Source organism: Lycium barbarum, chromosome 2 (genome assembly GCF_019175385.1).
Source record: "Lycium barbarum isolate Lr01 chromosome 2, ASM1917538v2, whole genome shotgun sequence".
In the NCBI taxonomy this organism is placed as follows: Eukaryota; Viridiplantae; Streptophyta; class Magnoliopsida; order Solanales; family Solanaceae; genus Lycium; species Lycium barbarum.
Window position 1 is genome coordinate 149,436,360 of NC_083338.1, and position 72,089 is coordinate 149,508,448.

Genomic DNA, 72,089 nt, shown 5'->3' on the forward strand with positions numbered 1-72,089 from the left:
CTTCCTCACCTGCATTATATTTCAATTAACCAAAATCATCCATTAAATACCAATAAAAAGTCTAGGTCTTCGTCACCTTAACCTACTATAACAGGTAACGTTCATCACTTTCAAAATTGTAAATCTCATTTTTTATGGAGAGTTACCTGTAAATATCCTTTAAATTATACACTCTCACGGTATACAAGTTATAACCACATACATTTTACTAATAGATTAAATTATTTTTCTTACAATTTGGTGTATATAATTTAAACTCTTCAAACGTTTACCTTAAAGGGTGGACATGATGCGCGTGAATCTACTCTTGATTTCTTTGGTGCATTTTGAGGGCCTTTATTAGGCTCCAAAGTATTGCTGGTCCTTTTAGCTTCAGGCACTCCATTACTAAAGGCTGATATCTTCAACATTCAAAAACACTAAAGTTAATTTATCCATTTAATCATATCAATCAAAAAGACAGACTCATTTCTGATGAAAGGGAAATAATAAAAAGAGATAAAGATGCATATATAAACGTATAAAGCTGAAGTAACCTTTAATATGAGAAAAGAAAGGCTTTCTCTTTTCTTGCATATTATTCCAAAAGTAAAAAAGCCAAAAAAAAAATAAAAAAATAACAACAACAAAAAAACTTTCCCTATTTTCTTATATAAATACTTATATGAGGATAACAAACTGTATCTAAAGAAAAATGGAAATTAATCGTTGGATTATTTTTCAATTCCTTAGAACTATATATTTGCAAATTAATAATATGACTATAAGCATAGGGTGAAATTACTTACTCCGACTTGCTAGTTACTAACATTACTCAGCAATGTACATTGAGTGCATGCAACAATAAAATAAGTAAACTAGAAAAAACAAAAAGACAATGATATTTGACAGAGGAAATCCGCATTTGGACAATATTTGGTTGAAGCGGAAAAAGATAATATATGAAGTTTAAATCTAAAAAAGTATATACTCCTATTTGAAAGACGCCATGAATTCCACTTTGAAAAATGTTGAAGTTCTGCGAGTGAAGTATCAGTCAAAATGCTCCTTAAAACAAAATTTTCAATAATTTCATCAATATTTCAAATACTGGAGTTCAGTATTCGCACATAATGATGCAAATACTGTACTCCAGACAATTTGTGAATGACAAAATATTAGTATTATTTATGACCAAATATAGAAATGAGTTAAGGAATAAGATTTTAAAAAAATACTTACACTTGTGGAGCTATCTACTGGACTTTCACTTGATGATTGCTGAAAATGATTTGCTAGGCCATATGTCTGGCTAAAGCTCCCTCCATATCTTGCAGAATTGATTAGATCCAATGGCTGTAAATTCATGTCCAAAGAGCTAGAATTTGCTTGATTTATATTCAAGTTGGACACGTTTATTGTGGGATATATCTGACTAAATCTTACTCTATTAGTACTACTAGAGTTTGAAGAATAGAGAAGATTATTATTATCTCCAGGATAAAGTTGAAGCCCAGTATTAGAAAGAGTTCCAAGCAAAAGCTTAGCATTCATATCACTCAATTCTCTTTCCTCTATACTTGGACTTTTCAACATTTGAGTGAATCTTGGATATGAATCTGATAATGAATTTTCTTGCTTTACTAATTGGCTGTTGATGTTGCTATTAGCCCAGTGAAAGCCCAAATCTTGAGTAGTACTCATAGAAACTAGGTTTGTGCCACTTTGTAATTGCTGCCTTAATAATAATGGATCACTTGATGAGTTTGTAGTATTGATGATGGCTCCACTAGAATATGAATTGAGACTACTTCCAGGACTGTTCCTAAAAAAGGAAAAAAGATTAGATAAAATGGAAGTGAAAGTTCAATAAAAAAAATCTAACACTATTGCTTTTGAGGTAAAGTAATAATCAAAGTTTCAAGATTGTAAATATTGGTCCAAGGAAAATGAATTAAAGGGAACTTTTTATTTGTTGCACATCAAATCAACAAAGAATGTCAAAAGAAAAAAAGATAGGAGAAAAGAGATTCCAATATTCCAAGACTTTTTTTTTTTTGTTAAAGACATATCATAATAATGGAAGCTAGTAGCCAAAGTATAATCATTCATTTCAAACACTATAACTAAAGTTGTGTCTCCTTAGACAGAGAGAGAAATTTAAATAAAGTGACTTACAAGATAGTAGTACATGGGGTCCAAGTATGTGTAGTGTTTGTTGTTGGAACTCCATAGCAAGAATTAGAAGATGAAGAAGAATTTGGAGAAATACCAATAAGGGGAAGCTGATCTTGGAACTGGAGCAGATGATACTGTTGATGTTGGTGGTGATGGAGATTTGCAGGCTCCATAATAAAAAAAATATCTGAAGTTTGCTTTTTTCACCTTTGTTTTTTAAGGCACTTGAAAATCCCAAGATGAAGAATAATTAAAAAGCAAAAGTAATACTCATACTTCTCCTCTCCTCCTCATCTTCTCTCTGTAAAAACCCTTAAGCTATAGCTCCTTTCTGCTACTAAATAGTATATACTAGTATCCTATATTCAACTGAAAAGAAAAATACATAAATTTTCCATCTTCACTTTTAGCAACTTTTCACCATATAAGTCTTGTTCTTACTCATTCGATGTCTCAAAGGGATTAAAAAGCAATCTTGAAAAGAAAGAAAACAAGCAAAGCAAGAAGAGATAGAACCCATAGCTAGAGCTCTCATAATATAATATATATACTCCGTCCTTTTCATTTTATATGATGGTATTTATCTGGATACGATTTTTCTTAAGAAAAAATAAATAAAAGCGCTTATATTACGTATCAAAAATATCATATAGTCTTAAAAATATCATGACATTAGAGTTATAATACTATAAAAAAAAAATCGATTTAAATATGGAAAAATGAACGTTCTCTGCGAAATAGACTAAAAAGGAAGGGATGTTATATAAAATGGAACAAATATGAGTATATAAGGTACACTATAATGTATACTATTTTTCCCCTTTTCTGCCAAACTTTTTGCCCTTCACAATATATAAACGAATTTCATGTCTCCCACTCTTGTCTCCAAGGGTATCCTATATAATTGTATTTTTTTAATTTTATTTTGGTGGAGGGGTAGCTAGGTATTTTAGGTGACTGCAATTACAGGGAGATGATTATAATTCCCTAAGGCTGTGATTAAAATTGCCTGGCGCTGCTGCCTTCAATCCCAAGGCTTTTGAAGGAGTGAAAAAGTGCAGTGAAGAGAAATGATAACGGCCATGTTCTTTTGATTGTTCTTTCTCTTTCTTTGATACCCACATGTTTTCTTGAGAAGTCTTTGTAATAGTACTGGGTGCTGGTCGGTATATATCTTATAACACAACACAAAATGTTGTGATCAAAGGCCAAATTGGAAATACTTATCTTTCCATTATTCAAGTGGTCCATGATACTATACATTCAAGACTAAAAATATAGCAATAAATAGTGAAATGCTTTTCGTTTAAAGAAAAACACGAACAATTTTATAGTAACAAAAAGGAAGAACAGTGGAGTAACACTAAGCTCAGGTTTGATGGTTCAATGCCTAAACAGATAATAGTGTACATATTCTTGACGATCTATTGAAAATAACTAGAAAGTAGGCATGTCTTGTGAGCATTTCAACATAATAGTGTACATATTCTTAAAAAGTACTGTAGCACTTAATTTAGTCATTATGGAATAGTTTTTTTATTTTTTATAAGTAGGAGCAGTAGTTTTGCTTTAGCATGTTCTTTTTCTACCGATCGATATATACTCGAGAATTTCTTGAGATTTAGAGCTCACTACCAAAAAAAAAAAAAAAAAAAGGGAAATAGTTTCGTGGCTAACAAGATTTTGGTAATCCGTTAATTCCTTATGTAAGATTAGCAACAAATTTTTGTTGTTTCATGACAAAAGTCTGGGATTTTTTTTATAATCCTCCGCTAATTCGTCGTTAAATAAGATTAACAATAATTTTTTGTTGTTTCACAACAAAGGTTGTCCATTGCTACATTCCAGCCTTTTAGTTTGGTATATGCTTTTCTTTTTCTTGGTTTAACCATCCATTGATATCCAGAAATCACTTGTTAATTTAGATTTATGCCACATATGACTCATTTAAGGGGCTTGATCCATCTCTACCAAGAACTTGTCCTTTGCAAGAGCTATCCACTCGATTTCATGATATGCCTTGTAATGTAATATTCAGTTAAAGATCCTTGTCCGATGAAAAGATGCATATGTGCAAAATATTACAAGGACAAACTGATAAAACGTTTTTGATTACGTTCCAGAGTAGAAGTAAAGGAGAGCCACAGCTCTCAAGTGTATGAAAACAACGTGTACGTAAAATGGACCGGAACAGTCCACAGGGGTTGAAGGAAGAATGAATACATATAAACCCAAGAAGAATGAACAAAAAATATAGAGGGTTAATGAAACAAAAAATAAAGAGGAAATGGGGGGACCAATATTGGAGAAAAGCCATCATATATTTGCAATTTTGCATACATCCATTTGCTAAAATATGTACTTTTATTTCAGGAGAAGTAGTCCCCATGGGATACACCACGCTAGGGGACTACGAATGAGATTATAATGATGTCAATTTGACGTTCCCATGACATCATCACTCTCTCATTTTCTTTTCTTTTTCATTTCTTGCTTTCAATATTATTTTTTGGGCTATATGATCAAAATAATTTTTAAAGCATGAAAAGTTCAGATTTTAGCGAAAGAGATACCAAAGAAATCATTATAGATCTTTATCCCACGTTAAAACTATGTCAATATGTCATAACCAAATAGTTCTCTGGAATAAATCTTTTAAAAATAGAGATAATCAATAGAACATCTTAATTTTATGTGTTATTTCTCCCCTATCTTCCTAGAGAACTATTCTCTCTCTCTCTCTCTTTTTTTAATACCTATTTATGTAAGTATTTAATTCTTTTTATTTAAATGAAAGTGAAATAGCATGAATTGCTTATATTGGAGGATAGACCGGATAATTTGCAATCGTTACGCAAATGCTGCTATTCTCTATGCACGTAATTCCGCGATGTATTCAAGACTTTTAATTTTGTTATCGGGTACAAAATAATTGTATTATACTTGGAGTTGATTCATATATAGATGAACACTTGGCATCGTCAGTGTATATATTTTTAAAACTATCATGTTAAGTTGACTTATAATGACAAATAAACCTTCATAGCAAGCCTGATATGATAAATTGAAAAATAATATAATAACCTGCTATGACCAGTTAAATTGAACTGATGATTATATATATAACTTAAAATCTTAATAATATATGTACGTTCGAGTTATTTATTTCGTCACAAATTTGTACCTTCCATTAGAAAATATTTCCCGTTCTCGTCTCTAATTTTACGGACATATTGTCTGTATTAGTGTTAGAAAAAAAAAGTCATGGAAAGCTTCAATTCATATACACCGAGAGTCACGAGTTTACACAACAAAACTCATTTTTACATGTAAACATTTTGTACTTCAATTTAGTCACATTTGGTCTAGGGAACCTGCAGAGTATTCTATTTTCATGTATAATGTACTAATTACCTAATTCAGGAAAGATGTAATATATAGTAAAAGCAACAAGAAAAAAATATAACCTAGCCGATACCTCCTATACCAGTATGTATCTAAAAGGGAAGATAACCTAGCTAACAAATAATCCCTTCAATCTGTTAAGTTTAAACGGATTGAGATATTACTTGTTTGTTTGTGTTATTTAATGGTTGAATTCAAAATGACTCATCTAATTATTGGATAATAATGGGTCAAAATAGTGCGATCCGACGTGTCAAAATATGACCAAACTGAAATATACAAAATAAAATTTGGAGATTAATGAAAATTTATGTAAATTTAAAAGATTTTAAAAAAAAATACATAAACTTATACATTTTTCCAAAAAAGTAAAATAAAAAAGGGGAGGGGTTTGAATCATGTTGGATATTGGGTTATGACTTGTTAAATGACCCATCTTGACCAAGGAAACTCTTGGCAAGTTTGCTGATAATCTCAAATTTGATTGCTCATTTTTCGCTTGGACTTATATATCCATTTGTTTATTTTCTTTTCTTTGCGTACAATATGTTATATTAAAACCCTGTTTATATTAATTAAGATCCACTTTCCAGCATATATTCATTGTTTTATGTATCTTCTCTGAAGCCTCAAAAAGGATGTAAATACATACAATATATTATTATTATTCCATAGTCCAGAGAGAAAAGAGGGAGGAAAGGGCATGGGGGTTTGGAAGGGATAGTTCTTTTTATTCTCTTAAACTGAGGATTTTGTCTCTTTGTGCATACTGATCAAACTGGGATATGTTTTTCTCGACTAAGATGACATAAAGTAGACAGAGTTTACTATATTACTTAGTATAACACATACAAATAAACTATGATAAAGCATGATTAAGCTGTCAATATTCCATCAAAGAATTAAATCAAAGCATATTCATAATTAATGTTAGTATATAAGAAGAAAAGGTCCCACAAAAGTTCAAATCGGGGGAAAAGTTAGATGGGAGAATGTGAGATCATCAGAGTATGGGCAAGCTTTGCTTTTATCCCAATTCCCCTTTTTTGCTTTTAACCTTTCAGCAGTATTCCCCACACATCTCTTCACTGCTTGTACTATTTCTATATCATCTAGGGGTGTACAAAGTAAACCGATAAATCGCACTAAACTGATAAATTGAGTCAAATCGAGAAAAAAACCCAATTAGTGGTTTGGTTTGACTTGGTTTGATGTTGAGAAAAAAAACCCGATCATAATTGGTTTGGTTTGGTTTTAGTTAAAAAAAGTCAAACCGAACCAAACCAACCCGATATTACATTTATTCAATTTTTAAAATATTTATTTGTAATGGAATTTATAAATATTTCTTTTATTTTTTCGTAGTTTTTTTTTATCTATTATCATATTATTCAAGCTTGAACTTAGAATTTTGAATGTCAATAAGTTTTATATCCTATGGATATTTGTAACTCAAATAAAGTTCAAACCAAAACCAGTTCAACACTAATGCTAACAAAAGAAATTCAATTTACCACTAGGAATGACAATAATGTTAGATATCTATTTTTTAGTTTTGCATAATTAGTTTAGAGAGTGAAAACACATAACTTAAGTTTTTTTCTTTGTCATGTAATTAATACTTATTAGCCGTGCTTATTTTAGCATGACTTAGTATTTTTGGATTATGGTCATTTTCTTTATGGCTTGTTAATTAGCAATATTTATTTTAACCGATTTTATTAGTTTTTATTGAATATTTTAATACAATGTCATCACTCTTCTCACATTTTGTGTTATTTTCTTAAGAAACACCTTAATTGTATAGTTGTATCTTACTAGGATAGAAATATTTGAAGTAAAAGTTATATGTATTGTATCAAGACTATTCCAAAAAAAAAAATCCGAAAAACCCGAGAAAACCCAAGGTTGAAAAACCCGAATTTTATTGGTTTGATTTGGTGTATAAATTTAAAAACCCGACGCGATTGGTTTGGTTTGGTGTTTAAAAAATCCGAATCAACCCAGTCCATGTACACCCCTAATATCATCTCCTCAATACTATCGAAAGAGGAGTCTCATCTTCCAAAATTAAACTCCCTTAGTCTTGAAAAGAACAAAAAAAAAAAAAAAAAAATAAGGAGAGGGACAATCTAACCTTGTCCATAGACCATATAACATGAGAGTCTAAAACTAAGAAGACTCAGAAAAGAATCAGAGAATTAATATCTCAATTCAATTCTGGTAGATAGTCATGTTAGAGCTGCAACAACAACAACATACCTAGTGTAATTCTATAGGTGGGATCTGGGAGGGTGATGTGACGCAGCCTTGTTCCTACCTTATGAAGGTAGAGAGTTAATTGTTTCCGATAGACCCTCGCTTAAGTAAAGCATAACAAAATCAAGAGAAAGGAAAACTAGTAGGGAATCATGTTAATTAGGCTAAATCATTCCACTTAAATAGATCTTAAAAGTATCTAATACCTTAATATCTTAATTCAATTCCGATATATAATCATATTGGGCTAAACTGACTCAAAAATATTCTCAACATGTGGTATTGTTTGCGTTATATGGCAGTCCGCACGGTTTTCTCCAAATAATGTTTCACACCATTAAGAGTATTCAACATCTTATAGATAACTTATTTTTCTTTTCAACTACCAAATGTATGACTTTGGTTGCATACCCAACAAATCACATAAAACATTGTATATTGACCAATATGTATTTAATTGTGGAAGAATTTTAATAATTCCTAATTTATTATCTTGAAATTATATTGTAGTGTCTTCATTTTTCAAAATATTTCCCTTTATACGATATGTTGGTATTACTATTTCACGCACGATCACTGAGAGATAACAACATGATGAAGATGCGTGCGTGCGTGTGTTTTCTTTAGTAAAAAAGAACATTTTGATGGTAATGTAGTTATAAGTAGCTTTTTGGTTAATTTAGTAGCTTTTCTTTTTTACTGTCAATTGTCACCTTTTCATAGTCTTTAATCTCAGTAATCACTATCTTCCAAATTAAAGATTGATTTCATAAAAAAAACTGTTTCACTGCTTCAGATTTCCCCCCACCATTTTCTGTTTTACTTCCAAACGTTCCTTCAAACGTTGATTAAACCTTAGCTTTTCAATGATGCTTTTAAGATCCACTCTTTGCCTTGTCACTTTTCATTCCCCCGAAACTCGATACACTAGATTCTTTAACTAAATTAGATACATAAATTGATTCTTTTTAAGAATAAATTACACAGAAGAAACTATTAAAATTACTCTAGTTAACTATTAAAAAAAAGAGGTATTTAATAACCAGTTTTTAATAGAGATCAAATGTTCAATAGGCACAAACCTTAGTAGACGTTTGGACATGCAGTTTGAAATCATGAGATGAAACTAGCGTTTGGATATGCATTTCATCTCATGGTTTCAAACCATGATTTGAAACCCCAAATCATCCAAAAAGGCATGATTTGGGGTTTTAAAAGCATGATTTCAAAAAAATTAAATATAAAATTTGACCCATAAGTTTATATTTTATAAAAAAAGACTCATAAGTTGGTAAATATTTTTAATAATTCCTCCCACCAACCATTTACCAACCTCATTAACTTCCACCAACTTTTATTTATGTCTAACATGTGGGAGGATTATATTAAAGAGCAGTTACATTACTATTCATGTTAAATTTTCGTTTTTTTTAAACTAAAGTTTGATCAATTGATGTTGTATTTTTTAGAAAGGACTTCTAGTGGCATATTAATTTTGTTATTATCTATGACTTGCTCATTTGATAAGATTGTACCAGAATTGGGAATGTTTTGATTAGTTTTCATAACTTGTGGGGTTTTTATGTCTATAAGAGAAAATATATCTTAAGATATCCAAATTACATGTCCAAACATATAATTTCAAATCATGGTTTGAAACCATGGTTTCAAATCATGTCCAAACGGCTTCGTACAAATGTGTAAGTGAAAAATTAGGACAAATTTGAAGAGCCAAGTTATATATTCAACCTTAAACGTTCTTGTTCATTTAATGTAAGTTGGAATTTCTTAATATCATACGACAAGAAATGCATTTAAGATAAGAATAAAAAATTACTATGGGTAACTCTTACGGGAATGGAAAAGATTAAACATTTTGAAATTGGTTTGGCTTATGTACATTTAATAGTGTAAATATTTTTATGCTATAGTATAATCTTACTTTTCATAGCATGTTGCAAGCTTTATTCTTTTCCAGATGATTAGCTCCATTTATTATAGATTTTTTTTTTTTTTAGATGACCTGATAGATTTTTGTTACATTATCAGTTTATAGTAGGAAAAGTCTCTTTTGAGATAGAGGAATTACATCTAGCGTTACAGTTCACGTGATTTTTATTATAATTGTAATGTGCGGATCAGCTTGCACGCACCTCGATTAACTCTATCAGTACTTGTTATCTCACCAGCATATGTGTCAAATAACTCTGACCGTCAAAGCTCAAACAGAGGAGAGTAACTAACTTACCTAATATTTTTGGCTCTGCTGAACTTTTAATTTGAAACGTCATAGTTTTCAACTTACACAGGAAATACAAATTGAAACAACTAACTTTCAATAAAGGGTACAATAAACATCCCAAAGAAGATGAGCGTTGTACTTATATTCCTTTAGACATGAAAAAGTAAACATTAGAAAATTCAAGTCGGGAATTCCACACATACATCTGGTCCCCACGAGTGCCTAATTATTGAGCAAATATATGGCCTTTCATTCAAAGTGAGTGCATTTTTCTAAAATAATTTTCAATTGTTTGATTATTAAAAAGTCATATAACATTGATCCCCAATTTAATATAAGAAAATCATTTAAAATAATTGAATATAAATAAAATAAGATAAAGAAATCGAATATTCCTCTCTAAGTACTGTATATCTACTGTCACACACTCAAACACCAATATACCCTATTTTAGTTAACTAGCCACTAATTATCAAGGATCCAATTCTTGTGCATTTGTTTCAAAAATAATTGAACCTCTTGAGAATATGAAGAAATCTATATATTATCTCCTCAAAAGCAATTTGTCATCATTGATGACTTTAGGGTTCCATCACCATCACATAATAAAAACAATCTTGTTTAATTATTTGCAATAATAATCAGTCAACTTCGAGGTCAAAACCATTTGTACTATATATAGTACTACTAAATAATTAGCACTATATATCCTTATCATAATATATCTTTGCGAAAAGATTTCTACTTAAATAATTGCTTGAAAACTGTCTAAACCTAGCTAGATATCTGATTTTGATCTCGTGTTATGAATATGATTCAAGATTTACAATATGGTCACAAGAAATTAAATTGTAGTATTTACTTCTTACTCCATGGCAGGTGCTATGGGTTTGTTCGGTATGGAGTTTTCATTTTTCTTGTTTACTTGGTTCTTTAGGAAAACAAATTCTTAAAAATTAGAAAAATAAGTATTTTCCTCGATAGAAATAGGGAAAACAAGTTTTTAATAAGTAAAATTCCACAGTTATTGTCTCCTCCGACACACCTCACCATCACCACCCCAACATCCCCCCCCCCCCCCCCCCAACCCATAGTGCTTGCCTAATGCGAAGAATTCCACACCGATCATTCAAGTGATGGGTGGTCTCTTTAATATGGATTGGAAAATCATCACCTGTTGAGTTAACTTTTGGGGTTGAGTTAGGCCTAAAGTCAATTCTTGACATGGTATTACTGCAGGACCTATCCCAATTCTCGTTTTCCGATGTTGGCTCCCATATTAAATTGTTCATGCTCCATATGTCTAGTCCTGAGCTTAAGGGGAGAGGGGGGAGGGTGAAGAGTCCCACATCGGCCATTCAAGGGATGGTGATCTCCTTAATACCTAGAACTAGCTTTTAGAGTTGAGTTAGGTCAAAAATTCATTCTTCACACCTATATAGATTATATATAAATGCTCTTGAGACAATATTTTCTACTATTTACCAAATAACAGAACATAATTAGTAAGAAAACCCCTTCTTTTCCATGAAGTCATTTTCCAAGAAGTTATTTTCCGTGGAACCAAAACACATCCTATATGTTTTTCTTTTTCACTTTTTGGGATCCTTATAAAGAAAGATTTTTGTGATGATGTATCTAGGTGAAAAGAATCACATTTTGACCCAAAGACCACTACTTTTTGCTTTGGTCACAGTTACAACTGTGTATAATATTTGAAGACAACTTTTCTCAATGGATTAAATTATGCAACTCAAAGTTACACAGATTTGGAAAAGAGCCCTTAAAAGGAGGTCTAAAGTTGTAGGATTTTAAAGGGGTGTGTTGAGAAGAAGACAAAGCATTGAAGTCTGGAGAATATATGCCTTTCACAATTGTTAAATTAAAGAGCAATGAAATCCAACAGTTGGGTCGTGTCTCTTCTTGCTTTCTGTATCCACCAAACTAACAAACATACCTTATTTCTCGTGAACCTTATTATTGATCTAATAATCTACAAGAAGTTGCACATTATAATTAGAACGCGAAATTTTTCTAGGGTACAATTCCAATAAAATGCAATTGAATAAAATAGAACTGATAATGGGTTCAGGGAAAATAAGCAATCTTTGTTGGCCCTCAGTTATTGTATAAGAATCAATTCAATCTAACGGGTGGACTACCTGCTTCGACTTTCAAAGGATTTATTATTGTACCACTATAGAAATGATAGTCTACTTCTTTCTTTTTTATTACGGAAAAGTTCATTCTTATCACAATCGATCCACGTTCTACTGTAGAGTCCGGCTTGCTCATCTTAGTAAAAACTCCGTATTCTTATCTCATACAAAGTAAAGTTTAACTTCGTTAAGTTAAATCAAGGATTCCTCCAACAAATTTTGTACTTTCACAAGGCTCTGCATAACAAAGGCAAACACTATTATAAAGTCACTATTTTCCCACTGATTTTCTAATGAATGTCCCTGAGAAAATCATAAATAGTAAAAGTTTTACATGAAAAATTTATAAAGTTTTTCAGCGTTTCAATGCAAATCTATTTTTCACTATGCATTTTTCCAGTGAGATTATTTGGTGATAATGAGGTGAAATTTTTTTATTTTATAGCATAAATTTTTCATTAAATGTCAGTGAGAATTTTTTTTTTTCCTGGTAGTGAAAGATATTGTATAGCGATAATTGATCAGTTCAATGTCTTTCAAGATTAGACCATCTTGACCAAATGTCATGTCCGTGTCCTTGCAAGAAAATTTTTTACTAACGAAATGCACGTTTATTATCAAGGAAATTTGTAGGGCTTGAATTGAAATCCATTCAAATTGTAAAACTTTTGTAGTCATTAGTGCATATTAATAAGTTATAGCCTATTTGGTCAAGCTTCTAAGATCAACTTATTTTGAAAAATGTTTTTCAAAAAAGTACTTTTAGCGAAAAGTAATGTGTTTGGCCAATTAATTTAAAAATTACTTTTGAGCAGCAATTAGTGTTTAGTCAAGCTTTTAAAAAGTGGTTCTAAGTATAATTTTCTCAAAACTGCTTTTCAAAAAAGTATTTTTACGTAAAATCTATTTTTTTTAGCTTCTAAAAAACAGCTTCTACTACTTCTCAGAAGTACTTATTTTCTCCCAAAAATTTGGCTAAACACCTCACTCTCTTAAAATAAGCACTTATTGAAAAAAATAAGCACTTTTAGGGAAAACTAAGATTGGCCAAACAGGCCACTAATCTTCTAGTCTAGGACTATAATTCGAGTATGATAAATCCTCATGCATTCTAGTATACAACCACAATGACTGTGAATACGGTTTTAAATTAGCGGACTAGGCTGAATTTGGAGAGGTCAAAATGGACAGAGTTAATAAATGGACCAGTAAAATCTCAGACGGGTCAAAATCAATTGAGTTAATAAACGAGAGGATCAATTTGCTTGGGTTGATGAGATATGTTAGGTCAAGAAAGGCTAGACAATAGGTCATTTCCCGCCGGCCCAATCTGCCTAAATTTTGACAAATTTTAAAATTGTTGTTTACTTTTATTTATTTGATTACCAAATAAAACTTTTGTTTCTTTTTGTTATAGATATATAAGGAAAAGTTACAAAAATGACTATATAATTAGAGTTGTTAACAATCTGTGCCTATGTTTTATATATTTACATCTCGTAATTGGTTTTTAGGTGTATTTCAGTGTATTAATTTGAATACATTTTCCACTTGTATTCGTAGCTAGGTTTTAGGTATCCCCGCGTGTATTTGAATGTATTTGAGTACACTGCTCAGCCATATACATATGTATATAAATGAAACAAACAACACATAAAATCAAAAATCCAACTCATTTGGCAAACATACAGTCATAAGACAGTCAAAATATGTATTCAGCCATATACACATGTATATAAATACACAAACAATTGTATTCAACTTTTGTTGTACGTAAACCAAATACATTCACATACATATATACAACTGCATATAGCTACGAAATGAAAATTGTAGCTACGAAATGTAATTAACTTAAATAGTAGTTATTAACCATAAATCCCTCTTAGAGTTAGCTATGTCATGTAAATTTTCCTATACATAACATATTAAATAAGAGATATATAATTTTCTTTAAATATTTTAACAAGGTTATTAATTTGGGCTACATTTTTAGTGATGTGTCGTGAAATTATGGCACATCTAATGTTTTTTAACTCTAAGTTTTACTTGTTTTCGAGTAAGTTTGTGTTAGTTTGATGTGTTTTATGTGTTATGCAGGTATTTCGAAGTTAGAAAGCTCGGCAAGTTAAAACAAGAAAATCAAGGTGTTCGGTACTGGTGTGCACTAAGGGACCGTCTACATGTCGACGGTCCGTCGTCTTGGTCATAGAATTGGTCCGTCGAGTTGCACCGTCGACATGATCGACGGTCGTCGAAGTGCAAAGACGATTAGGTTTTGCAAAGTGAAATTCTGTCATCAAATCGTCGTCATGCACCGTCAACAAGTCGACGACCGTCGAAGCACAAAGACAACCCGTCGAGTTGCAAGTCGACCTGAAACTGGATTGGGATTAATTATTCCGAGTTTAACTTGTATAAATACCTGTTTAGGTTTTATTTTACAGACATCTGGAGTTTAGACTTGTAGTAATTACTTTTGGATTTTTAGTACGGTTGAAGATTTTCCTGACAATTACATTCGTTTACTTTCAGTTTTATTCGTAAGTTCCAATACAAATTCAATTATGCAATCTTCAATCTTTTATTGTTTTTTCGTTGTCATGAGTAGCTAAACACCTTTACTAAGGTTGTGAATCCAAGGATGAGTGTTTTTTTATTGGAGATTGTGATTGATATACGCATAATGGATTGTTAGGGTTTATTTGTTCTTCATTTTCATCATATAGTCAGTGGTTGCAAACATTAGCTAACGCCATAAACTTTGGTTTATTTGGGAAAATAACTAGGGCTTGGTAAGAACAAGTAACAAGAACTTAAGGCTTTAAACCTTGTTTAATAAATTCACTTAGGAATAAGAGGAATTTACTTGGCATTATTAACCGTTCTTCATGCATACTTTCTTATCTTTGGAAAAAGCATAGAAAGAAGTAATCTTTTCTTATTGGGAAATAGTTTAGATTCACATAGAGGTTAAGTGCATTCATACAACGATCCATTAGAAGTATATCAAGATCGATACCCAGGATCATACACTTTATCTGACGGGGACACAACCTTGGTTCTTCTTACCCATATATTTACAACTTTAAATTACTAGTCACTTTAAATTAGTCCACAAACCAAAACTCCTATAAAACCCCTTTTTCTGAAATAAACCAGGACCGCAAGATTAGTATAATACTTATTTAGTAAACTTTTCACATCATATTCTCTGTGGGATTCAACCCCAACCTTGTTGGGTTATTATATTTGACATCGTCCGCTTTACGCTATTAAAAGGTGTAATTTGAGCGTATCATTTAGCCCAAATTTGCCTAACTTTTAGATGATTGATTTGGACGGGTCAAAATGGATTGAATTAATAAATGGACCGGTTAGTAACCTCGCCCTAATTTGGACGGATTATTTTTATAGGCTAATTTTGTCACCCCAAACTACGGATAAGCAATATGACCACATATAAGGTTTAATAATATATAGATAATTTGAGTTCTATTTAATATAATCTGAAGTTTTGTTTACCCAAAATGATTTCCAAACTTTATAAGAAGAGTAAAATTAAAGAGATTGACAAGTTTTTGAAGAAGAGATTGTTGCGAGGAAGGAAAACACATGTCGACTACAAGAAATGTAAAGTGGTGTAAAAAGCCTGAAATCCTGGATATTGTTGCTCTCCATGGATTTTTTTCCCAGTTGCAGCTAAGCCTAATATTGCGTGCACTAAGGTATATGATGTTTTTTCGACTGAGCGTACGACTAATGTAACTGGTCATTATATTGCTAAGGAATGTGTTTTTGTAAACAAGGTTACCTAGTATATGTACTCATAAGATAATAGATATTTAATGAATTAATCGAGGTATGCATAAGTTGATTCGAACAACGTAGTAATAACATGAGTTAGCCCTTTTAGCCCTGTAATTGAAAAGTAATCATTTCCACCGATTTTAAATTGTACAAGTGAAACTCCATGACTGTATTGAAACTTGTCGAAGTCGTACAATTAAAACTTTAGGACGAGGACTATTTTTTCAATTATAGTGGTGGAAAAATGGCTATTTGACCCAGAACAATACCGCTTTAAAGTGAAGTGCATTTGAAGTCATTTTTTCTCGTAATTAGCACGTATTAGCAGGATTAAAGCATTTCTAAATGCAATCATTAAAAGGACATTTTTTAAAAATCTTTTTCTTATTGTGGGGCAAGAATACCGTAATTCTTATATGTATGTGTGTGTGTATAACAATAAAGATGAAGACGGAACTTTTGCATTCAAGTATTTCCATGTTTGGTTTAGGGGTGTTCACGGAAAACTAAAAAATCAAAGCAAACTGAAAATTGAATCAAATCGAAGAAAAAACTAACACTTTTTGGTTTGATTTGATTTTGGTTTTTCATTTTATAATCCGACAAAATTTGATTTAAGTTTGATTTGTTATTTTTATTTTGATAATTCTAAGAATCTATTTCTTGTTCAAAATAACTTATTTTTGAGTCCTTTAATTATTCATCAAGATATCTTGGTATATCACAACTAGATCTTTAATTTATTGCACAAAAACAAATTCATTGTAAGAACCTTTTTTTCTATGTTCCTTGAAAATGACTAAATTCTTAGATGATGCATACAAATTTTTAGAGAAAGTATATAAATAACTTGATTAGGTTTATATTTCCTTCTTTTCAAATAGGAGTGATTGATTTGATAGTGTTATGCTAGAAAATAGTCAATTTATTATGTGCTTGGACGTGTATTGTCATAGTTAAATAAAAACCGAAAAACCCAACAGAACTGACAAAAACAGAAGCAATAAAATACGGACTTAATTGATTTGATTTGATTCTAACAATTGAAAAACCGACTAAGTTAATTTGATCATCTTTTAGGAGATAACCGACTCAAACCGAACCATGAACGCCCATATAATTGGTTATACATGATTAAACAACAAGGTCTTTTCTGTTGGCTAGAGAACCAATTTTGGCTCATTATTTTCTGTTGGCTATGAATGGCATTTCCTAACCCATTTAAAATTTAAATAGAGCAAATGATCCTAGGAAGATTTCTTATCTTTTATTTTCAGATAGCTTACATGTAAAAATAAAGATTTATGGAAACATTCGATATAAAACTAAAAATAATTGTAATGGACCATTATTTTAAGTTGTAAATCTTGCTATAGTCCATTTTTTCAACACCAGAGTTGTGTTTTATTCTATTTCAAAGAAATGTAACATGTCACCCTCTCAGGATTATCTAATCCATGCTCAGCTTGGGAATGAGGCACCAATTCCATGTTATGTGTAAAAAAGGAAAACAATAATGAATTTATAGGTTAAATGGGCTCTTCCACCTAAGTAATTAAATTTTTTGGTTGGCTCATTTGGAATCGCTAGATTATGTTAATTTGGAAGAAAAATCAGATAATTATGCAACCGAAAAAAAAAATAGCTTAGCATAAAACGAACAACAGAAAATCATATTCTATGATAATAGTAGAAAACGCACTAGGTAGCCACTTTTAGAACCCCTATTTAAACTTTAACCAAAAAAAGTTATTTAAAATTTAGTCAGATTTTGCAATTACGTCATTTCTCTTCATCCTCTTTCAAATTCTTGTGTCTAAACGTTTGAACTTTCAGAATGTAAGCTTCTTTTCGAATGAATAAAGGGTCATTTGCAATTTTGTCCCTATTTTGTGCTAGTCCTTAATTTTTATCCCTCAAGGCAAACAATTTTTTCAGTGAGGCATAAATTTATATTTTCGCATCATAATTTCCCACAAGTTATTTCCCGCACCCTTAAAGAACTTATGCGCCGCTAAGATATATGTTTGATTTTGAAGGACAAAAATTAAAGACCACCCCATTTGAAGGCCAAACCGTGCAATTTCTTCATGAATCAAATGATATGTCTGCGGACTTGAACTATTAAGCAAAAAACATGGGCTGGGAAATACTATAGCCCACTAACGTTTAATCTTGTTTCTATAGATTTCTAAGGAATCCATAGAAAACGGCCCTTTCTTGAACATTCACTGTCCAATCTTTAGGAGTCCCTCAAAACAAAATATTAAGGCCCAACCAAACAACATGATATCTGATATGGTCCAATTCGTTAATCCAATTTTTAATATGCTTTAACTGGGTCATTTGAACTTTTGTCCCAATTTTGTGTTGGTCTTTAATTTTTGTCTCTCATAACAAATACTTCATGTCTTTCAAAATGTTTATCTGACTTTCATTTTTAGTCCATTTAAAAAAGAATGCTTCTTTCTTTTTTTGATAACTCTTTAATTCCAACTTTCTACGCACGTTTAAGACTACAAGATTAAACGCCGTTTTGGTACATTCTACACATCTTTTGACCTTAAAGAACTTATGTACCACTGGTCAATAGACATAAATTCGATTGCTAAAGGACAAAAGTTAAAGATCAACCCATCTGAAGGGGAAAAAATTAAAGGCCATCCCATTTGGAGGATTTAATAAGTCGATTTCATTGCTTCGGTTAAAGATCAATGAAAAATCGACTTAATAAAAGATCACCAAATTAATCAACTTAGTCGGTTTTTTCAAATGTTAGAACCAATTCAAATCAATTAAGTCGATTTTTGATTGCTTCAGTTTCTGTCGGTTTTGTCGGGTTTTTTGGTTTCTTTGGTTTTTTGTCGGTTTTTACTTAAATATATGACAATATACGTCCAAGCACATATTAAATTGACTATTTTCTAGCATAACACTACCAAATCAATTATTCCTATTTGAGAAAAGAAAGAAATATAAACCTAATCAAGTTATATATGTACTTTCTCCAAAAATTTGTATGCATCATCTAAGAATTTATCCATTTCCAAGGAACATAAAAAAAAAAAAAAAAAAAAACAACAACAAAAAAAAAAAAACTCTTACAATGAATTTGTTTTGTGCAATAAATTAAAGATCTAGTTATGATATATTAAGATATGTATCTTGATGAATAAAGGACTCAAAAACAAGTTATTTTGAACAAGAAATAGATTCTTAGAATTATCAAAGTAAAAATAACAAATCAAATTAGAAAATAAATACAAAAATTGGATTACTACAAAGGCAAAAACATAGACTATGAATCAAGAGTGCAAAATATTAATATCGTAGAATTTTATTTTTTTTCTATAAAAGTAGACACACACACACACAGATATGCATCTATAATTTTTAGAATGATATTTATATTGTCGGTTTGGTTCGGTTATTTTTTTGCTTAAAATCAAAATCAAATCAAATTTTATCGGTTTATAAAATGAAAATCCAAAATCAAATCAAAACAAAACAAAGGGAAAATTGTCGTTATAAATGATTTAGCATATCACAGAATGCTAAGTTATAATTTCGTCAAATATTAATGGATCATTTTCGTCAGACCTACCAAATATCCGCTTAAGCTGTTCTGCAAAGAATATTTACCATAGTTTAAAGGGAAAATTAGTTCCAAGTCATTTTCTTGGTTTAATTAAAAATTGAGCGTGGTGAATGAGCATTGGTTTAGTAGAATAACTTTCCACTTTTAAGGTTGAATTAGCCGAAATGCATGTACGGTATTCCAAACACCACCATCATAATTAAAAAAAATTCACCGTCAACTTTAAAGTTAAATGTTCGATTTATCAGGAGGTAAGAATAGTGGTTTAACCTTAGTGAAAACATGAAATAAAAGATTGATCCAAACAGGATGATGAGAGAGGGAGGGAAATGATTCTTTTCTTAGAATGATGGTATTACAATCGTGATTGATGACGATGAGCTTATGCGGCTTAAAGGTAGGATTTGTATGCTAAATGTGAGTGATTTGGGGGCACATATACTTGAGGGGGAACATAGCTCATGGTATTTGGTATTGTCCCGGGTTATAAACATGTATCAAAACTTAGAAATAGTATTTTTCGTGGAAAAAGATATATATATATATATATATATATATATATATATATATATATATATATAATTGATCATGTATCGCGATATTTGAACTACCAAGAAGGGATCGTTTGGTAGCTGGTCAGGAGTAAGTTATTCATGTATTAAAATCCTGCATAAGAAATACTGTGTTTGATAGCTAGTTATGAGTGAGTTATTCATATATAAAATTAGTACGGTGTTTGGTTTGTAATTTAGAAACCTACATAACTAATAGTACATGCATAAGTCATGCGAGGAATCTATGTATTATTTTATGCATGGTAAAATTTGGAATAATTAATATATGAATAAACTAATGCATGCATAACTAATACTTACATAAAATAATATATAGATTCTCTCATAAATAATTCATGTACTACTAATATCTGCATAACTCGATTCAACTACCAAACGACTCCTAAATATAGATGTATGAGCACCAGAGACCAAGAGTTTTGACTCTGAACATGCTCATTTCCAAGTAAAGGTGGTAAAGGCTCAACTTACCTCTCATTTTAAAAACTTTATTTGTACTTTAATTATTTCATTGAGTATCAATTACCTCTCCTTTTTTTTAATTATTTCATTGAGTATCAACTACCTCTCATCAACAAAGACAGAATGTGAGCGAATGTCATATCACACTCAAAAAAATGGTAGCATGCGCGAGTGTCTAGCCCAATAAACCTTACCTTTGGAATCCTAGATTTGGACAATTAAATTTTGAGTATCTTTCATGTGGATCTATAAAGCAAGTCTAGTTGTGGACTCGTGGCCTAGTAGGACTCGTGGCCTAGTAAATATGATTATATAGACTATAGTATAATATATATCATGCTCATCATCATATTTTCATAAGGCATTTTAGTACTATATTTGTGACATTTTTTATATCTCACTATTGTACTACCACAATCCCTTTTTAATATAACTGCCAACCCACCATTGAAACACTAGACTCCCATGCATCATTGTCTTCTACTTTTTCTCATCATGCCATTGACTTTTATGAGTGAAACTCATATCTAATTGCTTTTCCCTTAATGAATAACTAAGCAAAGCCTAAAAGGAATTTTATCTTTGATTCACCAATTATAAATGTGCATTGATTCTTTTGACATCTTGAAGAAAGCACCTCCTTTTGGACAAAGATTATGTGTTCCTTTTGCATAAGTTGGGTCAAACATTTTGAAAATTTTGGGGCTTAAAACTATAATTAATTGATTAGCATATTCAAGGGATAAGCTTTTGGCTAATTTTCTTTCAACCTATCAATGGCATTAGAGGTGTCTAATTTTCGAATATAGCTAATATTTCATTATTAAGGGATCTTAGCATTTTTTGCCAGCCGGCTAAAAAATTCACCCACCTAACCTTAATAGCTCGTGTGTAATCGTCGTCGGTCTATACTCAATATATAAGGAGTTTTATCTTTGATTAACCAATTGTTATGAATAAATATTAAGGCTATAATTAAATTGATATTACAATTATTTAAAATTAAAAAAAAAACTAAAAAAAAAAACTGAATAGCTATGCTTTCAAAGCGCATACTTGTCAAACTTGGAAGCTTACTTTTTATATTTTACTAGCTTACTTTTTATATTTTACTTATCATTTTATATGCAATTATCGGATATCATATAATAGCACTCAGCCAAAAGTAGTCATGCTTTATTAATTATGCTGTGTAAGTATAATGAAGTTAGGAATTATATAACTCCATATTCTTTAATTTTATGAACAATCGATCGATCATTGACAAAATATAATGATTCAGCTTGCCACTAGATTCTTTTCCATTTATGCCTTGACATAGCTGAGATTGGAGAAGATAAATATGAAAGGCAATGAAAGAAAGGCAACTTGTATAAGTGGTGCATCTTAATTACGTATTTTCCAATTAATTCCCTTCACTATTTTTAATGGCAGAGATGCACTGTATTTTCTAGGTACTTTATTATTATTGATAGTGAATAGGAGTACAATGATATATTGATATTAGTATATCTTCAAAAGTTACACGCTAATGATAAGTCATAGTACCAAATGTTCTTAAATTATACTACCAAATAATAATTACGTTCTGAAGCAACCACGTCAATTTTCTACATGTGCTTTAATTTCACGATTTTTATTCATGAGTAGTGTAACTTTAAAGGGTAGACATTCTCTAGATATTCCCATCACCCTCCTCCCTTTTATATTCTTCGTTGTTGTTTGGATTTATATTTTCTTCTGTGGAGCAAGGTTATCTATATAATAAATATTCCCTTGTAGAAAATAGGGTATATTTTGTAACTGTGCATTAGGTATCCATAAAAACAAAAGAAAGGAAAAAGAAGAGAGAAGTTCCGCCAGACAGGGCGTATATTTTCTGGTTAGTATGTGACAAGAACAAGATTCTTGTTTTTCGCATAAAGGTGAAACCAATTTGTCCTAATATTAAATTATTTCGGAAATGATATTTTCTTTTCACTTTTTGCTCTAGTAGTTTATATGCAAATTTTGCATAGCTGTTCTTTTTTTCTTTTTAAAGTTTTTGTCGAATGTTTGGTATCCACTTTGAGACCCAACTAATCTGAATTCGCGCCGCATAAGTTCTATTAAAAGGGAACGCACTCCCTATCAATTTGTTTTTCATTTCAAAGCTCAAACTCGAAACTCCAGTGAAAGAATACTATCCAACCCACCACAGCTAAAGTTATATATGTGTGCAACAATTAGCCATATCTTCACGTTATAAAAATTGTGCATGTTTTTGTTTTCACAATAGGTTACACACACCCCTCAAGTAATTAGTCATCAACTTATAATAACTAAATGGTAACTAAATAACGCATTTGTGATTATAAAGCATGAAATCTTATTGCATCACATCATTGTACGATCAATCGACCAAGTATGGTTAATCCTGAAAGCATAATTGTATGATCATTACATTAAATTAAAGGGAATAAAACATAACTGTGCAAATTTTAAAACTATTTACAATTTCTTAGCAGAGTTACTTTATTTATATTTCTATCTTTTTATCCTCGGATCCCATCACAATCACCTCCAAAAATCAGGTATTTCTTTTCCAAAACTTTCGTTTAGTTCCTTAGTTTATGCTCAACATGAATCTTATCTTTTCTCTTTCTTTCAAAATATGATTTTGTCCACTAGCATAAACCATGTTTTTGTTGGTAATGGTAATTTTACCATTTGCTTTCTTCTCTTAGTTAGGCCTGTGCACGAATCGGTTCGTTTCGGTTTTGGTCATCATCGAGTTGAAATTTCGAATTTCGACTTTCTAAAATTCTCACCCAAACTCGATCCATTCTAGGTTCAATTCGATTCGTTTTTTATTATTTCGGTTCGGTTACACAAATCGATTTGTTCGGTTTATTCGAAATTTAAACAAGTAACTATTTCATTTCAGTTTTAGGGTAAACATAACAAAAAATAGTGAGATCCTAAATTTGCAACCTTATAACCTAGAAAAAACCATAAACTTGCAAGCATAATAGCATATAAATAGCAAAACAAGAGCTTGACAACTTGTGCAAGCATACAAATCCGCTAACACCACATTACATATACCAAATTAGTCATATTAGTCACTAGTGGCATATAAATTCGGTTTGTTCGGATCGGTTCGGTTGATAATTGAAGCCAACCGTATCCGAACCGTTAAACCGTAATATTTTACAATTGCATTTATAAATCGAAATCGAATTGTATTATCCAAATTGAATTATCCGAATTGTTTCGAATCGATTTGGAAATTCGGATTGAACCGATTTGTGCACAGGCCTACTCTTAGCCTTCTACCTTTAATTATATATATTGTTTTCCTTATTATTATTGTTACTATTAGACTTATAATATTACTAGTATAATTAATAATATTCATTATTATACTCATAGTATTACTGGTATAATTAGTAATAGATATAATTATGCTCATCATGTATATAATTAATGTTTAATTATACTCAGAATATTATTTTATGAGTATAATTAGTATATTACTAATTATACTATAATATTACCAGTATAATTATTGGTACAATTAATAGTATACATTATTATACTCCTAATATTATTAGATATATTTATGAGTATAATTAGTAATATATATAATTATGTTTTAATTAAGGGTTCAAAATATAAAAGTAAAGCTTTTGTTAAGAAAAACTTTGGTTTTGAAAATGAGAAAAATTACATTTCAAATGTTGGCAATAGATCAACCTAGACAAAATATGAATTAAAAGTAAATTCAAAATTGAGATATATGTCTTTCATCCTCTTCTATGCGTCTCTAAAGCCAGAAAAAACATGAGGGTGAATTGGTTGAAGATTGATGAAGAAGAAGCCAGAAAATAGCGAGAAGAGATAAGCGAGAAAAATGGGGATGTATCATTTAAAGAAGACAGAGAAACAATAATAAAGAGCAAGAGAATAAAATTAAATCTCTAATTTACTAGGATTATTAAATGTAGCCATTTATCTTAAAATGCTGAAAAAGTTTAAAAATCTGCTATTTTTGTTATATATTAAAAATTGTGTTAATTATGTTTATGAATCTATAAGCTAAAATTTCTCTTAAATTGAATGTATAGTCAGATCTTACGATAATAATGTGCACAAAGAAATTTATATGATCCTGTTGTTTATACGTAACAACCCAACATAATATGTGTTTGCATTTTAACTTTTACCGTGGAGTATTAGTCTTGCCTTATTTTATCACATAATTATGATAAATAATTATAAAAATTATGACAAATGAAAGATCCTTAATTCCTCATCTACGCTTCCACAGTAATATATACAGTAGCAAAAGAAAACAACATTATCAGGCTCCTAAAAACTTTGGCCAAACAAGATTATAACTTATGCCTAATTTCTTTTCATGAGAGATCCATTTCTACAAAATCTTAAGTAAATGGACGTCGAATATCACTGCATGCACAATTTCTTTTAACAAAAGATGAAGGTCTTCACATACTTTGCTTAATTAATATACATTCACCCTCAATATAAGAAACTGCAGCTGGTGAATAAATTACTAAAAAACACACACAGAAGAAAAAACAAAATTAGAAACTGAAATTCTTCCTAAGGAAATTAAATTCAAGCAGAAATCATTTTGGGATTTTCAAATTGAAGATGTCCTTTGATGATATCTCCTCCATTAACATCACTTACGTCCCAAAGTTCCTTCATATAATATTCAAATTTCTTCACAACATTTTCTGGCAATGAAACCAGTACTCGAACACCATCAGTTTCACCCACTGATGGTAAAAACAAGCAGTAAATATCACTTATTAAAGGTCCCATTTGTATTGGCTTCCCTTCACCAAAATTTACTTCCTCCAAGCTCAATCTTGACCACTGTGAAATTACCAAACTAGCCGATAAATCCGTGTTTACTGTTTTATCCTCTAACAAATCGACTATTGATTTTACCGTGTCATTTGTTAATTCGGATTTAGCTTGTTGCACTAATTTTACTGTGTCTTGTAAATTACCATTCACCACCTGCTTAACTGGTGCCTCGGCGCAACCCAGCACGAATCCATTCCCATAATACCCTTCTGGTAATTCCGGTTTTACCGTCTTCCTAACGTTCATGGAAAATAGGAGTTTCACATTAATTGAGGACGGTAAATCCAAGGATTTTACCCAACAACGCCACGTGTGAGATGCTAGGACTTCAAAGCTAGTGGATTTTACCGAGGGAGAACATTGTCTTTTCAAGTGAAGAATTTGGGATTGTGAAAAGGTAATAGAAGCAGGGGAAATTGGTTGAGATTGTAAAAATTTAAGAAGATTAAGGCCAAATTGGGGATTTTGATCATCAAGGGGTATTTTCGTAAATGCACGATGTACCAAGGTTTTTTGTGGTGGATCACGGGGCTTTAACACGTGGCGAGAGTGGAACGGTTTGATTGGTAAATCACTGGTGGGGTCCTTAGTAAAGTGGGCCCAGGCATGTAAAAATTGAGCTGTGCCAATGCCATCACATAGGCAATGGTTGAACGCGGTGCAGAGGATCATACCTCCACAACGGAGATTTGTTACCTGTAATGAGAAACCAAAGTGGTTAGGAAGGGTACTTTCGTCATTTAACCAAAAATGACGCGAAAAAGAGAGAAGAAAAGCCCAACTTAAAACAAAGTGAAAGGAACAAAAAGGAGAAAGCTAATACGAAAGAGGCATAGGGTCACTTTAAGTCATTTTCCCAGGTGGATCCAAGGGTTTATCCATTCAATTCTTTGCTTTGCTACTTTTTATTTTTTATTTTTAAATGTATATAAATTTCTTGATGTAGTTTGAATATATGGTACCAAAGGCGGAGCTAAAATTTGAGGTTTGTGTGTTCCGAATTCAAACCCTCTAAGTTATTAGATTTGAAATTACTATTTTATACATATTACATAAATTTCTTAAAACAAATACAAGGTGTGAACAAAAGGTTATGGGTTTGGCGAACCCATCTTCAACATTGTGGCTCCGCCACTGTATGGTACAATGTAATTCTTCGATGAAGAATGTTAGGACGAACTTCTTGTGCTCACTGACTTCGCCTCTTTCTAGTAGACATCGAAAGAAGTTATATATACTTATATTTTTTAAATATTGCTACTTCAAATATGAATGTCTTATCCTTCAAACATGAATGTCTTATATTGTTACTTCACATATGTACCCTAGCAATGCTACTTCTAATATGAATGTCTTGCTATATCCAGCTAGTCCTCTTTCATATGTCTTGCCGTGGCGGAGCTACAGTTTTGATTACTGGTTAAGCAAAATACTGTAGCTTTAATCCAAATTTTATACATTTGTTTTAAGAAAATTTATTTATTATGTATAAATATTTTATTCAGAATTTTCTAGAATCCAGTATCTACAACTCAAAATTCTAGTTTTGCTCATAAATTATATTGTCTTGGACACGTTAATCTCCGATGCCGTAAAAAATATTCGATAGTAGTACCCTCGTTTAAGATATTAATTTAGGTACATTTGTTAAGTTGAGCATCAAAATATATTAATTTAAGCGCATGAGGGGCTATATATATGTTTCACTTTTTCCTTCTTATTATTAGTTGAATATACAAAGAGCTTAGCAATATTCGGTTATTAATCAAATCAAAGCATCATGCATGTTACCTTTGTGTTAATGTTAATGGGTAAGAGAAGAGAATGTGACATGATGGTGAAAAGGGAACCATACATGTTGTCTTGGGAACATCATACATCCCCAAGAAAGTCCTATTCAAAAACAAACTTCATCTAGAATTCTATAATAAGCCATATTTACCTTAATTGGCAAATTGAGAGGATGTTATCATGCTTAATGTTACATCTTTAATTTAAGTAATGTTCACTGGTTGTAAAGAATGTAAACTCTAACTAGCAATATATGTTGGACCATGTAACTATATCAGGATATTTCAAGAAATAAAGAACAAAAAGATTCTAACTTATATACACAGACAGAGTGCAAAAAACAGTGTTTCTGCTCGCGAGGATAGAAAGAAGAGTGAAAAGTTGTCAGAAAATAATACTTTGTGTATTTTGTAAATAATTACTTGTAATCATATCTTTTAAGCTACCTGACAATCTATGTACATAAGTTAAATTCAGAGCAAAAATAGAGTATATAATATAGGAACTAACCTGCACAACTAGAGGGGGAATATCCAAGAAACTTTGAGCTTCAACCTTATACAATAATTTCCTCCAAGATTTATCAGGCTTATTAGAAACTAAAAGAAGTTCATCAGCAGTTAAATCCAAGACTGCTTCAGCAAAAGTAGCACCTTCTCCATTGCAATCCACTTGAAGCTTATGATCATTTTCAGGGCATGCTCTTAATCTCCCTGCTAAAGGGTAATAATCAACCAAAACCCTTGATAGAGAATATTTAAGTTTTTCCAAATTTATGGACTTAGTAAAAAGATAAAGATACTTGATGGAAAATCTAAGGAACTTTTGATCATCAAGATTTGATAAATAGAGGGTGTGATTTGGTGTTGGGCTAATGGGAGTTATGAAAATAGGCTCTTTTGAATAAACACAATCTGGGAGATCCATAGAGCCTAACGTGTTCTTTTTTTCTTTTTTTTTTTTTTTAGTAAAGGAGAGGAAGTTTTAATGGAAAGACAAAGGTTTTGGAGAAGAACTAAAGGGTATATGGAGCTTTATAAAATGGATTATAGTTAAAGATCTAACGGTTAGATATGGTTGTTGGGTGGGGTGGGGGAAAGTACTATGTGAGAGATTCCTCCCCAAAGAGTAAGACTACAAAATAAAGAGTAAGACTACAAAATAAAGTGAAGCTCTCATTGGTCTTGCTATATGAGCTCACCCTATTAAATTTTTTCTACTATTATTTGCATGTTTTGTAGGGCAGTTCCCACATTCCTTTTTCCCAAACTGTTTCTATCTTCACACAAGGTAGAAAGATCTAACTTAATAGTATGTACCTCAATCTATATATCATGATACAAAGTGATTTGTCTTTGTTTTTCAGATTACGAATCTCTCTTTTTATGAGTTATTGGATTATTTGTAGTTATCGTTTAGATAATTGACAGTGCAAAATTCTTGAGCCCGTTTGGATTGGCTTATAAGTTGTTTATAAGCCGTTTTCAGTTTTTTTGAGTGTTTGGCTGGCTAGCTTAAAGTCATTTTGTGCTTAAAATAAGCTCAAAAAAATAATTGGGCCCATTTGACTTAGCTTATCTAAAGCAGCTTATAAGCTGAAAACAGCTTATAAGCCAAAAAAAAAATAAGTTAGACTACTCCAACTTATTTTTTTTAGCTTATAAGCTGTTTGCAGCTTATAGGCATAAGCCCATCCAAACAGGCTCCTTATGTAATGCCAAAAGTGGAAATTAACTCAAGGTAAAAATAGTACTCCCTCCGTTTTAATTTACGTATCGTAGTTTAATTGAATACGGAGTTTAAGAAAATACGAAAAAGTTTAATATTATAGTATTAAATAATATATAGATGTGTTGTGTATCAAAATGTTATTTGAAACTTATGATTCTGAACATATCATGTAAGATAATGAAATTAAAAATCTACTAAACATAGAAATTTATTTATTTATTTATTTTGAAACAAACTAAAAAGGAACATAAGACACGTAAATTGAAACAGATGAAGTGCAACCTTGAGAGAACTAGAGTACATAATTTACCAAGAATTAGGTCCTTGTAAATTCATTTTACCAAGAATATTACCTTTAATAGTTAAATACAAAAAAAAATGTATTTGTGGCTATGTCCTAATCAATATGTATGTGGATGCTTGATTAATGAGTCATATTCTATGTTTTTTTAATCCAGTGTCAATATCGTATTGGGTGTGACTAATTTCAAATTCGTGTTGCTTCACATTTGAAAGACAAAGCACTCTCTAACAAAGATTGCTCCGACTCAAGAATGCACAAATCCAAAATCTCTAATTAAAGATAAAGAAACAATTACAATCCACCGTAACATTTATTCTTAAATGACATAGAGGTAATGAGTAAGCAATCTAGGATCGATCTATATATATATATATATAATGGCTAGTGACTCTGCTGATGGAGTGCAAATCTAATGTGTAAACCACAAGTATATATATGCCACACTTTAATTAGAAAAAACGAAGTTATCTCAATATGTATATATTCTCAAGCATGCCATTGGTTGCTAACCCCACATTCTTGAGCTTATGCCGTGTGCACTTAATTATTTTTATTTTTTCTGCAACGCACTTAATTATTTATTAGACCTGCCCCTTTCGGTCCTGTTTTCCTCCTTATTTTTGTCAATGAATCAAAATAAAGGTTCTTTTTTCACAACATAAAGTGGCAAAAGAATTTTTTATTCTAGTTCAGTGTAGTCAATATTGTCTGTTTGCTAAGTTTACCCGATTATTTTTTAATATCTCTTTGGAATAAGTTTTTCCACCATATTCTTTTTTACTTGTCATTCGTAGAGGCAAATTCAGGATTTGAACTTTATCGCTTTAGAAATTCTAGAATAGCAATCTCAAATGTTAATATTTGGGCTTTGAATGAATACTTGTACAGTCAGACCTCTCTATAACGGCATCCGCGGCAGGACCTCTCTATAACAGCTAAGATTTTTCAGAACCGATTTTTTATGTTATATTTTACTTCTCTATAACAGCATTTTACCTATAACAACAACAACCAACTTTATAACAATACGCTCTTTGTAAAATCAACCCCCCCCCCCCCCCCATATAGCAGCTATCTGCTTTTTTTGGTAATGTAATTATTAACCATCTTTATAAAAATAGAATATCTATGATTACCAATAATAAGTAGTATAGATTTTGACCAAATATTTAATTTGATACCTTAATATACTATGTTTATGATAGAATATTACATATGAATACATATGTGGAGTTTGATGCAACACTTCCTATCATTGAAACTTTCACTGATGAAGAGATTATTGCCCATGTCATTGGAGTGGAAGAACAAGAGAATATGGAAGCTGAAGACGACAATGAAAGTGCTGTCGAAGAACCTCAACCTATTGTTAGTTGGACTGGTTAAAAGATTCAACAGTTCAACTCTTAGATTCCCTTCAAGGGAAAGCAATTGGATAACCGTTTGCTAAAAGTTTAGACGCAAATCTTCGTAAATTCAAGCATTATATCACCACTAAGAGAGTGAATTCTACGAAACAAGCTACAATAAAATTTCTTGCATCAATCTTGAAAGAATTTAATTTTCAATTACTGTAGATTTAAAATGTGCACCTTATAGCTTAAAACTTTATACATTTAGTTATGAATTTATTAAAATTGTATTAACTTTATTTAATGTTCAATTAGTGAAGCATTCATATCATTGAGATTTAAAAGTTAAATAATTTGTTGTTTTTTTACAACTTTAAAAAAAATAGATTTTATGCCTTTTTTTTTTTCCTATAACAGTCAACTATTATTTAAATGACAAATGCTGTTATAGGTGTATAACAACAATTCTCTATAACAGCCAAAAATTTTTAGACCCAACGATGCTGTTATAGAGAGGTTTGACTGTACATAATTAATGAATTTATTAACACAAATACATGATTTGAACCAAAATTACTAGATTCTGCCTAATATGTAGCAACCTTCTTGCCTCTGCCTCTGCAGCCTATTTTCACATGTTTGAAACTATTTTTCAGGAAAAACAGCCGATAAATTATTGAAGGGTTCGTGAGAATAATGAAATTATTAATATTATATATTTTTAAACTCTTATAAACTGAAATATATAATATCTTTTGAGTAAAATGATACGAGAACCTGCGTGAAGAAATAAAGATGATCCAGTAGTAATTAAAACTTGTAGTTTATGAATTCTAGCAGCATCTATAAAAATGATGAGTAGACTAAAGTTTTTATTCTAATGTTTTTCTGTAAAATTCTGTGATGGTGTCCCGGGCATTATTCTTATTTTAATGTCCACTGCGAAAAATACAAACGTACGTGAAAGTTAATTCCAAATAAGAACAAAGAAGAAAAATCCCCTGGCGCAAACATAGGCGCAAATCTATAATGATATTGACCTCACTTGATATGCTATTCTGTTTCTTTCATAAACAATATAATTTGATAAGTTTATTGTGTTAATTAGATGCAAGAAGGAACTAGAAACCATATCAAAATGAAAAGGCAGAATTTTCAAAAAAAACGTTTGACTATAGTGTGATACCAAAGTAATGCATTCAAAAAAGAAATACTCCTTAATTAGAATTAAGATATGGTTCTTGATAAGAACAATCAAGACATCACAATTTTAATCACAGTGTTATTAATACGAAGCTTAATGGCTTTCTTTTGACGTTGATCACCTATTTCCTAACTAACTCTTTAAAAAACATGAGTTTAATTTCTATAGACGGACTGTGAAAGAATATTTATGCTAGTAATTATTCAAAGCCAATTACGGTTAACTTTTTTATACCAAGCACGAATTATTTGCCTATAAAACATTGTGAAACCACATTGATAATATAAATAATCTTTTATACGATTTATACTTAAAAAAATGTTTACATTATACATCAGCTTACAAAGCCCACAACAAAAAATAATTCTAATCTTTTAACTTTACAAATTTTAGCCGGTGCGCAGTGCATAATCAATGTATAATTACTGTCTATTCACGAAACACACTGACTATGACAAAATGTTATACATTGAGAATACATTGATTGCGGCTAATTAGGTGGAAATATTTTTAGTCTGATCTGCTAAAAATAGGTTGGAAATATTTTTAGTCTGATCTGCTAAAAATGTTAAGAAATTAGCAGCCACCAGGTCCACGAAAAAGAAAATGATGACAAATAGTACGTACTGTAGAATATGCCAGTATATGAGCTCAAAAGAAATGGAATTGTCAAACATCTACCGCTTCTTTGACAAGAAATTAACCCTTCCAAAAAGCAATGTTTTACTTCTAATGAATTTAGAGAAAGAAGGTAACAATAGTAAAAAGAATAACCTCTTTTTCTAAGTTTCAAAGTTAGCGAATATCGGAGTAAGATATGATTTTGACTAAACTTCCATTAGGAATTTGATATCTTCTGAATTGGTTCGCTCCTCTTTCTCCACAATATTCTAACTATAAAGAGAGGATCAATATGTCTCTTCAACTGTTTTAAAATTTAAACTATAGCTTAAAAGAGTATCTAGCACCAAATCAATTAATGTCCCTTTCTGATATCTCAACAATACATTATTTTTAGGGAAAAGGGTCAAAAATACCCCTCTACTTTGAGAAAATTGATAAAAATATCCTCCGAACTAATTTTGGATCAAAAATACCCCTTGCGTCATTAAAGTTTTCAAATATACCCTTGTCTTAACGGAAATTCTCAAATCCCCCAAATTAATCCGGTTTCATTTTTTAAATCCGACCCAACTAAATAAAAAACCTACAATCCTACGATCTCCTATAAACATGTAGACCAGGGTGAAAAAATGTGATCGTAGGATCGTAGGTTTTTATTTAGTTGAATCGGCTTTAAATAGTGGAGAGGGTTTAAACAAATGAAATCGGGTTAATTTGGGGGATGTGGGAATTTTCGTTAAGACAAGGGTATATTTGAAAACTTTAATGACGCGAAGGATATTTTTGACCTAAAGTTAGTTCGGAGGATATTTTTAGCCCTTTTCCCAAAGTAGAGGGATATTTTTTATCCTTTCCCTTATTTTTATGCTCATTCCTCGTGTACTGCCACCATAGTATATAACCATTTTCGCGGATTGCCCTTCATTTGGAGTGGTGTTTAATTTTTGTCCTTCAAATTGGTGGTCTTTAAGTTTTGCCCTTCGCCTAATACCCCGAGGTTGTGGGTTCGAATCCCAGTTTAGTAAAAAAAAAAAAACACAATGTAGATGTTTGGATTCGCAAGACAGAATTTTGCATTTAAGGCAGAATTTGCAAAATCATGCCTTAAGGCAAAATTTTGAAGGCAGAGTTTTCCAAACTCTACCTTGCGATTATTTTTAAATTTTTTATTGAGCGAGGGTTCGAACCTGAAACCAAGAGATTTTTAGCAAAGGGCAAAAGTTAAAGACCACCAATTTGAGGGGCAAAAATTAAAGACCACCCCTGGCGAAGAAAAATCCTACAAATTATCCGTATATAACCCACCCATTAGCCCAAGGTTTGAATCACCCAAGATATATGGCAATTTGCACGATTGTCCTTCGTTGGGGGTGGTCTTTAGTTTTTGTCCCTCAAATTGTTAGTCTTTAATTCTTGTCCTTCGCCTAAAATACCCCGAGGTTCTGGGTTCAAACCCTGGCTTAGTCACAAAAATTAAAAAAAAATCGCAAGGCAAGGCTTTGCAAAAAGTTCTTTCTTATGAAGCAGACTTTGCTTTAAGATATAACTAAAAGTCCACCGGAGAGGGTAAAACTTTGCTTAAGGCATAATTAAAAGTCCGCCGGAGAGGGCAGAACTTTTTGCAAAGCCTTGCGATTTTTTTTTAACTTCTGCCCTTGCATTCATTTAATGAAACTTTTGTGACGCAAATACCATTCCATCCCAAATAGCCTACCTTTCTTCTTCAACTCCTTTTCTTCTCTTCCTCTGCAACTTCATCCTCCTTTTAATTCTATCAATGGTGGAAGAGCTCTCTTCTCTTCATAGCATCTTTTGAAGGACAGTTAAATGAAGAACTTGTCTAACTTTTGATCTAAAAGTCTTGTTTTACGGAACTTTGCAGGTGGAATTAATGTCAAATAAAGCCATTAAAGACTTTAGAAGTAGGAGTAAGTCCACATGTCATGTTTTGTTATTGATGAGTGATGACATAACTTTCCCGGACGCCGATCGAATTATACATTTTTGGTGTGGCTTTGAGCGTGCTTTTAGTTTGATCTGATCTCATTTAGAAGGATTTCCTTGTTTATGGATTTAAAAAAAATATTAATCACCACCATCCTAATTTAAGTAAAGCAGTACAAGCAGCAAGGGAGAAGAGGCTGAATATATATGACCGAAACTAGGAGGAGGAAATTCAGAACTACAAGTATGTTGCTGATAAAAAAATTGATCCCAAATATATACATAAATATATCAAATTTAAAATTTAGTCAAACAACTGCACTATGAACACTTTAATTAAGCAAGGGTAACACTTAATTAGGTGTTTCTCATCAAAGTTTTGAAAAGATACTCAGTAGAAGGAAAATGAATATAAATTTGATGTTAGAAATGTTACAGAAATACCTTATTCTTGTATTTTCAATTGACAAAGTTATTTCGCTCCATTTCGTATGCTCATGCCCTGACATATACTACTAAACATAGCTGAATTTAGTCAAGTTAGGCCTTAAGGCTTGACTTTAGATTTCAAAGTTAGTCAAGTTAAGCCTATCTTTATATTTCAAAGTTAGTCAAGTTAGGCCTTAAGACATAATGTTAGATTTCAAAGTTAGTCAAGTTAGGCCTTAAAACCTATCTTTATATTCCAAAGTTAGGCCTTAAGACCTATTTTTATATTTCAATGTTAGTCAAGTAGGCCTTAAGGCCTAACTTTAGATTCCAAAGTTAGTCAAGTTAGGCCTTAAGGTAAAATTTTATATTTCAAAGTTAGTCAAGTTAGGCCTTAAGACTTATCTTTATATTCCAAAGTTAGTCAATTTAGGCATTAAGACATAACTTTAGATTCCAAAGCTAGTTAAGTTAGGCCTTAAGACATAACATTAGATTCCAACGTTAGTCAAGTTAGGCCTTAAGTTAAAGCTTTAGATTTCAAAGTTAGTCAAGTTTAAGTTAAAACTTTAGATTCCAAAGTTAGTCAAGTTAGGCCTTAAGGCATAACTTTAGAAATAGTCGATTGAAGTTCAATCTTTTCCAGTCCATTGAATGAGCATAGCGTTTTGACTTATTTGTAGCTAAAAAGGTGTTTTAATTTCTTAATGAATTGAATTCGCTGATTAGCGTTTTATGAGTGGATTATTTGCTAAATTCGAATTTTTTCTATCAATTGAATTCACGAAAGTTAGTGTTCAGCAATCGATTGAATTAGCTGATCAGCTTTTCATAATTAGATTACATATTTGCTAAATATTTCCGAGATGTTCTAATCCTTTTTTATTAATTGAACGCACAAATTAGCATTTTATAAGGTTATTACTTACTAGTAAATTCACCCGCGCTTCGCGCGGTGTGAAACATGTCAATTAAGTTGAGAGATAGTATCTTTATAAATTTACTCGTCATAAAATTTTCAAGAATATGGCAAAAAAGAAACACTAATAAACATTATTCAATCACCGCTTATCTAAATAATCCTTAAAGCAATTAGCCACGACTCCAAAATTACTTTTTGAGTTATCTTTTTATGTTGGTAATTTAACATTTTTATTAGTCACCAAGTGAAGAAATACAAAACATAGCAAGTTCACAGATAGCTAATCTCCCGGATAACTCCAAGTCCTATTAAAAATCTGCTATCTCCTGAATTTAACTTTACAGCACATGAAAAGAGCTAAATAAATTAGAAAGTAAAGCCTCTGCAGTAGCCATTTCAGACCGCCACAGCTTTGAAATTGAATAGGCACTCTCTCTTGCAAAACTTTCACCGGCTTTTGCTGCATTTTCGAATATTCTATAGTTTTTCTCCCTCCACATTGCATGAATGAATTCTGCAAAGAGCAATTTGATTAGTCTTGCCATTTCTGTCTTCCCTCTTAACATGTTGTACGACCCCGGTAGATCTGTTGGTTCCTGTAGCATATCAAGCAATGTGATTAGTGGTGTTCCTTGTGTGTCATGTATAAGCAATTTCATTTGACACATGCATGCCTAACAGAAGTGCGCTTTGTGAGATCTTCCAAGATACCTTGGATACACACTAAGAATTCAATATATCCATGTCAGACGTATAGATTGTCCTATATCCATAAGTCAGCCAAGTAGTATGCTGGCTTGTGATTTTTAACAGAGAGGTGTCTTGAGTGGAATACCATCTTAACATAAGACAGGTACAAAACTGTGCATGTTGAGGTCATATGACCTTAAAAGGTTGGAAAATTAATGGGTTTGAATAAGTCCGTTGAATGATCTGGATTAAGGAGAAAGCAAATTGAGAAGTCTTTTTGCCTTGAAAAGGAGGGGGGGAAAAGATGACTGATTGAAACTAATGAAGTAGCTCATAACAAATAGTTTGTGAAGAAATTTGGCAGGTAGATAGAAGACCAGTATCATGTTCTTTTAAGAAATGAATCAAATTAAACACAATTCTCCCAAATAGGAAAAAAGAGATGACAAAGGTTTACAACTGTATACTTTTCCAACTACTTGATTCCAAGAATATCATTATGAAAATGCATGAAAATTTCGAACGCCACGGGCTGGTTCATAGAACTCCAGACTATGTATGTAGACTTTTTTCTCTATCAATTCACATGCCTTTCAATATCGACTCCTTGACATAAATTTTAGCAATGGCAGAAACTTAAAAAGAGGTTTCACAAAAACTTCAACCATTGATACAACTGCACTTTGAATAAAGCTTCCTTCATACAACTCACAAAAGGCGGAAAAAGTAATACAACGGTTCTTTACCCTCGTGCAACAACAATACTTATCGGTGGTCCCAAAAAGCACAATTTTTTCTCATCAGATCACGAATTTAATGCCTGCTCACGTATTAATTGCTAAAATACTATAAAGCATAATCATAGATAATAAACTTCAACATACTCACCTTACAAACCAACAAAGAGTGTCGTGCATTAGCATATACAAATATAAAAAGTAAAGCTAAAGTAGAAATTTAAACGAACTCACCTTTGCAAATCGACATCAATGGTTCTTCCCTTTGTTTGGTGCAAAAGAAAGGCTTCCTACAGTCCAATATATTGTATAGCTCATTGGATACAACCTATACAAATATCATACTTGTACTTTATAATTTGGCATTTGCACGGGGAAATGGATGTACACTCTAACACTATAAAAGAAATTTAAATAACACTTAAATTCATTGGAAACTCAATTACATTTAGAATTTCCAATTTCAGAAGGAGAGTTGTTGTCAAGTTAATACCTTTAGCCTTCCCACGAATGAAGAAACATTCACAGCCCTTGGAGACTCGGATAATTGGGAAGCGGAATAAATGTTTCAATCATCCTCTTCACATCATAATAGTTCATTTGCAGGCCCTCCTCAGCCAAATCATATATTTGAGATAATATGTTATTTCAATTGAGTTGAGATCCTCCTATCTATAGCAGAGCGTATGATAAACAAAGAGTGCACAAAATGAAGTCCAAAGTGAAAGGCCTCAATGAATTACATGTAAAAAAGGTGAATTTTTCAGAATATTGTTGTTGATCATGTTGCTTGATATCAGACTCAAGATAGAACATGATTTTTCTGGTTTCTTGACTAAAGCAGAAACCTCAGGTCATTTTCATGGTCAACTATGTATCCAAATCAAGCTGCACATATAGTCTGCTTTCTTCTGCATCCAAAATTTCAAATACCCCTTTCTTCCTCGAGTAGAAAAGTCCACTCCCTTCAATTTACAATATATTATATGACTCAACACTGCCTATCCATCTTTTCACAGACTACTATTAAGACCCAAAGCTTTACAAACGTAACGTACCATCTTACTGGAATTGTTGTTAGAGGACCATTTTCATCAGAATTTTCCAAACCTTTATTTTCCTTTACTTTCTTTCTTCATATACCATTTGTAGTGAATCACGGTAGACCAACAAAGAGTTAATTTCAATTGACCAACAAAAAGCACAAAACAGGGGAAAATACATCGAAGTAACAGCAAGATCAAATATTCTATGTGGGTAATTACAAAAGAGAAACAAATTCTAATGAAAAGATTAAGAAAGCACAAAAGAATATTGACTAATAATTATATTAATTAAGTGGTAAGCAGGAAAGCAGAAACAATGAGCAATTAATCTAAAATAGGTACTATTGCTTTAGAAAAATTACCAAATTCATGAGTTAATGTTAGTGTCTCAATGACGCAAACTCCATCAGTAGGCAAAGTAACTATATAGTAGATCTTGATGCAAAAAGTCAACTTAGAAGAAAAAGGGGAGAAGTAAAACATTATCAATTACTCAAACACTGGTTGATCTTTTGCTCCAATTACTGAAGGATATAAATGCTTCTCTTCCATTTTGTGATCAAAACTGCAAGAAACTGAAGCGGAATAAGCAAAGCTTGAAAATTTGGTGACGGTACGTACCGAAAAGACAGTCCAAAATCGCTTTTCCGGTTATTTAAAAAAAAAAAAACGAAGAGAGTAAAAAGTGAAAATATTTGATGCTGATATTTTGGAGAAAGAATACAATAGTGTTTGTTAGATTTTGGGGGGGAAAATGAAGAGATTAGGAGCCTTTTTCTTCTTAAGTTACCAACTTTGAATGTCAACTAATTGAATTCCAATTGAGTCACATGTTCTGCAAGTTTGACAGCGAATTTGATGGGTTGTCAGTGATCAAAAAGAAAAAGATCATTGCAACTCCCAACGAATGGAATACATGAATGGGGGAAGATTTATTTTTTCCCCGGGGATGAGAGACGAGAGATAGCAACGTTTGGAATGCGGCCATAAAGACGAAAGGGTTTTGGTAAACGACTATCAACGGAGGAAAACTAAACGTTTTGTTAACTGCTGACCGTTTTTTTTTTTCATTTTTTACTTAATAAATGGGAAAAATTAGGGGAAAACCTCAGAATTTTGAGGAAATAGATAAATACCATTCCCGAATATTTAAGCATGCCACGTAGGCGGAGCTATGCCCTGCTTTATATATTTATATAGATTATTGCTAGATAAATTAGCATGCCACTGTAAGCTTTAAACCGTTATAGAGAAGTTGATGGTGAAATTTAAAATCCACCATTGTTGATACTTGGGGCTCCTGAGTTTGAAATCTGAAGGAGGAGAGAAGGACGAAGTTGGGGAAGAAGATGCGTTGGAGAAGAAACCTAAGCTGTGTGGGATGAGAGGGGTAATTTCGTCTACTTGTTATTAACTTGAAGGGTTGAAGGATAAAAACTGAAACAATGAGATAGGAGGGACAAAAATTAAAGACCAGCCCAAAATAAGCGCATTTGTGCTAATGACCCTTGGCAAATTGATTTGCGTTTTCACTTTTGACCCTATTTTGTTCTGATCTTTAATTTTTATCCTTTAAAATCAAACTTATGCTTATAAAGGCATAAATTATGCATTATAATATTCATAAGTTATGCCAACACCTTTTAAGATTATGTTCTTATAGGCATAAGTTCAATTTTGAAGGGGAGTATTTAAAGACTAGCCCATTTGACAAAAATTGAAGACCGGTCCATTTGAAGAACAAACCGTGCAATTAATTGTAAGACCTGTGGACAAGGACCCAAAAGCCCAAAATACTATGGATGAAACCCGATAAGAGGAGTTTGGGACCTTTTCATATTTTTGGCAGAGCTTTTTTCACTTTAACTTTGGGAAAAATTGACAATTAGACCATTGGGATTTCTAAAGGGGCTGTTACACCCCAATAAGTGAAGAGGTAGTCATTTGATTTCAATAAAGAGTCCCGTAAATTTGAGAAGGGAGGATAATTATACTTAAATCTTTTTCATACTTGAAAATGTTATGATAATTAGAGCTACCATTACTAGGAAGAGAAACATGTCCATGGTGAATTACTCTTCTTTTTTCAATTTCTATACGATAATACCAATATGTTAGTGTTGTCACTATGTAAATATATAAAAGGTGCATCAAGTGCTTTTCCAACATCAAAGACGTACCTTCCAAAATTCAGGGATTTAAATAAAAAAATTCTTATTTCCCCAGTTTTTCATGCCTATTTGCCTATTATTAAGGAAGATTTTTTTTTTCAACAAGTTTAAATATGGATTTATTCTATGTAATATGAAGCTATTAGTTCTTCAACTTCAGCAAAGTAGAGCACTTCCACTCCATTCTCACGAAATTATTTCATTTCTAAAGGGAGTTGGTCACTTACTTCTCACATGGTTCACTTATAATTATTTTAAGAAAAAAGTTCAAAATAGTCCATATTTGAAGCACATTTAAAAATAATCTCTTATATTACAATTGAAGCACTCATAGCCCCAAAAGTACGCAGAAGGCCACATTTTTTGACAATAGAAATGCGTTGACTTGTAAAAAAAAGGGTTTAAGGACCCGTTTACATTTTTTCTGGAATATTTCTTTCACTTTATTTGAAAATAAGCGTTTAGTGGTGAAATTTTCAAATACAATTTGAAATTTGAAAAGTATCTAAAACTCCATTTTCACTTTTTTTTAATTCACTTTTAATATATTGAAACAATTAAATATTCTTTGTAAAAACCATAACCAAACACAATGACAACTTCAAAAATTCCAAATAAAGTGAAAAATATTTAATTTCTATGACCAAACGCCTGCTAAATTGAAAAATGAACAGTATTTCTATTTGACTGATAGTCTGATACAACTAAAAATAGATAGAAAACAAAATGGGAAAAAAAAAGTGAAGAAAAAGAGTGCTAATGAGGACAAAGTTAATGAGATATAAATAAAATAATAATAATATCCTATTTGAGTACTAGTTATGTGAATGTATCCTCTTTCTTACTTCATCACCATGTGATCCATTTTCAGACAATTTACACACTGTTAGCGACAACATAAAGGATCAACAGTTAGTGTGTGTCTATGTGAGAGAGAAAGGGGGAAAAAAAAAATAGAATATCCCAAATCATTTTAGTTGACACAGATATTTATAATATGTTATCTCTTTCTGTATTTTGAAGAAAACAAAGAAATGTGAGCCTAATTATTCTGGATCTTTCTCGATCTAATTCTTGTTTTTGTTACTGAGGACAAATCTGCTTTCTAGGTGAGCTAACTAGGGTTTATTTATTTTGGGGTTTTCAACATATGGAAAATAATTGAGCCACAATACTGTGTTTGCATGTAAATGGGGTTTTCTTGAAAACAGGTTTTATTGGTTTCTTGAACACAAATTTTGGTACGAGTTTGAATATGGGCTTTTTGCTGTGAGGAGTGTATAAATTAAAGGTGAGAGCTTCTTTTTTTAGTTTCTATGTTTTTTTTTTGTATTGTGAGATCAGTGAAATTATGCATCTTGAATTTCCAATTATTCACTGTATAAAGCTAAGTTCTTTCTTTGTTCTTTTGACTACTCTTTAAGTAGGACAATAACATGTACTTTCTTGTATATCTTTATTAAAAAAGCTTGTATCTTTGCCATGATTGATCCAATTTGATTGAACAGAAAAATAACTACTTTTACAGAATTAATTGTTGAAATTGAAAGTTATTCCATGAGTTAATGGAGGTCTCTAAGTAGTAGCAGTGGTTCCTCTTTTAGTTTCCATATTTTCATACAGACATAGGATATATGGCATTAATCAATAAAAGGGGTCTTTGGGGAAAGAACTTTAATGAACTTGACAAAATAGAAAGAAAAGAACCTATTTTGCATCACTCAAAATTGACAATTAGTGATACAGAATTTCATTAAGCAATTTTATCTATTGGGTTAAGGGCAAAAGATATGGAAATATAGATTTTTTTTCTTTTTTAATTGAATTCTGCAAATAGGTCGATGGGGAAAATCAAACTCCCCACCTTGGAATAGAAATGATCTTTATTCTTTTGCTGGTATTGAATTGTGTGAACTATCTTATCTACAAGCTAAAGTTGTTAAAGAGGAGACAATTTTATTTATTTATTTGTTTAGGTCTGCAATAGGTTGTGCTCAGACTTGTTATTGCAAATTGTTTATTCCAGTTCAAATACAGTTGCTCATTTGCATAAGCATTTAAATGATATGCAATGTTTGGGCTGCATTTCAAACTATTGTGAGCAAAAGTCAGGCTTTGCGAAGCATGGTAGGCTTCAGAATTAAGGAGGTTGCCGTGCAAAGTTTCCAACCAACCAGTTTAATTTAGTTCTTTGTGTTTTTGGGTTGTTGATCTGGATCTTCATTTTGCTCCCAAATTTTTGTGATCAGGTTATATTCACTTTCCTTTTTTTCCTTTCTGGTTTTCGAGTTTATAAATTATTACTCCCTCTGTCCCAACTAATGTGACACTCTTTCCTTTAGTCGGTTCCAAAAATAATGACACTTTTCTAGTTTAGTCAAAATTTAACCTTAAACTTCCCATTTTACCCTTAATGAGATGATTTTAGACCACATGTTTCAAAAGTCTTCCTTTCATTCTTAAACTCCGTGCCCAGTCAAAAACCTTCACATAAATTGGGACAAAGGGTGTAAAATTTTTGTAAAGGAATAATTTATATCACGTGTTTCCTAAATTTATTATGCACAGAATAGTTTCGTAACTTATTATGCGTGTTTTTTCCACAATTTCAGGAATATGGCAACTCCAGTTGAGCCACCAAATGGGGTTAGGACACCAGGGAAGCATTACTATTCTATGTGGCAATCCCTTTTTGAAATTGATACGAAATATGTACCTATTAAGCCTATTGGTCGAGGGGCGTATGGAATTGTTTGTTCTTCGGTTAACAGGGAAACCAATGAGAAGGTTGCAATCAAGAAAATAAACAATGCTTTTGAGAATCGTGTTGATGCTCTGAGAACGTTGCGTGAACTAAAGCTGCTTCGCCACCTTAGACATGAGAATGTGATTGCTCTGAAAGATGTGATGATGCCAATCCACAGGCGAAGTTTCAAAGATGTTTATCTGGTTTATGAACTGATGGATACAGATTTACATCAGATAGTCAAATCCTCTCAAACACTCACAAATGATCATTGCCAGTATTTCCTATTCCAGGTGCTTCCAATGGTTTATCTTTATGATCTTCTTTACTTTATAGCACTACCATTAAATCAGTTACACCAATTTTTTTATTTTTTATTTTTTTGAGAAACTGGTACTGAACAGTTACACCAATTACCAAGTGGCCTTTCGGATTAGTAGAAGAGAGTGACATCATATTTTCTGTTTATCTAGTGAATATTGTGCATTTTAATGCTCTAAATCATTTAACAGTCATGTCGCTGAATGTTGTCCAAATGGATGAAAATCATAGAGGCGCGATCTTCTCTGCCTGAAAATCCTATGTCAATATCGTTGTAATTTGCACTTTCTCTTAGTTTTAACCACCATCCACTGCTAGTATATTTTGTTGGATTTTGGTCATCCTAGTTTTTAAGTCATTCTCTACGTCCATAAATATGCATCTATCTTGTTTTTAATTAAGATGGGTGTTGCCTAGGTCCATAATATGCATCTATGTATCTGATCTGTGTGCTCCTTATAAAATAAGAATTAAAAATTGCATGATATGTGTGCTACTGTCTGATTTCACCGGGTATGTTGTTGTTGTTGTTGATATGCCTGCTACTGTCTGATTGTTTTGTTTCATTATCCGTCTTTAAGCACAGTAGAAGCTCCAGATTTACATAGCATCTATTTATTTCCTAAGTATGTAAATTTCCAACTGTTCTCAATCAACACTGAAGCTACTGTGAGAAATAATTTTCTGTATTATTCTCTTTTCTGTTTATAATAGAAATTATTAAAGAAAACTTTGTTCAAGTGGTAAAGTGAAAAAATTGGAATAGTATAAAAAGTAGACTAACTTCCTCAATAGATTCAGCCATAGTATGATATATAGCGATACATACCAGTGAAGGGGGGATAAAGCTTGAACTAAAATGAAGTATAATGAATACGATATAGATCATTATTCTGCGGTACCTTCTACGACTTACCGCCCTTCTTTCCACATTCACCACGGCAAAATGAAACACTTAACAACATGTTTTATTTTCACTAAGGCTTACATAATACAGGCTAATAACAGCGATGCCTTTTGAAATATATAGATATGGCACTTGTAAAAATTAGCCATAGAGAATACTCATTTTTTGCAGACTATGAACCGATTAAACTTGTGCTTGGAACATGGGTCTCACGTTTAATCTTGTTCTGGCCACACATATCTAGCTGCTGTGAGTTATGAGTCTTATGACTTCAATCACATAAAGTTGGTTGTAGTTGCTAAACTTGCGCTTCTCGTCTCTTATTAAAGAATAATAATGTAGCATGAACTAGACCTCTACCCAAATTAGTTGGGTTGACAATGTTATATTTTTGTTCGATAAGTAAAAAAAAAAAAAGTTCTTTCTAGATCGAATCCTTGCCATTTGGATGAGACACTTTTAAGAACTGGTGCTCAACAAGTTCACCGGATGCTATGGTGGGTTATGTCATTAAAGAAATATTATAATAAAATAAAAATGAGAAACTAGTGCTTGCACCAAATTGACTTCATCATATGTGTATTTCTCAGTATCTTAGTCAAATCTTATAAATGGTTGCATTGAGACACCACTTATATCAACAAAAGCCTTGATACTTAGCCAGTGGTTCTGTATCAGATTGTTACTATCTGGTAAGTGGTAAGGTCCCTTCATTTGGAGGCTACGGGATGTTTTCTGCTCTCTGAAAGCTCATGAAATTCTTCCAATACTTACCTTCTACTCCATTCTACCCCTCGCATGTCATCCTGTCCTTCCTCAACATGTCACTCTTCTCCATGGGACAGTAAGTTAAGTATTATGAAACAACCCACACTTATGAATCTTGATGCTAGGTTCACTAGAAGTTGTATATTTTCTTTTGAGGAAGTGTAGAAGTTGTATATTTGGAAATTACTATTTCCATCCTTATGCAAACCAATCCATTGCGCAACTTATTCTTATAAGAGTATGTTGATGCACATTTTATTTTGGGAATTTAGTTTTCTCTCTCATTTTGTATGGCTGGAAGATTATTTCACTTGTTGTGGGTGATAAAAGAGTAACAAAAAAATCTATTCTACATTTTATTCCAAGTGTTATGCATCTAGCAGGATTTTTTTCCCAGTACCAGAAACCATTAGTTCCTTAATAACATGCCTATGGTGAAAAATTTCGTAAAATGATGAACGAATATGTAGACATACTTTTCCTTTTCTTGCTTTAGGTCAAAATATGTTTGAAATCTGTGACTGCTTGGAACAATTCAACCTATAGTATCTGTCTGTTTATTTGATAATCCTGATATTTCCTTTTTCTTTCAAAATGGGATGAAATTAAGACGGAAGCTCAACAATTGAAAAATATACTCCTATGTTAATCATGATTTCCGTTGTTGTTTAAACCATGAACTCATGCAAATTTATCTAATCCATTCTCCATAGTTTTCTCTTTGCCCCTTTCCAGAATCCACCATTGGCAAAGCTTGGGACGTTGGTTTAGCTGGATATGGTTTTTTCGATACCTGATTTGGTTTCTGTTTGTAGAACACAATTAAATAGATCCAGGAGTGTGACACATCAAGATGGAAAATGGCTTTATTCTATGCACTCTTCATATTTTGTCCCCACCCCTAAACATGCCATGTAATGGACATCGTCATCTGATGCGATTTCTAGACTAAGGATGCTTGGCTATTCCTTTTTCCTATTAGTTCTCTATCTTCGTTTTGTGTGGATAAACTGGAGAAAAATCTCGTAGAGGAGGAATCCTCAAGCTGCAACAAATAACAACTAAAAGAAAGGAGCTAAAAAGATTACAAAACTAAACAGGAATGAGATATCTCCTTTGCATGCATGCCACTGGTCAGATTTGCTGATTTCACTGCTGAAACTAATTTGATTTATATGCAGTTGCTTCGAGGTCTGAAGTATCTCCATTCTGCAAATATTCTTCATCGTGACTTGAAGCCCGGGAACCTGCTCATCAATGCTAACTGCGATCTGAAAATATGCGACTTCGGGCTTGCACGCACGAGCAGCGGCAAGGACCAGTTTATGACTGAATATGTTGTTACACGCTGGTATAGGGCTCCAGAACTCCTCCTTTGCTGTGACAACTATGGAACATCTATTGATGTATGGTCTGTTGGTTGCATTTTTGCCGAGCTCTTAGGGAGGAAACCCGTATTTCCAGGTACTGAATGCCTTAACCAACTGAAATTGATTATCAACATCCTTGGCTGCCAGAGGGAAGAAGATCTTGAATTTATTGACAATCCAAAGGCGAGGAAATACATCAAATCACTTCCGTACTCTCCTGGAACGCCATTTTCCCGCCTCTATCCGCAAGCTCATCCTTTGGCCATTGATCTCCTACAGAGGATGCTCGTGTTTGACCCTTCAAAAAGAATTAGCGTTTTGGAAGCGCTTCAACACCCTTACATGTCTCCTTTGTATGATCCGAACACGGACCCTCCCGCACAAGTTCCGATCAATCTTGACATAGACGAGGACTTAGGGGAAGAGACGATAAGGGAAATGATGTGGACGGAAATACTTCAATACCATCCTGATGCTGCCACAGCTGCTATGGAAGTTGTTCTGTGAGCTCATGTTAGAGATAATGTAGCTTTTTGTAACTTGTCTCAAAAAGTTTTTCTGCTTTCAATAAAAATCGAGTCTTGATTCATCGACAGTTTGAGCTGTGATGCATAAAAAGAACTGCTTAGTTGTATAAGCTTGAACTTCTTGAGCATGTAGTTCTTAATCTGTATATAGGTGTGGTTTTGTACGTCTAATTAAGGACCTTTAAGCTTTATGAATGTACTGACAGTTTTAATTGTTGTACTGACATCCTTGTGTTGATGGTTAATGCTGCTGTTAGTTCATATCTAGTGGTAACAATCTATTCAGATGAGCATCATGCCAGATGCTAAATAGGAGAGAATTTCAAAGTGCAGAGATTTGCAGGGGTAACATATGCTATATATTAAGCCATTAAGCATCCTGAAAAAGAAGTTAAAAAGCTGTATGATAGGTGGTAATTATCTTGTATGGTACAGGGATAATCAACATGCTCCGATCATTAGACTAATCTTTGACTTTATCAAACACAAGGAACTGGAGGTAGCATTATATGGATGTCTAGGCATAATGCTTGTTGCTTATTGAGTTACACCACTATTAGGAAGCGTCTAGAGTAAATGGATCGACAACTAAAAAATAAGATATGTAATCTACTGCCAAAGTCACATTTTATATTGATAGTGTCTTTTTCTTTTTTACATTGACACAACTTAATTCCTTTTTCCTTCTCAAATAATTGAAGACCATTATCTTGAAAATTTCATAAACTCTTAAAAGTTACAAAGAGATCAAGACATCAAATAATTTGAGAAGGAATCAACTCTAAGTGGTGAAGCGATCAAGAGACATTCTTCATTAATATCAACTCTAAATGCGGCTAAAATATTTCATGACAATAAAATACTTTAAAAAGATCCACACAATCATTCGCTCGAGATATGCCACTTTGGCCCTCGATTGAAGAAACAAGAAAGATGTGATCAACATAATTCTTTCTGGAGATCAACCCAAAATGATGTTGTGTTGGCCGATCGTCTTGGAGATCAAATATATCACAAAGAGGTCAACATCATCCTAATTAGTTCGAGAAAGACGTTATTTCAACCCTCGAATCACATAAAATTTTGGAGAAAAGAATCAAGGAAATACATAAATTCATCAATAAAATTATTTTTCATAAAACAATAATAATAATTGAAGACCCACCAACTAAGTGTCCACTTGATCATACATTATGAAGTGCAGAAACCAAGTACAATATTTAAAAAAGGTTATCCCAAATCTAAAGAAATGCCCCAAGAGATTATTCTTCTTGGTCTTAGGCCCATGTTAGATTAAGCAAAGGTCCATACCATACCCACATGGCAAAAAAAAGTGTAGAATTATTGGGTCCATTTGCATGATTTTCATTAATTGAGTGATTGAAAGCGTTTTAATATGGTCAAATCCGCCCCACATGTTCCCCATCAAACCGCACCTATAACATGTAGTAGAGGAATAAAATTCTCCTGAATTTGCGTTCAATATATTCAACATTTTTCTTTAACCTACTTTTGCCTCATGAGTCCATGTGCATATTGTTCTGGTCAGAAATTAGAAAATCAATTTTGTATTTTTTATTTCATTTAAGGTATTATTGTTTTGGAGATAAGTGGCTGTACTTATGAAAAAGCACATTAATTTGGTTTCATTTTTCCATTTATATTTGCGTTCAATCTACTCCAATAATTTTTTTGGTGGGTCGTCTAGTATTTAAATAGAAATGAAAATTCGTTGACATTGATGGAACTTATATATGCAAAATTATGTGATTGGGATTAGAACTAAATGCGAATTGGCAGCTCGTAACTTTTTTTTTTTTTTTTTGACAGTTTGAGTTGACTGATCGTACAATCAACTTGTCCCCTTGTCTTCAATTCACGTGTATAAATGTTGGTGTTTCAAAACATATTTTGCAAGTGCTTGAAAGAATCAAATATTCAATGGTGTCTTATATTAGTATCGACAATCTATCTGAATTTCTAGTTCCGTTCATTGTTGAACATAAATAGCATTTTGACCTTAATTCCTCTTGATATATCTCATTCTAGACCACTCCGGCTTTAGCGATTGAATCATAAAGTTACTTGTCTGTTCAAATTCTTCTGTACATTCTAAATCGATCCTCCTGATTTATCTCACGACTAACAAAATATATTTCAACTATTCTCTAATCTTGGAAAACTACTATTTTCTAAATTTAAGGACAAAAATGAAAATTTAAAGCAGGTACCCAAATTGTAATGTTTGTGAGATTTCGAAAGATGGTAAGGTATATATTCTCATGTTAGGTGAGATGTACTGCCAACAGTACATGTCTGCTGCATATTCATTGAATTAGGCCATATTAAGTCATAACCTTAATATCTTATAATATCAATCTGTGCCCGACCAATGACGGCTGCAGCGAGAGTACTAGCTAGATTAATTATCAGAATTACCGTAAAAAAAAAAAAATAGTAATAAAGAATCTGAACTTTGCTGTTTGTAACTTTGTATTATCTAATAGAATTAATTATAGAATCAAACTCTACTGATTGAGAAGAAAGCTTCCAAGGAGTTTGAATTATTGGAGAGGGCTTGTATAGGTTGAATATGTTGGATAAAGCAGTTGAAAGATACCCTTAACATGATGCGATATTGTTAATTTTGGATCAAATCTGTACGATTTTTTCGAAAGGCCTCATACCATTAAGATTTTTCATACGCCTATTATGTAGATTTTTTTTTCCATTTTGGCCGCCAATATGAAACTTTATACACACATCCAACAAAATAGAAATATGGCATGCATTTACCCTCTCGATCGGTTTAGCCATCGGTCTGTGGTGGAAACACACGGAGAGAGCAGATTCTGCCACAAAGTCCTCTCCATTGACAAGGCTGGACTGATCCTTGGTGAAGCCAACTTATTACTGATTGATCAACGACAATCGATCTCACATGCAATGGGCGCAATTTCAGGCGCGGGAACGTACGATTTTGGTTCTCTTGGAAACTATGCAGTGGTAATTCATTGTTTTTCGAGGTTGTTAAGACATCTATCTATTCTTGGTTAATTCTCCTGTAACAAGAGTTATCAGGAGAGTATAGGCATGCATATTATACCTTTGAGACACTCTATGAACGCAAGTGCAAGACTTACCTATTAGCACTACTTGGTGAAATAGGTTGATCTTTTAAAATCAATTCTCCATCTGTTAGAGGTTGTAACGATTCAAATGATCCCACTATATTAATCCTCTGTCTTTCCCTTTTAGTCATGATCACCATTTTATTGTACTGTACTATGCCTAAAATTGAAAAGTTTGTCGAAAATATTTTTCCATATAGGCTACTACAGTATTAAAGTTAAAAAATGAAGAAGTTTATGTGGATTCTTTGTCAGCTTCTAGTTTGGAGGCTTCTTTACTATTATCACGTGTGTGCTCCAATTGTGCACTATTAGAATAGATTAGATGTTTAAGCCATGAAAAATTGAAATATTTTAAAAAAGAAACTGTGAAAATCGGACTTTAATCACTTTGAGAAAGTTATCTTTTGTGGACTACCTACTTTTTCTTCAATGACATAAAGAATGTAAGGGGAATGAACCTAATTCTTTGTCGACAAACTGATTAATTGGTATGAATTAGACATACATGGTCAATGTTAATCTCATTTTCACGGGTCGTACAATATTGACGAAATTCCTGAAAAAATTAGAATTGGCAGTCATTTACTAGTCAGCCTTTGTGACTCTTGTAAAAACATTATTATTATAAATTTAAGTTATATGTACGGACAATACATGTATTTTACATTATCCGTGCTTAATGTGTGTGATAGCAATCTAGTCAATATTTTTATCAGATTATTAATTGATGCTTATTATAGAGATTTACATGTAATTGTCTTATAAGTAATTTGATTGTGTAAATAATATTTGCACTTTTAATGTGTAGAACTTAATTATATTGTTAAATCAGCATGGATATAATCGAATGAGAATAACTGAAGGATAATAATATTATTTGGATTTTGAAGAGGAAACGCAGCATGAGTTCTCTTCATTATTTTAATTCGCATCTATCCATTCTTTTGACAAAAGTGGAGCTAATGCATGAATAATTATTATTTTCAACATGGAGTGTTGCCATTAATATATGCGTCAAATGTATACAAGTAGCTAGCTATGCCTATAATTTATAACTACAATTACAAAACAAGAGATATCACAAGAGGCAAAGTTCAGTTTGTCTTGATGATGAATTAAATAAGCTAACTACAATTAAAACACTGAAGTATACTTTAATTGAGGTACATAAAAAGGGAAAAAGAGATGCCTTCTAAATGAAGATAAGTGTGTGCTTGGGGAGGGGGGGGGGGGGGGGGGGGAGCGAGGGGGTTATGCAAGAAAGAAAGTTTGAGTTTGATAGAAACTGCTAAAATATCATTTGCTTTATATGATTATTAATTAAATAACAACATAATTAGTTAAGAAATCTTCGAAGCTATATATTAGGGGTAGGGGCGAAATCAGTAAGGGTCGAGGGGGTGGGTTCGAAAGTTACACTATTTATGTATGGTTAAAATTATTTTTATGTATATATAGTAGATGTTGAACCCTCTTTGGCTTATTCGTGTGTTCAATTCTTCATATTTTGAACCCTCTTAGTGAAAATTCTGGCTCCGCCACTAATTGAGGTCACAGACAAAATAATCTATTTAAATGAAGTTGTGATAGGTACTCCACTTGTTTCTTGTTTTTATTTTGTTATTTGCTTGCTTTAACCATGTTTTCCATTAATTCATAGACTCAGCACTTATATATATTCCGACCGTCGTTTTGCATAATTCTCTGGAGATAACGGGAAAATAATAATTTAAGTCATATATATCGGTAGTATACTTTTTTTCATATTATTAATGAATTTTAACTAGTGATAGCAAGTTACCTTTTAAAATTTTGTTAAATTACTTATTAATAGTTTTACCAGTAATTATTTAAATAAATAAACCGATTTTATATATATTTTGAGACCACTGTATAAAACTTGAACTCAAATCATGCATACGTAATGCCTGACGCGCGTCTCAACTCTCAAACATTCACCTAATTTCCAAATATACCCTTTAGAAAATTTGGAAGGCATAGAATGACAAAGTGTCTTTACGTTCTTACCTTAATTAGGTGTGAATTCCGACAAAGAACTATTAATTCATTATTCTTGATTAATTAATTAATCAATATTTGGTCTGTTAATTGATTGAAAGCGTAAATAGAGAATTTTCATTAGGGGTGGGCACAGTTTGGGCCAACCCGAAATCCGAACTTTTTGAATATTTTGTTTGGATATTTGGATTATGGATTAGACTTCGGATTTTATTTTTTAAAACTAGTGAATTTGACCGCGCTTCGCGCGATATATTGCGAATTTGAAAATGATCTTTGTAAGTTCAGTTGAAACAAATGAGAGAATGTATTTTGCTTAGAGGTGAAACCACTTTTCCCTATTAACAAACGATACCAAAAAACAAAATGAATCATCACAATAAGTTGAAATGCCAAATAAAATAATCTGTTTTTTCTGCAATTATTAATAAAAAAAGACTCTGAGATAGGCATCAATATGCCTAGGGGTGGCAAATGGGTGGATTTGGTTGGATTTAGTTTGGTTGAAAATGGTTTGAACAAAAATGGGTTGGGTTTCAAACAGCCCATATTTTATGCGGGTAAGTATGGGTTGGGTGATAAATGGCTGGGTTGGTTGTGGGTTAACCCATATTATACAAGTGTACTATTATTCCAAGTGTATGTTTATAATTTTTATCTTTTGTCAAGTTAAATTAATTTTTTCATATAAATTTCAGGGGTGAGGGGTGGGGGTGGGGGTCGTGGAGGGGTGGGGTGGGGGTATGAATTTTTTTTTCATTTTTTATAATTTTTTTAGTAAAAGTAAAATATATGAAATTGATTTTTTTTGTTGGGGATGGGGGAGGGGGGGTGGAGGTAGGGGAGGGCGTGGGGTGGGGGGACCAAAAATTTTTTCCATTATTTATAAATTTTTTATAGAAGTAATATATATATATATATGAAAATTGAAATTTGGGAGGGGGGTCGTGGAGGGGGTGGGGCGGGGGTAAGAATTTTTTTTTTCCATTTTTTATAAAACTTTTATAAAAGTAAAATATTTAAAATTGATTTTTTTTTGGGGGGGGGGGGGGGAGCCGGATAGGGTGGGGTGGGGTAAGAATTGTTTTTCAATTTTTATGAATTTTTTATAAAAGTAAAATATTTGAAATTGAAATTTGTGGGGTGGGGCGGTCGTGGAGGGGTGGGGTGGGGGTAAGAATTTTTTTTCCATTTTTTATAAAATTTTATAAAGGTAAAATATATGAAATTGAATTTTTTTTGGGGGTGGGGGGTATGGTGGGGGTGGGGGTAGGGATCAGAGTGGGAGGTAAGAAAAAAATTTCTTTCTTTTTATAAAAGAAAAATAAAATATATGAAAAAAAAATGTGTGGGGTAGGGGGCATGGCGGGGTGGGTGGTGGGGTAAGGGTTGGGGGGTAAGTAAGAAAGAAATTTCTCATTTTCAAAATGAGTTGTTATTGGGTCTAGTGTGTTCTTATATGGATACCCATATTTTACCTATATTTGCCCATATTTTTAGGGTAAAACGACTTAATAATACTACTTAAGACTCTATATTACAAAACATAAAAATACTTTTTCTTATTTACAAAACATACCAACAAAATTACAAAGTATACCAAATAGAATACCAGATTTGGACTTAATGAGATACCCACGATTTTGGGCATTTTTTAAGGAAAAGAATCTAATTTTAAATGTGGACTTAATTATAGGATAGTTACCAATCAACTTCTTCTCCTTTTTAAAAGATTCCTCTCTCTCTCCCCTGTATGATAGACACCACTTCTAGACCTAAAATTCATCTTCTCTCATAATATAAATTTTCAAACCAATATTACAAAATATTTTTTTATTACTGATATGTGTATTAATTGTATATAAAAATTGATTTGTATTGTTTTGAGGTATGTGCGATCATTGTGTGTTTGAAATCTGTATAAATGTTGAAAACTAGTATATGTATGAAATGTGTATGGAATCAGCTATATACTATCATTTTTTTAGATATATGTGGCATAGTGTGTATGGAATGCAAATAAATTCGATATAAATTAATCTAAAAAATGTTGAAAATTATACGGGTATGGAATGTGGTTTGTATCAATCAAAAAACTTAATATACATATATACTTTCTCATAATCTATACGTACTTTGATTAGATTTTATACAATTTATATGTACTTTATCATAATCAAATTATACATACAATTTTTATACATATTTCATACATAAAAATTATAACGAATTTATACATTTATACATATTGCATACAAAAGTTTACACAAATTTATTTTCTGGTGTATGAACTTTGTATGGAATCTGGTTTGTATCAATTACAAATTTATTATACATACTTTCTCAAAATTTATACATACTTTGATTAAATTTTATACTATTTATATGCACTTTATCATAATCAAAATACACATAATTTGAATACATATTTCATATACAAAAATTATAACAAATTTATACAGTTATATATATTGCATATAAAAATTATACATATATGTTTTCTGATGTATATAAAAACTACCTATTAGTATTGACTTTTTGAATAAAAGTTGAAGAAAATTAGAGAACAATATCTCTTAATTTTGAATGGGGAGATAAAAGTGGATGAAATAAGGGAGCATGGAGAAAATCAGGTCACAATATATTTTAATTTTGATTGGAGAAAGAAAATTGGATAACATAATGAAAGCAATCTCCTTACCTTATTTAATGTGTTTTATTTAATTCTTTTTAATTTACCTGTTTTGTATAGATTTTGTAACAAATCTATTGATATATTTTGTAAACTGAAAAGTATCGTCATATTCCGTAAATATAACCTCTAAGTATGTACATATATGTTTTTTGCCCATATTTTTGTGGGTTAAAGAGAGACTTGACCCATATTTACCCACCTGAAATATGAGTGACCCAACTGACTAACATGTGGGTAAAATGGTCTAATTTTTTAAATATGGGCTCAAATTGCACCTCTAAATATGCCTATTAGAGTATAATTTGTTTAAAAAAAAAAAAATGTCTTTTTGTATGGGATTTGTCTGGTAAAAAGGGAATGTACAAATTAATTACACTAAAGTCTAAACTTAACTAAAATCTTAATTTTGTTTCTAGCATTAAGTTAACACGAAAATTTAAATATTCATACACATAGAAAAGATTAGATAACGATAATTATTGAATATCAAGTGAAAAATAAGACAAACTGTTTTACCCCAAAATTATTGGTGCAATACTGTAAATAGAAGAAAATCAAAGGAGAAACAAAGAGAATAATGTAACTCTAAAATGCTAAGTGCAAAATAATCTCTGTTTAGTTTAAACATCAAGTCTTTGAAAGAAAGATATGTGTGTATTAGTGCTAAACGTCAAAACATAAAATCTAATTAAACTATTAATGATCAAATCAGTTAGTGCACATATTGGGAGAATTTGAAGGAGTTACCATGAATATTATCAAACCAAACAACACTTTCTATATATTAATCTCTTCATCTCACATTTAGAAGCCATCAAAAAAGTCAGACTTGTTGATCATTTTTCCTTGGAGACTTGAGATTTCTTATTATTTGATTTTATTGCTCCGAATTTTAACTTTTGTAATTCCCCAAAAAAATATTAATAGGAAACATTACCACAACTATAGCTTGGTTTTTCCAATCTCTTCTCGATCTTATTTCCCTTTAGTAACATAGAAGCGGCCTTCATTCTTCCGTTTGTCAGTGTTGTCGTCTTCTTAGAAGTTAAAATGAGAGAAACACTGATGTCAATAAAATTTAAGACTTTGGTAACTATTGTAATAGTTAGGGAAGAGATCGGAGAAAGAACATCAAGAATTGAAAAAAAGAAAAGAAAAAAAAAGAGACATATATATTGTAGTCATAGAGAGTGCCACGACTTAAACTGTGAAAAGATAAGAAAGTGAAGAACTTAACAGTTATTCAACTCATATGATCGAGGAAAAAATTCAAATAAAGCATGCATATATACAATTTAAAAATCAGAAAGGAATAATGATATGAATTGTATACCTTACAAATGAGAAAATTGTGGAGGAAAAAAGTGTTCAACTGAAAGCACAACTGCAAGCAAAGAAACTCCCCTGCATAAGGCCTGAAAAATTGGGAAAAAAAAATTATTAAACAAAGAAAACATGAAAAGAGGCACACGAATGAAAAGCTGCAATTACGGGAAAAATTAGGAGCAACCTATGTTATATATCATATAATTATGGTGATATGCATTTACATCCATTAATTCTCACGTTTAATTAGGAAGCCAAAATAACTCTTTAGTCTATTCAAACCAAAAATTGTAATACTTCAAGTTTTCAGGCACAAAATAAAAACTACAGAATTGAGGAATGACAATAGCACATGAGTAGACATTAGTATGTATTAATTATTCAATTAAATTGGAGATTAAAGTGGCTGTTGACCCTTGAACGGCAAATGAGCAAAAATCAATAAGAAGGTGAAAAACATAGGTATTAATATGTATTAATTGCTTAGTTTAATTAGAGAATAAAAATGATTATGGTTGTGGAAAGACTAAATTAAGAAATGAAATTAATAAGACCTATTATTCAGGAAAAAGCACATTTCCTCTCTTCCGTATTGTTGTCCTAGCCCGTCAATTTTTTTATTTTTTTTTTCTAATGCTCATTCCATACAAATTAAATGGTCTAAAAAATGAGGAAAGGAAGTAAGCTTTTTTATAATTGAGGTGATCTAATGTGAGTTATGAAGTAATTAATAGGAGAAATTATGAGGATGAAGAGGTGTGAGTTATGGAGAGAATTTTTTAAAATAAAATAGTTAAGAAAAATGAAGAAAGGGGCAAACAAAGGAGAAAAAAGATAAATGGGATCCTTGGCCAAAGAGAGGTGTCACATCATCTTTTTATTGCCTAACTTTATATTATGGAGTATATAGATTTATGGATTTCGGATTGGATATGGATTTAGTACTACGGATTTTTGAATATCCGAAAATCCGAAATTTTTATACCTTACTTGTATCATATGTGCCCAGTTCTAGTAAGTCTAGTTTCTAAAGGTCCAATAGATTAGTAACTAAGACCCTACCTATTGAAATATTAAATCCAATATACAATTCTCTACTAAATCAAATATAATATAGGGTTTTCTTACTTCTCAAATCTCAAAAGTCTCACGTTAGTGTCACCCACGACAAAATTCTTTGTTATTTTTTCAGATGACCACTTAGATTATATTTTGTTCATTTTCATTTTTCCAGAATGCTTTTATTTGGTATGGATTTACTATGTTGGACATGACTTGAATTTGTTAATCCTAATTTGAACTGGAAGACTTTTTTTACTGAGCAACTAAGATTTAGATTTACCTCTGTGGAACTAACACATGAATTTCATTCCTAATAATTTTGCCTCAAGTCTCAAGAGTCAAATCCGAAAATCCGAACTATCCAAACCGAATACTCCTAAACCGATCTTAAAATATCCAATCCAATCTGAACTTATTTGGATTGGATTTGGATTGTAATTTCTTCAATCCGAAAACTGAATATCCAAATTGAAAATTTCATATCCAGTCCGATGGCCCGAACGTCCACCCCTAATTGTCATCACATCATCGAGAAAACCTGATCACTAAGATAAATTTATTTAACTTCTACGTCTTAAAATATCTTAGGCGCTATTATCCTTTGGAAAATTGAAGGAAAAAGTACGCTTTCGGCTCAATCCTTTCACCCGCATTGTTCTTCAAAGTTGATTAGAAGCAAATTTGTATTATTGTTTCGCATTGTTTATTGGAAAATTTGACTATTTCATCCTGTAAAAAAGCCCATGTGCTCATAGGCAGATGTAAGTATGTAACGTTTAAGTGTCTGAGTTCAAATGAACTCAACATTTTGAAAACACGGTGCATAAATTTATGTATGAAATTGCACTAAATAACAATAAATAGTGTACAAACTCATAGTTTTAAAGATATAATGAGTTTAATGCTAAAAACTTAAATGTTGAACTCATAAAATTTAAATTCTAGATCCATTTTTGTACGTTCTAGACAGTTAGCATCAACGAGTGCTAAACACTGTTATTAGAGACTTAGATTTTGTCTTAAGTCAAGACAAAAGAATTACAATACAAAAGAATTAATCTGTTTTTATAACGACAAAGATAGATTTAACTCAACAGTCTCAACTATGAGGAATGGACATTCTGAATATATTTTCAGAGAAAATTTAACTTTTTTTTTTTTAGATTATTCACTTTAAATCTATTGATTCTAAATATTGAATTTGCGGGGGTTCGGAAAAAACAATAAAAGATAAATATAAAAAATAATGTTATCCCTGAGAGTTGAACCTATGATGCTAGAGACAATGTTAGACACCCTGGACCACTTGAGCTAAACTTTTGTATTTTTTCAGGGTATCCAAAAGTTAATATACATACATAAACACAGAAAATCTACCCAATATATACGCTGTATTTTTTGTGGGGGTGTTCACCCTCTAAATCCGCCCGTGCCTACACCGATTAGGTGCGCCCTATTGTTCATCAATTCATCGGAGCCTAAAGGGCACTAAAATGCACAAAATAAATCAAAAGGGGTGCTCCATTCCACAATATACCAAAAGGGGTATAACGTGGAGGAGCCAACGTTATACCCCCAATTTCTTTTTCCCCTGTCAGACAAAAAAAAAAATATATTTAAAAGTATAACGTGGATCATTCCACGTTATACAATGTTTTCATCTTTCCATTTCATTCGTTAATACACGACAAAGACGACTCTTCCCATTTCATTCTAATAGTCATATATATATATATATTACCCCCCTCCCCCCCCCCCCCCCCAAACGTTTTACAAAAATAGTTTGTAAGACGTTGGCCAGATTTAAATTATATCCGGTTGTTTTTTTAATAAAAAAAAATTCAGTGAGTTTGTAATTTTTAACTCAAACATACGCCACAAGTCATATAATAATTAACTTAAACAAATATTTTAACTCATACAATAATTAAATATGTGTTATATATGCGAACATTGCAAAAATATTAAAATATAAGTTAAATAAATGTCACACATTAACTGAGTAGTAAATGTTAAATTACATACGTTATTAAACGGCAGAAGACATATTATGTATTCTTGAAAGATTACATAAGGAAACAACGATTGTACAACTTAGGAAAAAACATAAGAACCAACAAGCAACAACAACTACTAATTTCTGTCGGGGCAACGATTCTTGTTATGACCTGTTTGCTTGCAATTTTTTTGCTCGCATGGCTAGGAAGTGTAGTACGTGCAAGCAAACATGTCATAACAAGAATCACTGCCCCGACAGAAATCAGTAGTTGTTGTTGCTTGTTGGTTCTTATGTTTTTTTCTAAAGTTGTACGATCGTTGTTTCCTTATATAATCTTTCAAGAATATATAATATGTCTTCTGCCGTTTAATAACTATGTAATTTAACATTTACTACTCAGTTAATGTGTGACATTTATTTAACTTATATTTTAATATTTTTTTAATGTTCGCATATATAACACATATTTAATTATTGTATGAGTTAAAATATTTGTTTGAGTTGATTATTATATGACTTGTGGCGTATGTTTGAGTTAAAAATTAAAAAATCACTGAAATATTTTTTTATTAAAAAAACAACCAGATGTAAGTTAAATCTGGCCAACGTCTTACAAACTATTTTTGTAAAACGTTGGGGGTGGGAGGGGTATATATATATATATATATATATGACTATTAGAATGAAATGGGAATAGTCATATTTGTCGTGTATTAATGAATGAAATGGGAAGATGAAAACATTGCGTGGACTGATCCACGTTATACAAGATTATAAATTTTGTATAACGTGGATCAGTCCACGTTATACTTTTAAATTAATTTTTTTTTTTTGTTTGATAGGGGAAAAATTTTTGGGGGTATAACGTTGGCCCCTCCACGTTATACCCCTTTTGGTATATTGTGGAATGAAGCACTCCTTTTGGTTTATTTTGTGCATTTTAGTGCCCTTTAGGTTCCGGACTTCAAAAAATATATCTGAAATCCAAAAAAAGAATTGTAATCAAATTCACTATTCACGATTATGCGAAAACAAGGGAAAAGACATAAATAAAGCTAATAGATGCTTCAACTTGCAAGAAGGAAGAAAACCAAAACCTTCCTTATATAAGTAGTGAAAAGAAAGCTAACGTTTGTAAAAGGTCTCATAATCTTTTGGGGACCCTTATTTACAAGTATTGCTTTTTAGGCCCATGTCAAACTATCTGCCTGATATGTTTAATTTCTACATTTGTACTTCTGTTACTGTTAGGGTCCCATTTGCAAAAAAGTACTACTTCGAAATCAAAGTCACCATTTTTCTCTTTTTCTCTTTTCAGGTAGGACCTTTATGGTCCCACAAACCGACCATTTGTACTTAGTCTAGAAAAAGCATTTTTATTTCTCCCCCCTCTCCTGTTCTTTTCAGTTTTGAAAATATTGTTGAAAAAAAAAAAAGAATATTTAATCATGCTCGAAGAGAGAGGAAAAAAGTCAAAAAACGCAGGAACGATCTTCAATGGTTATAACTTATAAGAAAATGATCATTTAAGATATTTTATATGTTATTTTTAGATTTTTCATATTACATGTCATATGCTACTATAAGTGCACAAAACATAGAGTATAATATCTGATGCGATAAGCTAAAATCAGAAATGGTTTTACTTTTAAAATTACACTGTAGTGTGTAAAAACTAAATTTTGTTTTTATTATATTAGGGGCTTGTTGGCATTATGGAATATTAAACTGAATTTAACTGAATTAAAGCTAAGAAAAAAGAAAGTTTAGGCATTGAAGCATATTCCTTTAAAAACATAGGTATCTAGGCTTTAGTGTTTCGAGTCTAAATTACTGCTATTGTCATTCTACTTTAACTTGCATGAATCTTGATCCCAACACGTTAAGTTTCTTTTCTTCGTCAAAATCGACATAGAATTTTGTTTTTACAAAGTTATTCTATCGTGCAATTATTTAATCAAGTCATGTGTAAAATGATATGTTTGCCCATATTTGCTTGTCTTAGCCATATGTATGTACTCCCACTATATAATACGGAGTAACTTTTTTCCATGTCTGTCTTTTTTAGTGCTTTATCATTACCCTAATGGCCTAATCCCAATAAACTAGGACATGTATATAAATTAACAGAGTTCATTTTTTTACCTAAGATGATTGTCATATAATTCTATTTCACATAAAGTTATTTTTCTACTTAAATGGTCCTTGAACTCCATCCTAATTATTTTTATTATATGGTGCATTAGAGATAATCACTTAAAGAATTAAGACCACCAATTATGCATCCTTTGAATGAAGGTGGTCCATGAGTCCGGAAGCAAAATGACCCAATAAAAATCCAAGTGAACCAAAATATCTCAAATTTTATTTTTTTGGTACAAAGTACTTTTAGCACAGTAAAATACTGCGCTAAAACACTTAACTGTGACGGAGCCGTTAACTGCTTTAGCGCATTATTTTATTGCGCTAAACAATATTTCTCTCTCCCATATAGCGCAGTAAAATGTTGCGCTATAGGACTTCCAATTTTCCCAAAAGAGTCCGGTTTGTACAAACTAAATTAGTCATTATTCTTGAAATTAAAGAGAAATTATATTAACTAATTAATAATTTGTAGGGAATATGTGAATTATGTTGTATTATATCTTGTGAATAATTAACATGGGATAAACAATTTCAAAAATAAATAAAGTAACAATGGCATAATCAACATAATAGGAGATTACTATATTTTGGGGGTGTGTAGTCTCTATGTACGTGCGTTGCACGAATATTTCTTGTCGATTTTTATAATATTATTTATATTCTATTGATAAGCAACTTGAAAAAAATAATATCTACTTATTATCTTGAATACAATATTTATTTTAAATGTATAAAAATCAAATATTTACTTCCTCGCACGATTCTAAATATTTGATTTGGTAATTTTGTTATCAATCCTTATTAGATCGTCTTTTCCAAAAATTATTTTCACTCTCCAACCAAATATTGGAAGAAAATAATTATTTTCAACATAACTTTCGTCATATTAAATGTGCAGTAATTTAATATGTGATAGTAAGGACACGGGATTTTCAATTATGTGATGGCAAAAACTTTTAAGTTAATTAGTTTGAGAATCGAAATTCAGCAGTAATATTTGTTTAGAACTCTATTTTGAATATGTGATATATTTTTGGCTGATCAAATAGCCAACACAAATATGATAAAATTAGACTAAAAGAGTATATTCGTCGACCACATATTTTCCTACAAACTTTGCATTTTATCGTTAACGTATGTATTTATGAAATTCATAATAATTTTTATTTCCATGAACATAAATATTAAAAGAAGAACTTTAACTATTATTTTTTAGATAATCTTTTTTTATTTAACATATACATTTATGCTTTTAAAATAATATAGATTTAACAATTCATAATCAATTAACAAAATAATAATTCATTAATAATTAACAAAATATCAATTCATAATCAATATTTAACAACTAATTAATTAATAATTGGATATTTTACAAATAATAGTACAGTACTATATTAAACAACTCATAAACAATTAACAATTCATAAACAATTAATAAATTAACAACTCAGAAACATATAACAAATTAACAATTCATAAACATTTAACAAATTAACAATTCATAAACATTTAACAAATAATGAATTAGCAAAAAAAAAAAAGAAAAAAAATGGGAACAGTGGCAATAGCCACTGCCCAGACTGATCAAACAAACAAAAAAAAAAAACGATTTTTTTTTTTTTGGAAATTAACGACGATTAAATGTTAAACATGCTTAGAATATAATGTATATGACAAAATAATAACAAAAGTTCATAGTAGAAAACCTTAATCGAAGATTTTTGTAGGGTTGTGTTAATCAAGTTGTACGCCGTTTTTTTTCAAAATTCGAGCTTAGAATCTTGCTCCTTGACTTGAATATACCGAGAATCTAAACTTTCCCGATGAAAATTAATAGAAAACGACGTATTTTGATGTGGGGACCACCTTGAAATCGCCTCCAATGACGTTTTTGAAATTGTTTTTTGCCACTGGAGGGATCAGTGGTGGAACCCGATCGGGTTTTATGGTGGGTGATATAGCGCAGAATTTTACTGCGGTATAGGGGAGAGAGAAATATTGTTTAGCGCAGTAGGTACTTTTGTACCAAATTTTTTTTTGGGAATATTTTGGTTCACTTGAATTTTTATTGAGTCATTTTGATTCCGGACCCGCGGTCCATCTCGTGCTACACATGCTTGACGCTTTCACGAGAGTAGCAATCAAACCTCGATTATGATATCTGAATATGTGCTACAACTAATTAATTATGTAATTTTTTTAGAGTAGTTTCAGTTAGAAGGTTTTTGAATACTTTTTGAAAATAAAAGTCCCGTTAATTAGTTTTAAGAAAACTTGGTATAACTAGTAGACCACATTAACTAGCAGTTTGATTATTTGATCAGGTGATGGACTATATTGGTGAAAGAAATAGTGGATTACAAAATCAACTTTAAGACCTTGTAAATATACAAATTAAATTCTTATTAATATATTTGAGGTCGTAAACTTGAAATATAATGGTGACAAAGGAGCACCAACTAGGGCTGGGTATAAATACCGAAAACCGAAAAATCGAACCGAACCGAACCGAACCGAACCGAACTAGTTTGGTTCGGTGTTTGGTGTCCACCTTCAAAAAACCGAAACCGAAATAGCCGAACCGAAGTTTGATAAAACCGAACCGAAAAACCGAACACACACCGAAATTTAATACATTATCCAAAAAAATGAAAATAGTCCAGACCCATTAAGTTCAAAGCCGAAAAAACCCAATTGTAACAAGCCCTCTTTTGCATTTGTATCCCTAATTTTCTACTTCAGTTGAGAAAATCAAATATGTTAAGGAAGGCAACTAGGATGTGTCTTTAGGATTAATGTATGTCCTTTATGTGTTTTCTTAATTATACTTACGGTATGTATATAACACCTAGTAATCCTATATCATGGTTATAGTTTTCTATTCTTGTATATCCTGTTTGTTTGATTTTGATTTCAATTTATCAGTTTTATGTTTTATTGCTTTTGAGAATATGAATTAGTGTCAAGGGAATCGCTTCTAATATCATATCAAAAAAACCGAATTGAAAAAACCGAAACCGAACCGAACCGAACTTTAAAAAACCGAAACCGAAAGAACCGAACCGAACTAGTTTGGTTCGGTGTTCGGTGTCCACCTTCAAAAAACCGAACCCGAAATAGCCAAACCAAAATTTGATAAAACCGAAACGAAAAACCGAACGCCCACCCCTAGCACCAACTATCTTAGAAAACGAAGTGCAATCATAAGGCATCAATACTTCCAAAATTAATGGAAAAAATAAAAAGAAAAGAAAATGAAGAAGGATAGGAAAAAGGACAACAAACATTGATAACCAACCACAAACTTTTAGGTCATAGTATCACTAGCAATAAAAGCGATAAAATTTCAATAGAGACTTAGGGCTAAGGGCAAAATGGAGGTCCCCTACCCCCAAACAAAAAGGCAGATTTTATTTGGAAAGTTATATATTTCCTCCGTTTTAATTTAAGTGTTATATTCTCCTTTTTAATTTGTTTAATTAAAAAATATTTTTCTATATTTGATACTTTTTTTTAATTCCGACATATTATGTGACATTTTTAAGATCATAAGATTTATCTGATCTTTCTTAATTTTTTAAATTTACTATCTAATCAAATTAAGAAATTTAAATTAAAACATAACGAATATCAAGCAACGACTAATATAACGTGGCTTTCTCATCATAAACAAGACCTTTCACCATCATAGCTAAATGGTGGGACTCTAATTTTTATTTCATTGATCTTCATAGATCTTTGAACAGTTACGGTCTCTAAAAGAACCCACTCATGGGGTTTCTCTTATACTATTTTCGTTAATGTGTTTGTTGAACTTTCTAAATTCTTATCCTGATTATATTCTAAAACTACAACTATGTTTTTTTGTTTTTTCTTCTCGGCACAAATAATACTGACCTCGATCCATTGTTGTTTCTTATTTGTATCCTTAAAGATGGAGAATCAAAAAATAAAATCAAATAAATAAAAGATTAGAAAATGTAACGAAGAAAAGGAGACTTTTATTTGCAATCAACTTGAATAGGTGAGAATGTAATATTTAAATTTGATGGATGCAATCTTAAAGTTCTTAGCAATCAATTTATTGGACTTCTAAAATTATTAATTCAAAATGTAATATTCATTAAAATATTAGTAAATATTCATATGCCATGTGGCAATATATAGCGGATTGAATTCAACTAATAGCTTATCTAACAAAAATCAAACGATATTAGACTAAAAATATGTAGTTGACAAACTTTTAGCATGATATGTAGTAGACAAACTTCTAGCATGATTTTGACTTAATATTATTAGCCAAAAATTATTGTACTACTCACGATCGGCAAATCAAACAAAAAACATTATTCTGGATGCTAATTAAGAAGTTTTCCTTGAATGCTTATGTATCTTTCTACATTTAGTGGATTAATATTGAGCTAATAACATTTAATAGTGCGAATTCTTTTACACTAACAAGATATATAATTAAATTCATAATAGTTACGTATTAAGAAGATCCGAATCCCGCTGATTTACCTTTAAAACTGCATGTAAATAAAATATTATTGTTGCAGGAATCCAACTGATGGTGGTCTAAACTCTAAAAAAACGTTGGATTATGCCTCTATGCATCTCTTTTTCACATATTAAAATCACTTGATTCTCTCAGTCGCATTGTTATGGCACTACTGTTTAAAAATAATTAAACAAATAGGGTCTATTTAGTCGGTGGTCGTCGTTTCTCAAACTGTATTAATGACTATAATTAAGTTGCTTATTAACAGAGGGTAAGTGCTTAAGTTACGTGACTTTTAAGACTAATGGCTTAGAATTAGTATGTATTTTTCTCCCCAGCTCGTATATATGTTTATGACATATTTCAAATAATGTCACGCCCCACTCTAGCCATGAAATGTGTCATTAACTTTTAAAAATACTTAAACTTAAAATTATACCCAAAAAATGAATAAATGATGCACTAATTCAAAGTGCCATTGGTTATTTTGTCCAGAAAATGGAAGTGGTAATTACCACTCATCCACTCCATTAACTCATTCATTGATCATATTTTTTAGTTAAAGGTTGGAAACAAAAAACAAATCATCAAGCCAAGTAATTAAAGGGAGTGTACTTGAAATTTAATTTTTTATATTACTAAGTGGAAGGGACTAGAACCTTATCACATGACAACATGATTCAGTATGAACCCAATTTTACTTCTTAAATTTCATTCTGAATTCTCTATATGTTATATATGCTGATTCTTTAAAGCGTCAACCATTATTAAGAGAAAAATGTATTAATTGCATTTAATTCATATACTCCAACCTATAATGAAGAAAGAATTGTGATGGTACCACCGTCAAGGATTTTTTTTTTTCTTTGCAAATATATACCTTCCAAATTAATACATTTTACTCTTTATGTTCCATTTTATATACTATAAGTTTTTCCTTTTTAGTTTAATTTGTTTTGAAAAAACTCACATTTTCATATGACTTTGAAGACTCTTTATGGCCAAAATTTCCGTTTATATTTAATAATATGCTTCTTATACGATAATCGTAACTTATTGAAGTCCACATGTTCTAAAGAAAATCCATGGGTGTGTACAGAAATTCCATTCTTAAATAATCAGAAAACTTTTCCTATACTATATCTATTACATCTTCCTTATCCTCGTTAATTTCTATGGCAATTCCACCAAGAAAAGAAAGTATTCAGTTACCTTAGCGACAGTCCGTTAACCCATCAAGTCAGTTAAAGTAAAAAGAAAAAGAAAAAGGGAAAGGGTCAAAAATGTCTTATACTTTGAGAAAAGGGCTAAAAATAATTTCCGTTATAAATTTGGGTTAAAAATACCCTTTTCGTCATTAAAGTTTTCAAATATACCTCTTTCTTAACGAAAATCCCTAACATAAGCCGATTTTATTTTTAAATCTGCTCCATTTAAACCCTACTCAACTACATAAAAAATTCATATGCGACCAACTTGTTCTCCAATACTTTATATGGAGCCACTAAGCACAGGAGCGGATAACCTATATGAACTTTTTATTTAGTTAGGTCAGGTTTAAATGGAGCGAATTTAAAATAAAATCGGGTTATGTTGAAATTTTCGTTAAGATAGAAGTATATTTAAAAACTTTAATGACTGAAGGAATATTTTTAATCCAAATTTATAATAGAAAATATTTTTAGCCTTTTTTTTCAAAATATAAAAGTATTTTTGATCCTTTTCCTTAAAAAAAAAAAAATGGCGTAACAGTAAAAATCACAAGGAGACAAGGTATGTAGGTGGTGAAAACAAGGCTAATAAAATTAAAAATACGTCAGATTCTTCAGTACTTTTAACACTCATTGATTTCATAAATAGACAACGGACACAGCTGGAATTGTACACTTGTGTTATGATCTTTCATCTCCACCCTACAAATTCATAAAAAAACATAACGCCATCAACTCTCCTTTGAAGATTCCTTTGCCCTTCACTTTTTCCCCACCCACCCACACCCACCTATCCCCTGCACCCTCACTTGTTTATTATTTTCTTGATGATTTTTTTTCTCTCTTGCCTACCTTTTTGTGCCTTTAAATTAACCCACAATCTCGAAGATCATTCCTTCCTCTTCTTCTTCTCCTCCTCCTTTGCTTACTCTTAGGATCTTTTTCTTGTTTTCTCCGGCAGTTTCTGCTCTTTGTTAGGCTTTGATATCTTGGTTTTTAGTCTCTGTGGCTAAAACTCATTAAAAATCCAATCTTTTTTCCAAATCTGCTCCTTTTAAGCTTTGATTTCTTGGTTTTTAATCTTTGTGGTTAAAACCCATTACAGATCCAAGTTTTTTCCTTCTTTTGTGGTTGAATTCCATTATAGATCCAATCTTTTCTCCAATTTCTAGGATTTTAGTCTATTTGGCTGAAACCCATTAAAGATCTAAGCTTTTATCATCTATGTTTTTAATCTTTGAGGGTGAAAACCATTAAAGATTCAAACTTTTTATACCAATTTGTTAAGGACTCTCTGTTACTTTGTTGTGGTAAAAATTAATGCTGCATAGAAATTTATTCATGTTCAAGATTCATGTCTCCAGTTGTTAGTGAAATCCTTCGTTCCGGTTTTATAATCAGTTCATCACTTAGACGTAGAACCCATCTTGTTCAATCTTTCTCAGTTTGTTTCCTCTACTGGTTTTATATGTTCTCAGAATTCATCACTTCCCCATAAAAATATCTTGATCCATAGTTCAATTAATTAATCTAGTATACCATATAATTAGTACTTTTTTTTCCAGGGCCTAAAATTTTAATAGCTGTACATATACTATACTACTACTACTACTACTACTACTAGTACTACTTATTTTATGATGGCTACTTCTAGTGGTAATTCATCAGGTTCAACACAGATTCAGAACTCAGGTTCTGAAGAAGATATGCAGGTTTTAATGGTGGTTGATGAAAGGAAAAGAAAGAGAATGCAATCGAATCGAGAATCAGCAAGGAGATCAAGAATGAGAAAACAGAAACATCTTGATGATTTATTAGCCCAAGTGACACAACTCAAGAAGGAAAACAACAACATCCTTAACAGCATCAACATGACAACAGCACAGTACGCTAATGTTGAGGCAAATAATTCTGTTTTAAGGGCTCAAATGATGGAATTAAGTCAAAGGTTGCAATCTCTTAATGAAATCCTCAGTTACATCAATTCCAACAACACCAACAACAACGTTAATAGTAATATTAATGGAGTGTTCGATGATTTTCAGATTTGTTCTGAGACTTTGATGAACAATTCATGGAACATGATGTATGTTAATCAGCCAATTATGGCTAATGCTGATATGCTCTATCAGTATTGATTTTGTTTTTAAATTTTTCATGGTGGTGTGATGTTCAATTAATGGTGGTTGTTGTGATGATGATGACTGGAAGGGTTGTTTTATCAGTGGTATCTTTGTTTATTATTTTGTTTTATTATTATTAGTAAGAGTTGAGTAATGTTATAAGTTATTAGGACTATCAGAATAAGATTAATGTAAAATGTGAGCAGTCAAAGAGGATGAGCTGCCTGATCTTTGGGCATGTGTAAAAAAGGGGTCATGTATTGATATATTGGAATCAATGGTTGTGAATGCATTGTGTTTCTATTTTTAATAAATGCAAGTTGTTTCAATGTACTCTATATATATATAGATATTCCTTGTTTTTCCTTGCTTTTTTGTTTTATTTTAGACGTGGATCTCTATCTTTTCTCCATTCTCTCTTGGCCCTCCAAAATGGTTCTGATGATTATGATATATTTCATCAGAGTAGGAATTTACTAAATTCCTCAATACTTTGAGATCCAAACAAATATGGTTAAAGGCCCTTTTCCATCGACAAAACTTACATGCACCTGATATTTATTTCCATATATATGAGCACACATTTATCTAATCAAAATTTAAAAATAAGAAAGAAGGACTTGGCTTGATCACGCTACTCAATAATAGAATGGTGGTCATATCGAAATTGTCTTTTCTCTCTCTAATAAGAGAGGTTGGTTATGAAGCTTGACATGTGTTTATACTTTTACCACTTAAGAATGGTTAATTGATGGAGTACGTATTTAACCTTAATTTATCATTTGATTGTGGTAACTTTGGTATAAACAACGAACGTGCAAATAAAATTTGGATCTAGAATGCCAAAGATACAAGTTAATAGATTATTAATTTGAAGGTTTTAGTAGTCCTTTCTCATTCAATAAATTAAGTTCATTTAGTACTCTGAACAGGCATCATGTACCAAAACCACGTGGTATAATAAATGAAAGATACTAGTACTACATGGTATGGTAAATCAAAATCTTGCATCAAGTAGTCCCTTGTCCTTCACTAAGAGTCAGAAAGAGTACTTCTTGTACTCGGTATCGATTGCCTTCTGAAATCACCAGAGGACTATCTTCTCAAATCAAAAATATCGACTTGTCATATTACCAACCCAATTAATTCAAAGTTACTTAATTATATAACAGGAATGTGTGAGAATAAATAACGCAGCTACCTACCTAGCTAGGTATTCACCAGTACGAAATTTTTGTTTTACGATTTGTCACACGGTGTTTGGTATCCTAATGGGAAGTTCCACATTGGGGGTTGGGGTTGGGGTTTTTTTTTGGGTGGTAAAAGCATTTCCTAAAAAAGACGACTCCATTCCCAAAGCTCGAATCTGTTATGGTTAGGAATGAAGGAACACTTACCATTCAATTACAACCCTCATCGGTTATCTATTGTTTTCACCTGGATTGTAAAACAACTTATTGACTAATCAATATATGTCAATTAGAATCATATAAAAAGATAAAACATTTTCCTAGCAGAGTTATAATGATTCCTTAGTTGTTTCCATTCATTGAGTACAATGTTTGTGCTCTAAAATTAAATAATTAGTTATATTTCTAATTAATTACTTTTTCCTTCGAATTAATTTACTTCTTTTTAATCTTAATTGAGTAGTCATAGAGGGTGCAAGCTTAATGTACAAGTTATGATATTAAATGTAATGTCCTTTTTTGATCATTTGAGAAATTTTGCTGCTGCCAGCTTCTAATTACCATCATTAAGTGCCCAAAGTAAAGCAAAAGCTAATCAATCCTTTTTCAACAGATATATTGCGTCTCACTGATGGAAAAGTAATAAGCATGATTAATGCCTTAAAGATGCACTTAGCCTGCATAACATTGCGTAAAGAATTGCTCTTAATTTAGGTTACGTACTATCAATCAGAAGTTAAGGAAAGGCTTAATAGCATTTTGGTCCCATAGTTGTTGATAATTTCTAGTTCCGGCACTTGTAAGATTCGAGTAAGCACATTTAACCTTCAATTAATGAAATGTCCACTTTTGATCTTTTTGCTTGTAATTTAACAAATATACCATAGTTATTAATGTTTCGCCATTTAGTTACTCATGTATTATGTAAAACTTGAATTGTTACTCCATTTTTAGGGTAATATAGTTGTAAAAATAGTCAAAATATAATATATTTCTGACATATAGGGACCAAAGATACATATTTTAGTTAATTGAAGGTTAAATGTGTTGAATTATATATCACAAGGACCAAAATCAGAATTTATAAATTATTAAGGGGAATAAAATGCTAGTTTTCCTAAAACTTATAAAAAGAGGAAAAAGCTTATAGCTCATTCTGATGAAAGAAGCAACTACTCTTTCTATTTTAGGGAAATGATTGCATGCATGTAAAGAAAGAAAATGTTGATTTTAAATAATGTTTCTTTGTTAATATGCTAAAATGATGAAGCATGTGGACACCATTAATAAAAGGAGGGCTTACATCAAATTAGTTAAGATATTATGGGTGGATCCCTAACTTGTTCTGAATGACTTTGAGCCTGTTTGGATGGGCTTATGCCTATAAGCTGTTTGCAGCTTATAAGCTAAAAAAAAAAAGTTGGGGTAGTCTAACTTATTTTTTTTGGCTTATAAGCTGTTTTCAGCTTATAAGCTGCTTTAGATAAGCTAAGTCAAATGAGCCAAATTATTTTTTTGAGCTTATTTTAAGCACAAAATGACTTTAAGC

At 31.5% G+C, this 72,089-nt stretch overlaps 4 protein-coding genes and 1 long non-coding RNA gene across 6 annotated transcripts in view; 2 read left to right on the top strand and 3 right to left on the bottom strand.

Annotated features, from left to right (window-relative positions):
- Positions 1-3,220, bottom strand: part of LOC132628054 (transcription factor bHLH110) — a 6,847-nt gene extending 3,627 nt beyond the window's left edge. The window contains exons 1-4 of one of the 2 annotated variants that reach the window (XM_060343754.1): positions 2,158-3,220; positions 1,222-1,798; positions 273-401; positions 1-9 (exon numbers count right to left, since the gene is read on the bottom strand). The exon at positions 1-9 is cut by the window's left edge and continues 57 nt beyond it. In XM_060343754.1, the coding sequence (XP_060199737.1) occupies positions 1-9; positions 273-401; positions 1,222-1,798; positions 2,158-2,330 (888 nt within the window). In that variant the 5' untranslated portion in view covers positions 2,331-3,220. Of the gene's footprint in view, positions 10-272; positions 402-1,221; positions 1,805-2,157 lie in introns of both variants that reach the window. The other variant, XM_060343753.1, reaches the window with a different exon arrangement.
- A 21,804-nt stretch (positions 3,221-25,024) lies between these two features.
- Positions 25,025-28,597, bottom strand: LOC132628055 (alcohol acyltransferase 9). The gene is made up of 2 exons (XM_060343756.1): positions 27,850-28,597; positions 25,025-26,244 (listed from the first exon to the last, which is right to left on the bottom strand). Exons 1-2 carry the CDS (start codon positions 28,264-28,266, stop codon positions 25,291-25,293), a joined length of 1,371 nt encoding a protein of 456 aa, XP_060199739.1. The 5' UTR covers positions 28,267-28,597; the 3' UTR covers positions 25,025-25,290.
- A 7,750-nt stretch (positions 28,598-36,347) lies between these two features.
- On the bottom strand, positions 36,348-39,688 carry LOC132628056 (uncharacterized). Its single transcript, XR_009578026.1, has 3 exons — positions 37,770-39,688; positions 37,511-37,604; positions 36,348-36,445 (listed from the first exon to the last, which is right to left on the bottom strand). It is a non-coding gene; the product is annotated as an uncharacterized LOC132628056 (long non-coding RNA).
- Positions 39,689-41,321: 1,633 nt separating this feature from the next.
- LOC132628057 (mitogen-activated protein kinase homolog NTF3) lies at positions 41,322-47,356 on the top strand. The gene is made up of 4 exons (XM_060343757.1): positions 41,322-41,784; positions 42,520-42,742; positions 43,106-43,532; positions 46,417-47,356. Exons 3-4 carry the CDS (start codon positions 43,110-43,112, stop codon positions 47,110-47,112), a joined length of 1,119 nt encoding a protein of 372 aa, XP_060199740.1. The 5' UTR covers positions 41,322-41,784; positions 42,520-42,742; positions 43,106-43,109; the 3' UTR covers positions 47,113-47,356.
- Positions 47,357-68,002: 20,646 nt separating this feature from the next.
- Positions 68,003-69,664, top strand: LOC132628058 (bZIP transcription factor 11-like). Its single transcript, XM_060343758.1, has one exon. It carries the CDS (start codon positions 68,865-68,867, stop codon positions 69,363-69,365), a length of 501 nt encoding a protein of 166 aa, XP_060199741.1. The 5' UTR covers positions 68,003-68,864; the 3' UTR covers positions 69,366-69,664.
- The last annotated feature ends 2,425 nt before the right edge of the window (positions 69,665-72,089 follow it).

What these genes read in the sequence shown, in the direction of transcription:
- LOC132628055 (XM_060343756.1), bottom strand. Translation starts at nt 28,266, where the DNA reads ATGGATCTCCCAGATTGTGTTTATTCAAAAGAGCCTATTTTCATAACT. An exon ending in TTCCCCCTCTAGTTGTGCAG is followed by an intron (nt 26,245 to 27,849) that starts GTTAGTTCCTAT and finishes TTCTCATTACAG; the next exon opens with GTAACAAATCTCCGTTGTGG.
- LOC132628057 (XM_060343757.1), top strand. Translation starts at nt 43,110, where the DNA reads ATGGCAACTCCAGTTGAGCCACCAAATGGGGTTAGGACACCAGGGAAG. An exon ending in GCCAGTATTTCCTATTCCAG is followed by an intron (nt 43,533 to 46,416) that starts GTGCTTCCAATG and finishes ATTTATATGCAG; the next exon opens with TTGCTTCGAGGTCTGAAGTA.
- LOC132628058 (XM_060343758.1), top strand. Translation starts at nt 68,865, where the DNA reads ATGATGGCTACTTCTAGTGGTAATTCATCAGGTTCAACACAGATTCAG.